The following is a 72,089-nucleotide window of genomic DNA, read 5'->3' as shown; positions in this document are numbered from 1 at the left end:
CTGGGGAGCAAGAGAAACTGAGCAATGAGTTTCATATGGTGCCTAATGGGGATACCACTGCTATCCCCAGCCCCAACCACTATGTTTTTGAGCAAAACCTAGACCCTCAATCTAGAACTAAGATACTCATGATCAGACCCCAGCTGCCGCCCCCCTCTTCTTCCTCCTGACAGAGACAGAGGTATATATATTATTACTAAGTAGATACCAAAATCCACCCTCCCCATAGAGCTGTTCCAGGAAACAGATGCCAACCAGGTAGGGCTGTGGGATCTGTTCTCACCAAATGATATGTGTCACCTCAAAGCCCGGGTAAAGGTTAAAAGGAATTGTGCTTTTCCCATCCTCACCTGCTGACAAAATGCCAAGGGCTCCTGGCATCTGAGGAGATGGTGAAGTTACTGAACAGAACTACCTCTGAGAACAGGAACATCCCCACAAAACTGTTACAGGAATGAAAATAGGGACTTTTACTGTGTTAAGCACTGACATTTGGAGGTTTATTCGGTACAATGCCTAGTGGCACCCTAACTGTACAAGAACATTTGCTGAGCCACTGCCAGGTTTCACAAACTTCTCCAAGCATGTATACTAGATATGTCTTTAACCCTGACACCAAGCCTACAAGTTAGCCATTATTGTCCCCATTTTAAAGATGAGAAAATGAGACACAGAAAATTTAAGCAAAATGTCATGGTCATTATTGCTGGTAAGCAGTGCTGAGTTCCATGGTGAATTCTTTCCAGCCCCAAGCCTGCCACCACTTACCTTCCCTCCTTTCTCCTCCAGCTACAGCTCCACCAGGTCATGCACCTCATGCCTGGTCTTATTATTGGGAATAATTTTCCTCCGTCTTTTCCTGTCGAATCTGAGAAGGCACTGCTGAACCTCCAGATGCTCATAGTGAAGTCGTTCCAGGTCAGGATTCACCCCTCCTCGCCTCAGCCACACTCTGTCCTCTACTTGTCCTCTGTCACTGGAGAAGAATGCACTCCCAAATGGGCCTCCTGGCAGAATGACTTGTCCATGAGCAGGCATCCCCAATGAGGCTTTCCCCGATGAGGTGGTCAGTGTGACCTCACCTAACTCAGAGCTTCACAAGTTATCTGGCAGAAGCAGGTGCTCAGGAAATATTTATTGAACTGAACGCACGTACAGGAAATACAGAGGAGACAAGTGGTTGTTTTCCTCAACGATATGCCGGGAGAACTGCAAGACTCTTGTATCAAACCCAGAAGAGTATGGCTCAGGAAAGGGGAGGCTTTCTCCAACTCACTGCAGCTGAGCAGGGTACTAAACCCGACCCCAGTTCCCAGCTCTGGTCATACACAGGGTGGGAGCTGGGCACTTGTGGTCACATTTCAGAGCTACTTAAAACTGTATCTACCCTCCATGTCCTAGCCACAGCTGTCTGATGCCTGAAATTCTACAGTAAAGGTTCTTTCCATGATAAAGATTGAACATTTTCATACATGTACATCCTGATACAAATGGGTGTGTTAGACTCTTTCCAAAGAGTGGGCTATGAGAAGGACACAGTAGGAGAACCTCAGCATAAGGGCTCCGCAACTTAAGGAAGCCCTTAAGGGATCCTTAAGGAGGGATCACAGTAAGCAACAAAGGGAGACATGGAAAAAGGACAATGGGGCAGGGAACACCTGGCTTGCCTGCTTGTTAGGTGTACCCAAGGTGGGTCCAGTCTAAGCCCAAGATTGGCCCCTCACAGGATTAGATGCCTAATCCTGTGGAAGGAGGAAGCCATTGACAGCCTCACTGTGTTATTCCAACCTGAGTCTCCTTGAAAGAAGTCTCAAAAAATCCTACCCTTGGCCAAGGCTAGCCACTAACTGCCCTTGAGAACAGCAAGCTTCATACAATTAGTTTCTAGAGCTTCATTCACTCTCTCTGTCAGTTTCAGGAATTTCCTGACACTGTCTCTCTCTAGTAACCGAAGATGAAGTAAGAACATGAAACAATGAAAGAACCATAATTTGTTAGGATAATCCTGGTCCCAGGGCTAAAGGTTATAGCTGACCCTTAACAAACTATGAGGGGCTAAACATTGATTTGTTAATTATAGATAAATAAACTAAAGTAAAAAAAAAAAAAATCAACCCTTCTCCCCAGTCTAGAGGGCTGTGAAGAATGTAAAATAAAAATCACCAAATATCATCTGCTATAGCCCCAGCCTCCCTTTCCAAATTTCTTTTCACAGAGTGAAGCAAGTTACTTGTAGTAGTTGTTATTTCTTCAACTAGTATTTTCCCCTAAAACATTCCACCATAGCTGCTATCTTATGAATCCTACCCTCTATTATATCAAAGTTTTACTCGTGACATGGGAGTTTACATAAGGCTGTCTCTATAATACAAATTTAAATGTGCCATGAAGTCCCCAGTGGCTAAATTCCTTCTCCTCCAATCTCATTACCATCACCTTCTCCAACTGAACATACAATTTCATGCTTAGAGCATCATCCCCTCTGGCTTAAATCAAATTCCAGTTCAAGATATAAATCCCCCTCAAGAGAAAATTCCTAAAACCATTAAATTAACTGAGACTTTAAAACATTTTATTAATTCAGTTATGCAACAAGTAATCTCTTTAGCTCCTACTATGAGCTGGACATACTGATTTGATAAAAGTAACACTTGGTTTTAAGTCACAAGGTGAAGGAGGAAGATACCAAAGGAAGTCTGAGAAATTGCCAGAGCCAAGAGGAGCCTCAGAAGACATGAGAACAGACTGCAATGTAGTACTCTGAATGGGATCCAGGGACAGAAGAGAGATATTAGGTATCTAAAATCTCAATAAAATATCAATCCTACTTAATAGTGATGTATCATATTAGTTCATTAATTATCATAAATGTACCATATACTGTAAGGTATTAATAATAGGAGAAACTGGGTGTGGAATATTTGGGTCTCCTCTGTGATATCTTACCATTTTTTTTTCTGTAAATCTGAAACTATTCTAAAAAATAAAAACCTATTATAAAAAAGAAAAGAAAGGAAGGTTGAGACCACCAGCCAGACTGGCAGAGGCATCCATAATCCCTCCTTTTCCTAACAGTGCCAGAATTTCCTTTAAATCACCTCTCCCTTAACATCAGTGGGCAGTGTGGGATTGATTCTATTCCAGCTCCAGTGAAGAGCTCTAATTGGTTTAAGCCATTCAGTACATGCCACTCAGCCCGACCACAGTGATTGGTTTAAAAATGGGCATGTAACCAATCAGGGGAGTGGGACTCTAGGCAGCGCTTGCTGAGGCCTTAGGAAAGAAAAGCTTTTACTCTTCCTCTGAAACAGGATGGGAGAATGTAAGGCTTCTGTGGCTACAGCCATCTTTTAGAATTAAGAAAATAAATCATGGAGATGCAATGAGACAGCTCATATTCCAAAGGAGGCAAAGCTGAGGAACAGGTCCTGGTGCCATTGTTTGAGTTTCTAGCACTATGACTGCTTCTGAGGACAGCACTGCATTTGTATTTTTGCTACTTGCAACAGGAAAAATTCTCATTCATCTTAGGGACATTCACAGTTCATAGTATTGCCCATGGTGTCCCCCTGACTAAGCAGGGAAGGGCCCACTCAAAGAGAGGCTCCTGCCATGCTAACATCACTGGGCCTCGTTGCAAAGCCAAGTTCATTTAAAGGGCCACACTTTCCACAATTTCATAGTGTTTGTTTACATGTTTAAAACAGAGCAACAAGAAGAGTGGGGTAGTGTTATGCACAAGCCCCTCTGTTTTCTTTCCAAAAGTTCTATTGCTATCAAGTTATTTTCCAGTTCCATGCAAGACTAAGTACAGGTCAAAAGATAAGGCTTTACTTTAGTTTAATATGGAGTCAGAAATTTTAATAAATGGCTGGATTTCAACAGCCACGGAGGCAGGGACCATTCCTCTTTTGTTCTTCCTGAATCCCCAGGGCTTAGCATACCAGCAAGTGTCTAATAAGGGCTCAACAAATGTAAGCTGAATAAAATAAATTGTTGCCAACTGCCTTTATTTAACGGTAGACCAAATTTCTAGATTCAAAAAAATGTTCTGTTACAAAAGCACATCTCATCCAGTGTCTTCAATACAGCAATTTGAGGCAAGCCACAGGACTGGACATCTAAAACCAATATTTTAAAGAGGAACTCAGTGGATTTCTCAGAACTCTTGGCCTGAGCAATGAGATGCTGTCACACTGAGGCTTGTTTTCACTCTTCAGAAAACTAGTCATGTGATTCAAGAAAGCTTTTCAAAGATGACCAATCTGACATTCTATTTTCTTTCACCAACAGCACGTTCAAAAGTGCTGTGCTGGTTTAGACCTGCTAGTTCAGATTGATGAGTGAGAAATGTGCTCCTCCGTCATTAGCTGCATCTTGCTAGACAGGAAGCAACTTTTCAAAAATAGCAAGCAATTCAGGCCGGTGAAAAAGGAAGTAAGATAGAACAGTAACAGTCACCTTTCCTTCCATCTGAATTTGCTGAGCCTAGAGAGTGAGCACATTTTCTGCTGCTCGAAAGCAATGGCTGTCACCATAATATCTGGAGCACGTGGGACTATTGACCTGCCCATGACTGTAACTTCTATTTACTGATTATAAATCCTGAACAACAGATACAGGAAGGTTTCTACCTGGCTTTCCACAATGTTTGAGTTTAGTGAACTCTTTTGAGATGAGTTTTCTTACTGTTAAACAAGCAACTCACAATCAAATGCAACTAGATTGGCCATTGAATCACCATATTTGAAGGATTTGTTTAATTATTATTTGGGATCCTAAAAGTTGGGAGTCACTCATCCAACCATTATCTACCTGTTCAACTGAGGCTCCTGAAGACTATCATATGAATGAGCCATCTCGGAAGTGTATTCGCGTACCTAGTTGGATGGCTACAGTGCCAGCTTACATCTTGACCTCTCAACTCTTTCAGATGCTGAACCAGAATTATTCAGCTAAGACACTTCTGATGTCCTGACCCTGAAACTATGTAATAATAAATATTTGTTGTTTTAAGTGTTTAAGTTTTGGAATAATGTGTTAGGCAGTAATAGATAAGTAATATTATGACTGTCCAACAATCACAGTTTGTATGATATAGTAGATTGGCATTCAAGATCCTTTCCAAACTTCTTCTAGAGTACCTTTTCATACACAGGCACTGGAAAGCTGAAAGTGGTATTTCTAAAACTTCCTTGCTGCTAGGGTTACAGACGTGATTTAGATTCTACCAATCAGAATTCACTTTTATTAGATATGGAAGGGTCAGGTGTTGAAAGGCTTGTTTCTCTTCCTTCCTAGGAAATAAAGTTGTGGAAGGTTTTTTTCATTTGTTTGATGGTTGTTTTTTTGTTTGGTTTTTTTGTTTGGTTTTTTTGCAGCTCTAGTAGAGGTCCCAGTATCCACTTACCAAGAGTCAGGACTCAGAGCATAACTTTTGTGGATTGTAATGGGCCTGAGGTAACTCTGGAGGTAACAGTAGGAGGGGCACAAAGAGGGTTTGTAATCATGAAGTTTACTGATCTTGGCTGCTTCCTACTTGTGGCTATGGGGCCATGATTTTGAAACCAGCAGCTTAAGTGGAAGCTTCAAAATAAGACATGTAACTTCCTGTCACAGAAAAAGTAGTGGTTCCTTTGGTGGCATAATTCCATAGTAGGACTTTTGGAGATATTCTTGCAAATTCAACCCAGACTCTGTTTGCCAGTCTACTGAATTCAGTAAATTTTCATTGCCTGGTATAAACTCCCTGCTTTTTATATAGCCCCTTAAACCAAGAGGCAACACAGTTAGTGATAAGGCATCATAATAAAGAGAAAAGTATGCTGGCTGGGGACCAGAAGACTCAAACTCAAGAACTGATTCCATCCCTTTCTTGTTGGGCAACTTGAAAAACTTATAACCCCTCTGGGCCCTGGTTTCCTTCTATAACTGAGATCATAATATGGCCCTTAATTACTGTACGGAGCTGTTCTGAGGATTAAAGTGCTCTATAGCTATTAAGTGCTATGCAAATGTAGGGGCCATCATCTACCTGGATGTGCCCTCCCATGAGAGCAGAATACAAGGAAAAGGTGAGACAGCATACAACACAGGGGTGAAACATGAGAGGCAGGTAAAGGAAAATGGTATCGCTAGGAAGCACATATGCATATAACCTGAAACCACAAAGGGAGTGTTGCCCTCTGAGGTAATGAAGCTTTTGCTTCTCTCTGAATAGTCACTTGTGCCAGGACCGCTGCTGCATTCCCACCAGGAGCAATTTTTCTGGGCTGTTACAGGACTGCAGTGACTTTGGTCATCAGAGGTTTCATTATTAGGTAACCAATAATTCACTCAAGATTAAGTGGTTGTCAGTCAAACTGAAGCTTGTACAAACCGTCATCTCCAGAGATGCGTGATATATCCTAGCACACGATTGCCCTATGAGGGGTCCTTTTCTGAGCATTACTGTTAGTAGCAAGATACTCTTTTACTTCATATCACCCACCTCCCAGTGAATTCACTATGAGGGTACTGACATCCCATCTATGAGAGGGGACATAAATGAAGAAAGGCTTCAAAGCTGTTCCTTCCTAGTGTTCCTTCTGAACAGATTCCTTGGATTTGCTTTCAAGCAACCAAGCATGCTTAGAAAATACTTCACTTCACTTTGGAGGACAGCAAATTACAGAAATGTAGGTTATAAGCCTGCAAATGTCTCACAAAAAATAAGAAATAAAGAACGCTGCTGTTGAAGTCAGCAGCTGTGTCCTATTCCCTGTCTACCCCATGGGCAAGCATAATGCCTGACACACAGTTGGCACTCAATATGTATTTACTGAGTTGAATTAAATTAGAGCAATGTTGGCTTCCAGGTCAAATCCCAGCACTATTATAAACTGGTATTTTATCATCTTTATATTTTTCTAACCTTTGTCCCACTTTTGGCTCACTATTTAATAGGTACAAGATACATTTTTTTTTTCTTAGTAGTACCTGTAGTAAAAATTACTCTTGTGTGTGTGTGTTTGGCTCTATGAGTTTCGTAAATGCCCACAACTGTGTAACTACTAATGTGATCAATATAATGAAGAGTTTTGTCACCTCACAAACTTCTTCTGTGCTTTTTCAGTCATTGCATCCCCCACTTCTACAAGCCCTGCTCAGTGCAAATGTGAATTTTCTTTCACTTTGGTAAATATCTAGGAATGGGATTGCTGGGTCACGTGATAAACGTATGTTTATAAGAAACTGCCACACAGTTTTTCAGAGTAGCTGAGCCATTTTCCATTTCCACCAACAGTGTCAGAGTCCCAGTTGCTCCACATCCTTGCCAGCACTTGGTATTGTTAGTTGTTTTCTGTCAGGCATTCTAACAGGCATGCAGTGATACAGCGATGCAGTGAATTGTTATATGTGGAATGTTGAACAAGGGGAGGAAAGAAGAGGACACTCTCAGATTCTTATATAGGTAGGAATTTTGTGATAATTAAACCAATCATGACCATTCAGAAGGAATCCCATTGATATGGATCTATTCATTCCCTTGGCTGGAGAGAGAAATTTGGGTGTGCATTTTCTAACCAGAAACTCCCTTCCCCCACTGTTTTTTGTTTAATGGTAAAAAAAAATTTCTTGTCACTAACAGAATTTTTGAGACCTACATTCCCTTTCCAGGATATAACAAACAAATAGAGCTTTAATGAACTACCCACTGGTGTTTCCAGGAAAGCTTCAAAGCTGAAATTGCTTTTTGATATTCTCCTGGCTACCAGTTGACTATCATATATTTTATCAACACTTTGTGTTGTGCATACTGTAAGAGATTGATATTCAACAGAAATAAATTTTGCCTTTCCTTTGGAATGTCTCAGGCTGATATGGTACATGCCTAGTCATGTGGCTATTGAGCATCTGAAAATGTGGCTAGGGCCACATTTTAAAATTTTAAATTGAAGCAATGTATGAAAGAAAGAATATAAAATATTGCATTAATCCTTATATTTGGGTTAAATAAAATATATTACTAAAATTAATTTTACCTGTTTAATTTTTAATGTATTTACAAGAAAATTTTAAATTACATATGTGGCTTGCATTATGTTTCTATTAGGCGACACTGATCTAAAATATAGGATTATTGCTAAGGAGAGTTAAATTTAGTTATATTTCCAAGATCTATTGAGCATTTCAGACTCTAGTGTTGCTTTTAAATAAATATACATCATTAAGTGTAGAAAAATAAGTTATATATTTACTGATTAAACATTGGGTTTTTAAAAATCTCACTCATTCTATATCAGTATTCTTCTAAAATGTATATAACAAATTTAATCATATTTGTACACCTGAAATGAATATAATATTGTATGTCAATTAATTGTATTTCATTAAAAAATTAAATGGATAGATCCATTTTAAAGGAAACCTTTTAAAAATAAAATAAACAATAAAAATCAAAACAGCAAAAATAAAACTAATCAAAAAATTAAACACAACTGCTGCTCCTTAAAAAGCAGGCATAGAAATAAAAATGCAATCCAAAAACTCTGAGAAAATATTTGCAAAACAGATATCTTATTGAAGACTTTTATTCAGAACATGTAAAGAATTCCTATAATTGAATATTATTAAGTCAAGTAATTTGGTTAAAAATGGGCAAAAAATTTGAACATGAACTTCACCAAAGAGTTTACATGAATGAAAATGAGCATATGAAAAGATGCTCATCATCAACATTTACTTAAATGACAGAAATTAAGAAGACTGGCAATTTCAGGTGTTGACAAAGATGTAGAGCAACTGGAATTCTTATGCATTGATGGAGGGAATGGCAAGTGGTACAGCCACCTTGGCAAAACAGTTTGGCAGTTTCTCATACAGTTAAATATATACATACCATACAACTCAGAAATTCTAATCCTGAGTATTTACCAAGTGCACAAAAAGACTTGTGGGAGAATAGTCGCTCTCATTCACAATAACCCCAAACTAGAACAAACCCGAATTTCCATCATGTGCCATCAATATGTAAAATATCTATATGGAATACTACTCAACAATAAAAAGAAACGAACTACTGATATATGAACAAATTGGATGAATCTCAAAAGCATTATGCTAAACCAAATTCTGCAACAAGAAACACTAATGATTGAAAGCAGACCACTGGTACCTAGGGGCCAAGGGTAGGAAAGAAGATTGATCAAAAAGGGGAAAGAACAAACTTTTTCAAATGATGAGAATGTTCTCTATCCTAATTTTGGTGGACTGTATACATTTGTTAAAACTCATTGAATTGTACATTAAATTTAACAAATTTTATTGTATATAAATCATACAATAAAGTAAAATCAGCCCTAGTTGGTGTGACTCAGTGGGTTGGGCATTGTCCCACAAACCCAAAGGTTGATGGTTTGATTCCAGGTCAGGACCTTCGTTGTGGGCCAGACCTACAGTTGGGGACATGTAAGAGGCGACCGATCAATGTTTCTCTCACTCATCAATCGTTCTCTCCATCTCCCTCTCTCTCCCTTCCACTCTCTCTAAAAATAAATACATAAATAAAAATCTCTTAAAAAATGAAAACTAAAATCAGTAATAAAGTTATCAATGACAATGTGAAGGAATAGGAATTCTCATACATTGGTACAGTGACTTAGATAGCAACTTGGCACTATGTAGAAAAGTAAATGATAAGCCCAGCTCAGGATCCAGCTATTCTACTTGGAGTATATTTTCTTGAGAGATTCCTAAATATGTACATGTCAAGATATGTACAAGAATGTGTGCCCTATATGCATCAACATAGGTCTCAAAAATATGGCTAAGATTTTTTTTTTAAATTGAAAATAGCACACCATGTTATTTTTTGTAAAGTTTGAGAAATATCAAAAATATTAAATATTACTATAGATATACTATTGTGTAATATATGTGCACAAATCTGCATAAGTATGGATAAACAATATAACCCGTAACTCTAGGATAAAAGTTAACCTTTACAGGCAGGAAGAGGAAAAGAGGGATAAATAGAACATATATTTTAAGCATATATGAAGCATAAATTCTAAGCCTCTATAATCATTATTACCCTAAAAGATAATCTGAAATGTTTATGATAAAGTTTTAGTATTTTTTCTGAAATGGAAATATGAGTGTATTAATTTCTATGCTTCTATGTACATTGAAAATATTTCCTTTCTTAAGTAAAGAATAATTTTTTAAGTTGTCTTTAACCACAACACATAGGTAAAAATTATAAGCAAAGGAGATTTTTATACTCAAGGAAAGAGAAATATTGGAACAATTACAAAATTATCTTTTTGTTTAAAATCTTTAAATATATAAGGAGAAGATAGCTACCATCAAACAAGAAAGAAAATTATGAAATAAAATCAAAGGGATATAAAACTAGAACTGGAAGATTTTTAAAAAGTAAAATTTTATAAATGAAAAATATGGTCATTGAAATAAAAAATAGTAGATGAGAGTATATTAAAAAGGAAATAAAATAAAATAAAATAAAGAAGGAAAATAAAATAAAATATTAGAAGTTAAAACCGAGCAAATTTCAAATAATACAGCAGAGAAATATAAAGGGATGAAAATTATGAAAAAATAAAGATATATAGTGGAAGTATTGAGAAATTTCAAGAATATGTAATAGAACTTTCAGAAAGATATAATTGCTATGAAGTTTCAGAACTGCAGAAAAACAGTCATCAGATTGAAAAGAACAAATGATGCACAAGCAGAATAAGCAAAATTAAATTAGCATCCACATATATTGTAACAAAATTGCAGAATATCAAAAAAGGGAGCTAAAGATAGCAAAGAAAAATTATCCAGAAGAAATTACAATTGGTTAGCAGCAAACATGTCACTAACAAGAGATACAAAACAATGAAGAATCTCTCCAAAGAATGGTGAGAAAATCTAGAATTCTTTTTCCTAATTAAATATAGGGGCAGAAGAATGGCAATATTTTCAGGTGCATGAGAGAGTTTTTATCCACAGATCTCTGAAAGAAGGGATGTACTTCAGCAAGAAGAGAAATTATCCTGGGAGATAAGAGTGGAACAATAAGAACAACAGTCAATAAAGACATTGGTAAAATTTGTTTAAAAATCTAAATATGTTCCCATTACTACTACTACTACTACTACTACTACTAATATTAACAGAAAACATGTCCTCCAAAAATACAGAAAACATTTTAGTTAAAGATATAAAAAGCATTCTGAGTTCCAAGGACATCCCATTTCTAAGCAATGTGTTAATGTCAATGGCTTGGAAAAGAAACTAAAAACAAACAAAAAAAGCTATCACCATTTAAAAAACTCCCAAGAACTTTCATATCAAGCAATGCTTAAAGATCAAACATAGAATATACACATTTTTGCCAGTTTAGGTTCTGTGTGCCATGCTGAGGGCTGCCCACAGTCTGGTCCTAAGGATGGCGTGGGTATGTACAGCAGATGACCTGGTCTTAATAAAGCCTGCGAACAAGATTGCCCTAAGCCATCCAAGTCTTAGACATACATATTTTTTTAATTTATAATCTTATGGCATTTTATTTTTTTTAATTTTTTTATTGTTCAATTACAGTCCCCATTTTTCCCACATTACTCTCCCCTGCCCTACCCACCCTCCACCTTCTGCTTTCAAATCTTCCCCACCCTGTTGTCTTTGTCCATGAGTCTTTTACACACGTTCCTTGCCTTGACCCTTCCCCTTCTTTCCCCGATATATTTTAATGATAGTGAGTAACTTATGAAATAATACTCCCAGTCATGGGATTTGATGATAGATATAGATATAGATATAGATATAGATATAGATATAGATATATAGATTAGATAGATATAGATATAATTACATATATATATGTATATATATAAAAACATGATGACTGAGAAAAACATCTCTCAACTCCTCTGGTGAACCAGCAAAGAACCAGAGTATAACTGGAGTTTCTTAACAAATCCTTAGATATTGCAGGCAGACTGGAGATGAGTTTCATCTGAATGCCTTATCATTCATCATAAAAAGGAAATGTCAGCATGCCCCCACCTCTTTCTTTGGCGGCTCTCTGCCTAATAGAAAGCTTTAAGCTCTTTCTGTGTCACCTCTGAGGTAATTAACATCACTCAGGAAACACGTGAACAGGAGCGGCAGGAGGGAGAACCTGTGCTGTCACTTGGGAAAGCTGCAATTAGGATCCGCAGGCAAATGCGGAGTTCTTAGAAATTTCACTTCAAACCAAGATAAAACCACATAATCATGAAGAGAAGTGGTAATGAGTAATTTGATACCATACACACACACACACACACGCACACACACACATGCAATTTATAATGTATAAGTGTGGTTGTAATTATAAAAATTGATAAACACCTTCATAGAAAATTTGGAAATGAAAGAAAGAAAAAAATCCCAAAATCTTGACATGACACTTATCATTTTGGTTTATTTCTTTCTGGTATTTTCTTCCTATGTGTACTTTTTCATGGTTGTAATCATAGCGTTTATAAATTTTTTTATGAGGATTTAAATCACACAATTTTCCATGTTGCCAACTTTCACAGCTATCATGTTTAATGACTCTTCCATTACGGGCATATACCATGATTTATTAATCCAATCACCTACTCTTAGAGGTTTTAGCTATATTATATTTGACCATTATAAAAATCAGTTCTGTGAACATCAAGCTTATAGCTGTTTTCCATATCTAGTCGATTTTCTTACGATATATTCCCCAAAGTGGAATTACCAGAGTCAACAAGCATGAAGGTGTTTATGATTTTTAATATATATTGCTACAATATATTCCAAAAATATTGCAATTTGCAGTGATACCAGCATAAGTATTTTAATCAGTCTGCCAGGACAGATCATGAGCATACAAACTTTAAAGCAATATGTCCCTCAATGCTTTCCTCGCATTGAGGAAATGCGCATGGATGGTTCCTCCACTGGCGGTATTAACGTTGAATGGGGACTAATTGACTGACCTGTGCTTCTCAAATCTACAGCATCAGCATTGCCTGGGAGCCTGTTAGATGTACAGATCCTCAGGACCCACCCCAGCTTCCTTGGAGGGCGGCACGCCGGGGTAGGGTTATGGCATCTGCCTTTAACAAGCCACCTGGATAATGCTGATAGATGCTAAAGTCTGAGAATCACTTGTCTAATGGCCTGTTTGGATAAGGGTAGGGTCCAGTATCTCTGATGCACAAATGCCTATACAATGTATTTTTATATATTATAAATTATGTATTATGTATATTATGTATACAGCCTATAACATATATTATACATATTTATGGTTGGAAAAGTAGTATTTATACATTTTTTATTTGGACTTAAGTCATACTTTTTCATGGTGCCAACGTTCGCAGCTATCATTTTTAATGATTATTCCATTATGGGGATGTACTATAATATATTAAACCTATCACCTACCTTTGGATGTGTATATGTCTGTGTATATGTTTATTTACACACACATATTCATGTATGTAAACAAACTAAAAAGTATATAGCTACATGGATGTGAACAGGTAGATAGAGACAGAGAGATGTTGGCTAAGTTTATGATGGGGGAGTGTTGGATGGTACCTCCTTGCTGATTTTATCGTATCTCTTTAATTACTAGTGAGAATGTTCTTGGTTCATAATTTTTACCTACTGATTTCCTAGAATAATGACTTTAAATGTAAAGTTCAGAGGTTTTGATCTATAGAAACCTTTTCAAAAAAAGAATTGCTTGATTAGTAAGTGACTAACTCAGAAAAAGGGACACAAGTTTTGTGGAAGCATAAGGAGAGACAAGAAGCATAAGGAGGGACCAGAAAAGTTATTCAAATACAATCATGCCCAGGAGAATGACTAAGGAAAACATTGCACCTTAAATAACTGAAAATGGAAAGCTAATATTAGATGATACTAAAATGGCAGATGACTTCACTTTCACTGCTTTTTTTTTTTTTTAAACCTGGGATTTGAGAGAAGGCTGATGAGGAATCCACAGCTGAGGCTTTTGGGCCACACTGCCACCGGGCACAGGACCTCTGGAGTTGAGGTTCACTGCCTCCCTTGCCCTCTGGTGACCAGGACAGCCGCGGCCTCTCGCCCCCGCTGCGGCAGTCTCTGACTCAGACCGTCACTGCCGTGCTAAAACAGGAAAGGCAAGAGCGAGGGTCAGGGGGAGTGAAAGGCCGTTGGGCTGAGAGTCAGGAGGGATGCCTGGCTTTTCATCTTCCAAAGATCTTCTTGTTACTCCCTACATTTTTGTTGAATACATTAAAGAATATAAAAGAAGTGCTCATTAAGGGTTCAATGGCTATAGTCTCATTTCAAAATAGCAACCTGGCCAAAATGGAATGTTTGTGTCACTCCCAGTCATTAGAATTGTCCTAGTCAGACAAGTCCTCAAAAGTTATTTACATACATGAGCATTTTAGCTGGGGGAAAAAGAATGAGCTACAGAATATGAATAGCATGATGCCATATGTATGAAATTTAAGAGCAAGCAAACAATAGTATATATCAGAACTTCTTGCAATGATAAAAATGTTATGTATCTGCACTGTCCAGTGTAGCAGACTAAACCACAAGTGTATGCTGAACATTAGTAATGTAGCTAGTGTTCCTGAGGAAATATATGTGTTTTATTTTATTAAAAAAAAGAGAGAAGGACCATATTGTCTGATTTCTTCCTTATTTCTCTCTCCCTCTCTTTCTTTTCTTTTTCTTTCTTTTCTTTCTTTCTTTCTTTCTTTCTTTCTTTCTTTCTTTCTTTCTTTCTTTCTTTCTTTCTCTCTCTTCCTTCATTTTTCCTTTCTTTCTAGCTTACTTTGTAATCTTAAAAATTACTGGGAAAAAAATTAATCTATGACACTAAACATACTTAAATATTTCTTCCTAACTTGGGTTCTTTGACCTCTTGGTGGAAGTGTGGATGGACTGTAATAAGTCTTTGAATGCCCTAACATTGTAAATACTGAGTTATGTGCATGTGTATTGTGCATCTGAGGAGGGAGAATTACAGTGAATATCAGACGGTCAAAGACATATGGCCATCAAGAAAGATTACTAACCACTCACTGAGAGAAAGTAATCTAGCATTGAGTCTTCAGAGTACATTCAGGAGTTCAGTTTTAGAAATGGGTGGACAATAATCTGTCTGTAAGTGTTGAACTGGTATGGTGAGTTGCTGAGGTGTGTGACTTGATGTTGGAAGGTCACAAACAGTTCGGTGTTTTCACACCTTGTTCTCCCTTAACCACTGAGGAAGGGCATTTGAAGATGACTACACTCCTTGGGGCTATTCCCTCCCTCTCTCAGTACTATCACTGTATACCTCCAGAATCTGACCCCCAGAACAACCCTCAAGTTCAAGGAGTACAATTGGGCCCAAGTGATCTAAGCTGGAGTCATGGACCCTGAGGGGGATGGAGCAATAAGCCAAACCTCCCAAAGCCCCTCTTTACTCCTTACGTTTATTCTGACAACTAGCTAGAGCTGTGGTATGATTTAAAACATGGGTTTTGGGAATCCTAAATGAAAGAGAAGTTACAAATAACACCACAGAAACACAATGAAATCATTAAACAATACTAAGAACATGCTGCCCTGACTGGTGTGGCTCAGTGGATGGAGCACTGGCCTGTGAATCTAAAGGGCACTTGTTTGATTCCCAGTCAGGGCACATGCCTGGGTTGCAGGCCACATCCCAGCTGGGGGCATGTGAGAGACAACTGATCAACATTTCTCTCACACATGATGCTTCTCTCCCTCTCCTTCTTCCTCCCTTACCCCTCTCTAAAAAATAAATAAATAAATAAATAAATAAAAATCTTTAAAAAAAAAAAGAATTCTATGAACATATCAATAAATTTGACAATCTAAAAAAACATAAATTTCTAGAAGTATACATCCTTCTATTTAGGCTCTCCAACATTTATTTCTAAATTATCTGTCTTTGGCAAGTTATTTAGCCTTGGTTTCCTCAACTGTAAGACAGAACTATATGAAAAGTATCTCCCTTACAGAGTCAAAATGAGGATTCAATGAGACAATGCATGAAAAGAGATTAGTACAGTGACACAGTGTCCTTGAGGTATGTGATAGGAGTATGTGCAAAAATAAATGGCAGATATTATAGCATAATCACCAACGTCGTCCTGGGGAACCCTGTAAGAGCGTGACACGGGAGAAGAATTCCCACACAACAGTAGCTTCAGCTGTCTGGATCCATTGGCTCTGTTAAACTAATTTTTGGGGGTATTCTGTGTGTGTGTGTGTGTGTTTGTAACATGTTTTGTTTAAAGAATAGTAACTAATGGAGACAACTGTTATAAGTTAATCCATGAAGACATTTTGAACTTTTAGTTAAACTAGTACCCATTTTCAGTGTTACAAATAAACTATTTCATGCAAAAAATGACAGGTAGACAGGCAAAGCCGAGATTCAAAATATTGGCCCATCACCTCAAAGCAGGACAGGCTGGTCTCGATAGCCAGTCAAGAGCGTCGACAACCCCTAGCTGGGCACCACATCCACCATTCTGAGGCCATGTGCGTTCCCAAAGTGAAAAAGATAAACAATAAAAGGCCAGTTCTCTCCCTCTGCCCAAAGGTTTTACTGCCAGTACCTACCGGTCTTCCCCACCCCTCCTGCCCTCTCCAGCCCATCCAGGTGATGCAAAACTCCTCCGAAAAGAATAGTCACCCCCACATAGTTTGAAACCCTGTGCAGTAAAGTTTCAGCCTTTGTCCTTTCTTTTCTTCTTCCTCTGTCATGGCCAGGACCCACTCATCTTGCCCAAAGCCTTCCCATGAGAGGTAGCTCTAGATATAGATAAAATAAATCTATTTTGTAAACACAAATGAGCTGCCTGGGATGTGTGACCCATGAGAGTAGGAATCGCGTCTGCTTTGCTTCCTATGGTAATGCCAGGGCCTGTCACATGGCAGAAGTTCAGTTAATATTGACTTACTAATTAATTCAAGAATTCTACCTGAAAATGCTATCTTTTGTCTCCTAAACAATTCATGACACCTACAATTCTCATCTTACTATTTTTTAAGTATGGCATTATATTCCAGGATTGGGAGTCAAATGTTATCTGTAAAGGATAACATTTTAAGCTACAATGACCCAGTGAGAACTTAACTCAATTTATTTTAATATATTAATTAAGCAAGCACTCAGCAGAGACCAGTGGAAAAGAGACACAAGACAGCAAAATTGTGAACCACAACTTTGTGGCAAGAGCCCTAATCTGAAAGTAGGAAGTTCTGGATTCCAATTTCAGCTCTGCCAGGCAGGTGACCTGTTTATTTTATTGGAAAATGTAAATAAAGTATTCTGCTTTGCCTTGTTGATGTTTGCTATAGGGAACAAAAAAGACAAAGGAATGTGAAAACTCATTTTCTAAAGAGCTATGGAAACATATGAATTCCTCACTAGCTGAATCTAGTGGATTCCCATGTTTAGATGGTTAGAGATACCTGTGCTAGGGTTCAAGGCACCGGGAACATCAGAAGAGGACTCAAGGAGACACAGCAGAAGAAATAATACCAGTCAAAGATAAACTGCCACTTCCAGTTTGACCGAAGGCAGCCTGTACGTGTAAGACCACCATTCAGAGTAGGGAATACTGAGGTTGCCTCCTGTGGAATGTAATTATATGGTACAATTAGCAATAAGTTTCCATCATCCCTAGCATTTCCACATGTATTAGACTTATGACTCTTCGCACTAGGATCCGCACCAAGTTGCCAGGGGTCATCGCCAACGAACTCTAGGAAGCCATGCCAGGGGGACACACCTTGGACACCAAAACATTCTTCCATCTTTCTTTCAGGAAAAATTCTAAGCCTCTGTGGGTCTTAAGACCAACTGTAGACTGGTTAACTGGAGTCATTCAATCCTTCTTTTGCACAAAGTACCCCTAAAGCCCTAGGAAAACCTTCTCCAGACTTCAAACAGCAGCCGTTCTGATAAGTATATATAAATGCCCCCAATTACGTGGTTAAGCTTGGTGTTGTGAAAAGTAGTATTTCCAAATTCCTGAGCTAATTCTCTCATAGCACATCCCTTGACTGACTTGGGGAAGTGAGGGAGCTAGTGTAAAGTTTAATTACCATCCAGTGCCTACAAAGACTCCACTTTTCTGAAGCCCCCAAACCTTGTGCTAACATAATTTTAACTCAAGGGACATCAAAAATGGATTACAAGGATCCTCATGCGGGTGGCTGTCAGACCGGCAAAGCCATAATGAGAGTAGAGCAGGAATTCTAACCGTATTTGCTATGTTCCACTGTTATCTTAACTCAAGTCTGAAAGTGCACCTTTGAAGACTGTGACAGAGCTGACGAAAATTACAGGAGTGGGAGGCAGAAAAAGAAGGATGACGTAGCTTTTGTAAGGTGTATGAGTTAGCTTAAAGTTTTATGGAGAGCTGATCTAATTTTTCACATGCTGCAGACATTTAAAAGGAAGGTTTGTTTGGGTTTTTTTTTAAACACTGAAATGGTTGCTTAGCAACTGCTGCTTGCTGTTATGATTTCCACCTACTGGAGAAAAACATTAATAAGATTAATTGAATCAGAAAAGTAGGAAAATGAGTCAGTGGCTCAAATGAATGTACGATACACTTGCAAGATCCCAAGGACTTCCAAAAACATGCATGCATTTACTTTTTAAAAAAATGTTGTATTTTATAAAGTGTACTTTAACAAAATTTAATGATAGCAAAGGCTTCCCAAAATGAGGCTTGTTTCAGTACAGTATTCAGTAGGTTTCAGTATAGTCCCTGTTGTAACTCAAGAAAACAGAAACAGCTTTATATTCAGACGGAACATGCCACTGCCTGTGTGTTATCTGAGGGATAACCCAAAAAGTCCTGCCATCCCCTAAACCTCCTGCCGACACACAGCACCTAAAGTTACTACCCTTGGAGGTAGCCTCTGAGTTCAGGGTTTTTATTCAAAAGGCCCTGTTAACCTGATGTGTCCTCTGGGAGGGCTAATACTTCAGCGCCTTGTGATCTGCGCTATCACCAAGTTACATACTGGGGCTTGCAGCTGTAACGTCTAAGAGACTTATTTGCCCCATAAGGCAATTGAGTGCAGGTCGGTTGCCCTACTGGTGCTTCTCCCTTCTGCTTCCTGGCCGACCCCGGCGTTTGCCCAGGTGGTCTTGCGTGGTGCAGCATGCTTTCTATTTCTAGAGGTCTGTGATGATAAACTTCTTCCTTTATGAAAGCCATGGTTGTGTCTGCATGTCTTACCACACCTAATTTTTTAAAATCTCAGGTACAAATTTTTAGAACACTAGCGGTGAATCTAATAATGTCACCATTTCAACACAATGATAAATTTAAATAATGTTTCAGAATATCTGCAATGGCTATAATGTGATATGGACATAACTGTGATTTCTTCAGTGACAAAATCACAGGTACTGCCAATTCTATTATATGTTTGCCCATATTCATAACTTACAAGAATGTTTAATTTCAGGCAGAGGCCAGTAAAAGTAAAATTGGATTTCTTCTCATCTAAGTTCACAGATCCCTGAATTCTACGGTATGCAGACCTTCCGGCTACAGCCCCAGTAAACCCACGTGACTTGTTTTGCACTGCTCGTGAAACCAGTTTCTCTCTGCAACTTGGGTTGGATTTGGGTTCTAAGAGTTCCTGAAACCTCCCTTCCAGACTGCTCCTGTGGAACGAAGACTAATGACATCACTAAGAATGTTCACTACCCCAGACACGCAAGGCTTCTTATGAGTAATTGTTTAGAATCAGAAGAACACCCAAGAACCTAAAGACAATGGTAATTTGTACATGAAGCTATAGCATCATGTAGATGACAGACAAAGGGGAGAGGGAAATTATTCCCTTTCATCTTTGTACGTGCCTGTGCCTATATCTATATCTGTATCTTATCTATATCTTTATCTATTTATCAACATCTATTTCTATGCTGATAGACATATATTTAAATTAAGATGATATAAGTGTAACACCTTTTCAAAAAATATTTCAGAGAACACCTCCATGGCTTTACCTCACACCTACTAATACGAGAATGAGTTCATTACTCAGACTATTTAAAGATAAATGTTTGCTTACAAAGCAATATTGCCTAAGGCTTCTTCTAACCAGAAACATTATTAGATGTTTGTTTTTACTGAGGAAGATAAAGACAATCACCAGAAATAAGTGCAGACAGGACAGAGGCAAGAGCTATAGACCTTATACTCATGAATTTCACAGGGAGCCACCTACAGACACATGTATTTTGAGCAGACTACCACAACTTGTAAAACAACTCTGCTCAGGTGACCATAAACAGTTGATTGTAATGACCTGTGAGGGGATTGTCCACAGTGCAAATGATATGTGACAAATGCCAAATCCTGAGCCAGCTTCCCTGGATTACAACACTTCTCCCTTCATTATTTTAGCCTCAATCTCCATCACTTCTTCCCAACTGTCCAGCCATGTGTGCTTAGGGATGCAAATTAAGTTCATCATTAAACTAAGCAAAACACATGTAGGAAGATACTCTGCCACTGAAAAGATCAGGCAGCACAGCATGAAACCAAATATAACTGACTTTTGGATTATCTGCTGCTTGGAAACACTGAGTCCTTGATAAAAACAGTCAAGCGTAGGTTGTAAAGACTTAAGAGAGTGGAAAACAACCACTAGTTGATCTTCTGGTAGCCATGTTGGGAGTTGAGTCTTTTTATATGTTACTAATCCTTAGATGGGCTCAAAAACCTTTCATTTTTTTCATTGATTGTGACACTGGTTTTCATACTTCTATTTAGTACTAGACCCTGTTACTGCCTTCTAAGTCCAACCTACAATCCCTATCAATGCCCATTTCCTTCAAGAAATCTTGTTTCTTCACACCCTTAAGGAACTCACTTGAACTGGCCATTTTATTCATCTCCTTATAAACACATGCAATATTCCCAATAAAATTAGAAACTCCTCCAGAAGAGAATCCAGTTTTGTCTTAGATTTCTCTCATTGCCAAGATCTAACACACAGCAAAGCTTAAAAAATATTTGATGAAAACATGTAGGGAATTAGATAAAATCAGGAGGCTGTTTGAATGCATAAAGAGTGCTAAGTATGTGTATATATTTGGAAATGAGATGGCATGTGTTCAGTGTCTCTGGCATTCCTCTCAGGTATATGTTATGGCTACAGTTCAATTTTTAAGTAGGTTGGGCAATTTTAGCACTAGCTAGAAAAGCCAAGTTCCACTACCTCACAGATGATCTACAATCAGTGATATTTGCTGAGCGCCATTCTGGAGTCTATCCTATTGTTAGTTTGGTGAAATGACTAATAGATATTACTTTAAAAGCTACAAGTTAATAATTATTTTATTTTGCTTCAAGTGTCAGCTGTTTTCTAAAATTTCAAATAATTTTATGTTTTTAAGGCCATATGACATTTGTTTCTACAATTATCCTTTAAAGAGGCAAATTAAAAATGACATATCAAAATTAACTTGAGTGACTGAAAATTCATCATCAGTATTTGTATTCTCATGTCGAAACTTGAGATAAAAACTGTTTTGTTTAAAAATGTTCTGTATTCAAATCTCCTATAATACTATAAAAGACTATATGAAGACATTGTTCATATTTTAAAAGCATTGCAGGTAGTCTTCTGTAAAGTTCTTGGGGTTATAAGGTGGGATGTTGATTAACTAAGTATTTGGCAAGAAAAGGTTGCTGTCCTTCATTGAAGACAGCCAGAAACATCATTTAACAAAACTCACCACAGAAAATGCACACTTGTGCTCAATGAGGGGAATTTCTGCTTTATTTCTTAGCAAGATCTTAGTCTCACTGGCCCAGAAGAGGGAAGTGTGGAAATTTGTTGGAGAGTCTGAAAGGGAGACAAATATAAAGGAGAAAGTAAAATGGAAGCGAAGGAGAAAGAGAAGAGAAGGGAGAAAGAGGAAAGAAAAATAGAAGGAAAAGATATGAGAAAATAAGAAATCTATGTATTTATGAGGGGACAGTAGGTATTGAACATGGCCATTGGCTACAGTTTTGACACCAGACAACTGTGACTACAATGCTAAATGACACCCTGACTGGATATGACCTGAATTCACAATAACTTCAGAGAGAGATTTTCAACCAACAAGGCTTTGCTTGGAGCTACCAGAGACATCAGACCTGAAAGGGCATCTCTGAGTTTAGAAAAGTCTTGTTCAAAGAGGCAGGCGAGCCAAACCCCCAGAAGTGCCTGGGCAGTGGCGGGGGGGGGGGGGGGGGCGGTGTCCAGAAAACCCAGTGGTGGGGCATGAGGAGGAAGATCCTCCCTGGACATGCCAGGTGCCTCAACTAGCATAGAAGTGTCCGCCCATGACAACAGGCAGGGCTGAGTGATTTGAGGTTGGTTAATCAAAGTGATTCAAGTTGAAAAGTAAAAAATGATTCAAGAATAATTTAAATGTTTTATTTTAAATAAAGACATATCAAGGTGAATTCATCTTCCATCTCTTGATGAGGAGTCAATGTCTTCCTTCAAGCACAGCCCACTGACTGGAGCCCCACCACCCCGTGTGCACCGCCCCCACAACAGCACAGCACAGACTTCCAGTTTCGCTTTCTTTAACATGGAGCCCAAACTAATAAGGAATAATTATGAAGCAAACTGAGTGTGAAATCTTTCTAATCATTTTTATTGTCCCACGACCAGCTTGATCATTTTTGTGGGTTTCTTTTTTTTCTTGTGCTGGTTGGGGTTCTTAGTTGGCCAACAACAAAATTTATTATGGCTGGTTTGTAAAGAAAAGGAATTTATCAATAAATATGGGAAGATTTACAGAATTTGGTGAGGGAGGACATGTAGAAGTAGGCTCAAAACGAACTTTCAGGAATTGCATCATGGAACTGACCTCCTGAGGTAACTGCCGCCACAGCCGACCCTAGAACCACAACACAGAAGAGATGCCCCATTCCCAGCCCTGCATCCACAAGTTACAAAGGCATCTGATGCAGAGAAGGAATTAAAAAGAACTTGGGTAGTCCTAAGGGACAGATGCCCACTATAAGTTTTATCTTTATTCCCATAAAGTCAGCATTCTCCTTTCACACTTATTTTTTACTGGTTAATTGATTAAACATTTAACTAAATTAGATAGTTATAAAAATAAATACAGCTAGAATACAATGAACATTGGTCACTGTTGTATTTCCAGTACCTCCAACAATATCTAGTACAGGGTAGATGATTAACAAATATTTGTTCAATAAAAGAATGGACTGGAATAAATATAGTAATTAGCACTCTTGACAAGCACCCAACTCAATTGGCTGTAGCAGACATTCCTAGGTACAGTAACCCTGAATCTTCACTGTGCTGTGGGTATCCATCAGAATATTTTATAGAGGGAATAGAGAGATGGAGAGTTTCAGTTATCTGGGGAGTTAATTAAGGAAAAGTTGGTTAAGAGATCCCTATAGAAAATTTTCTACATTTGCTATTAAAAAACGCATGGTAAGGTTTTTGATAAGGGATATGTGTAAGGGTTCATGGTAAATTTTTTATTTTATTTCTCCTTAAAGTTTATATCCATTTCTACGTAATTTTCATAACTTTATCGAGTCATTATCATATCTGACCTACATAATAATCTGAAAAAGCAAGAATCCCATTATACATCTGATTAAACCATGTAGAGTATGGTTGCAAATCAATGAGTTGCAATATTTACACAGCTAAAAACTGCCAGAGCCAAAACTAGATCACAGATCTGGGCACTCTCCGTTTGATATTCCTCTGTCTTGCCATCTAGATATCCCAAATACATCTTCTCAATGACCTACCCTGATGTTTTTATTCATTCACTCCTTGCTTCATTCACTCATACAACTAGTATTTCCTAAGCACCTGGCTGGTGCCTGGAACTGTACCAGGCACTGCGGATACAGAACTGGAAAAGGAAATTCACATTCTCAACCTGGGAGTGGAGGAGTAAAAAGAGAAAAAATATTCTCCTTTTAAAAAGTATAAATTAAAACAATTTTTTAATGTTTTGAGATAGAAAACTTTCTATCTCTATACTCTATACTTCCCCAACCCTTAAACATTAACCTTTTCATAGTGACTCAAGGTTATTAGTATAATTTGCTATTATAGGATTCCAAATAATTCCTGCAGGTGTGAAATACGAGATCCTTTTGCCTTTGCACAAAACGGCCCTGACAGCTCTCCAGAGGTGGGCGCCTGCAGCAGACGGCCTTATCCCGCCTCTCTGCCGTCCACTATTTTCTACTTAGGCAGGAGGAGAAAAATAAGTCTTATTGAATATTCCATATGCCGTTTGCAAGCAAATAATTAGTTCACTTAATCTATTGTTGCCTTTACCAGATTATGGTGTCATTATTTGTTTCTCTTTCTATCTTCCTTACTAGAATATGAATTGGGGGGGTGGGGGCAAAGATTACGTCTAATTTTTCTTTGTGTACCACCCCCCCAAGCTTACGACAACAACCTAGGTCCTAATAAGTGTTTAATCACTGTTTGTGGTTAGTCCTTACACAATACTGAAAAGAAAGCACTGTATCCCCATATTACAGGTGAGGAAATTGAGGTTCAGAGAGGTGACAATCACACATTTATTGAACGGCTGAGCTGGGTCTTAACCCCAGGTCTTTAGTCTGCCTGTAATGACGCACGGTCTCCCCTAGTCCACACACGTAGAACCCGGTATCACAGGATCCTGAAGAGCGGCCTCTGACCTCTCCCCACACCACAGCAGGACCCTGAGAGAACCTGGCTGTGGAGGTTGGGGTTTTCAGAGAAGGGTGCTCCTGGCCTCAAGCAGTCAGAATTAGCAGCCTCTTTCAGCTCAGCATTTGCTTCCCAGCGCAACAACCCCCCACCCCCGCCACAGTAAAGCCAATTGATCTAATTTCCCAGACGTGTCTAAACAGGCTCTGGGAATAGTTCTTCGTCCTCTCCTGCCAGCAGGAACAGTGGTGACCATCGCCCTAACCAGCTGGGGGGCCTGGAGCCGGCACTCGTTGTTGCGCCCGCCCTTCTATGCACCAGAGGCTTCGTACCCTTCAGAGTTCACCCAAATGAGCGTGGACCACGAACCTAGTAATTCTAGGCTCCCGTGGCTGGGAGGGGTGGCGGGAACAACCTCAGGTCACAGAATTTGAATGTGAGATTTGGAAGAAGTCTTAAATATTATCTAGTCTGTCTCCCTCTGTTTTTTATTTTTTTGTTAAATGACTTGACCAAGTTCACTGAGGACCATGGCCACAAGAGAGGCTACTCCAGAGAGGACAGACTGGAGAGACAAAAGGCGGGCGGGAGAGCAGCCAGAACGGCAGGTGGAATGTGGGAAGACAAAGACAGGCTGGAATCACCGCGGGGGAACGTGCTCCGCGAAAACCTTGGTGGGCGGCTGCAGCAGTTCTGAAGACCGAGCCGAGCCAGTCAGGCCAAACTGGAAGGCAGAGGCCAAGCAGCTGCACCTAAGACACGCTGGCAGGAGACCTTGCCCCAAAGTGCAGGGCGGGCTGGCATTCAGGGAGGGCACCTATAGAGGAGAGGTGTGGGCTTCCCACACGGCCAGGATAAGCTTATTGTCCCAAGAAATTCCCCATCCTCCCATTGTGCTGGATTTGAGCAAACTTCTTGGTAAAAGAGAGGCTGTACTCCTTATAAAGAGCAGGGTTCTGGAAGTGTCTACCGCTCCATTTTGGAGTGTTAGGGGAGGAAGTGGAAGGTGGAGGGACTAAAACCCTGGCACTAGTCCCTCTCCCCATCCCCTTCCCATCGAGCTCCCCCACCACTTTACCACCTCATTTGAAAAGGCCTAACAGAGTAGGCACGTCAGAGTATGGGGGCTGGAACCGGCTGCAGTGTTCCTATAAGAGCACCAGATTGTCATTGGACAATGGATGTGACTGTCTCTGAACCATGAGAACTGAGTAGGAAGGAAGGAGGAGAAGGTTCTTTAATGGCAGGTGGAGTGTGCTTATGAGAAGGCAACAGAAATCAAAGCTCGGTGGCTCTGCCGAATAGTCACTACACTGACCGCTACAACAAATGTTCACCGAATAGTTAGTTACTAGGTACGGGGCACTACACTAGGATACAGGGGGTACAGAGATGAATAAGAAGCAGTTTCTTACCCTCAACACAGTACTTTGTGTGAGGGGGCGCATACGTATGCTTATGGTGCCCAGCACGCGTCCCCTTGGCCCTCACTGCTCCAGCACATGCCTCTCTGTCCCACTCACCACACCTGCGATGCCCGGTCAGTCTTCTTTTCACAGCCCCGCACAAGCCAGAACTGATGGGGACTCAGTGCCCCCGGGAGCGGCCCTCAGCCAGTGACGGGCAGAAACGAGAGAACGTGCCTGCTCTGCCCCTGTGTGGCCGACCTCTGCTCTGGCTCCCAGCATTCCCCAGTAGGATCCAGCCTCAGCTGCCCATTGGTAACTGTTTATTAAAAAACCTTTCATTGGCTTCCTTAACCTCCCTCCATCTCTCACCTCCTTTCCTACCAGTGCTTCTTGGAATCACTTCTCCAAAAAGTTATTTTTACTCAAAATCCCTGGCTCAGGTTTTGCTTCAGAGGAAACTCTCCAGAACATGCAATCAACAACCAAAGCTGGGGAAGAGGAGATGGGCACTCACCGAAGTTTAAAGAATCAGCGAGTAGGTAATAGCCAGGACAAGGGGGTGTCAGTATGTAGGACACGCTGTCATTCTAGGCAAACGGGGCAAGTGTAAGGAAAAGATTCAGTGAGAATCTTCCTGGGGGATAGAGAACTTAAAGGACATCGCGATGGCGGGGACACATTCAGTAACAGGAATGAAGGAGCCAGGGAGATGACTTAGCAGAGGTACAGAGGCGCACATCTCCCTGTCCTGGGAGGCCTCCCGAAAAGGCCTTGTTTTTCTCCTGGAGGTTGCAAAGCCTCAAAGCTTGCTGTCGAATGGGGCATAAGAACAATAGGATCAGCAGAGGAAATCCCTTCAATCCAACTTGAGTAAGGATTGCAATGAATGAGAATAAATGTTAAGTCTAGTCTCCCGAACAATGCTTACACCAGAAGATGGTGCTGAGATTTTCAAAAGCTCCATTAAAAGGAAGAACACTTTCTCAGGAATATTACATTCCCATTACAGTTCTCCATTTTCTCCTTAACCTGGAGAAGTCTAAGAATTAGCTGCCAAACAGCCTCTTAATGTTTAATGTTTTGCTAATACGACCCAACCCAGTAGCACCCAAGAGAACTCTGGAATAGGAAAAAATAAAAAAGGTTTATTTTTAAAACCCCAGCAAAAAAGATGCTGCCTGTGAATCTGTACGATAGAAGCTGCTCACATCCAATATCTGAAAGAGCTACCGTTGGTATGAATAATTCAAAAACAGCTCCAGACAAATGATCCTGGGATTATATGGAAATAGAGAAAACCTCCAGAGTCTGCTGCTCCTTTTATTAAAGGCTGGTTCACGCTGAACACTGTTTTCTCTGCGGTTATTTCTACTACAAATGAGCAGTCAATAAGGTGGAATCTCTCCACAATCATGCCGACGCGGGAACCCGAAGTCATTTTGATCTTCTATTCGTTTTTACCTTGTAAATTATTAACTAATGTGGATTGGGTATAAATTAAAAGTAAGCAAATTAGTCTTCATTTGTTTATTTTAATTATTTAGTAGGCTCACAAGCTTCATTATAAACCATACAGGAGGCTGAATCTTACCCTAAATATTTGTGCTTGCTACATAGATCTGACACAATTAACTTTTAGAGGCGCCATCCACAAATTAAATGAAGCAGGGCTTTGGTGGCCCCAAACATGTGGCTGACATCAGGCTTCATCCCGACCTGGTTAATCATGACTTTGCTGCCGCAACACATCAGCGCCACCTGGAGGAGTGGGTGCTGTATATTTGACTTGCCCTGAAAGCTGAGATTTTACTTAATCCTTTAAATGATCCATCTTAAATAAAAGTATGTGTAAGAAAAAACCCTCTTTTATAATCACTTTTGGCTCTTAACGTGTTGATGAAGCCATTAGGGAGAGGTGATTTTGCAATGTCCGAAAGAATGATTTTGATGGCAAGGGAACCCTTGATGAAAAATTTCACTAAGATTAGGAAAAGGCAGTGTTTATGAGAGGTAAACAGGGCTTCTCAGTTTCAGTGTATTTAGGTTAATGGGTCACTGTACTAGAAAGATGTCAGTGTGGGAAAGCTACGTGATAGAAGGAGCCTGGCTATTCAGGCATATGTCTTACAGATTGTCTCGAGAATAACCCAAGTGAAGATTTCATTTTGTATATAAAAATAAGCAAATTGAAAACCAACATCAGGAAATTGTATCAGGGACATCAGTTTATTACTCATGCCAGTGGACAAGGTTGTTATTTAACACCTGATCTTCCAAAATATTCACCATGATAGCATAATTGTGTGGGGAAACTGGGGCAAAGGGAAAATACAAAGGAATCATAAGATCTTGTCCAAGCCTTCAAATTTGGCTGTGAAGTTCCTAACAGCCAACCATAAATAGGTGAACATTAGTTTTAGGGTTAGTCAGTCAAGATTCACAGAGCCCATGGAAAACAAGAAGAGTGAGTAAAGGATAAAGAAACTATAACAATACAGCAAGGTAACCTAATTTTCCTAACATCAGATGCCATTCAATTTTGGTTCAACAAATGAACATGGCAGAATGTATAGCATGCTGTGCCTTGTAGATGTCTGAATCACCTGGAAGGCTTGGACAGGCAGAGCTCACTGGGTCCCACCCTCAGAGATTCTGATTCACTGGACTTGGAGTGGAGCCCAAGAATTTGCATTTTGAGCAAGTTCCCAGATCCCGTTGATGCTGCTGGCTCAGGGCCATATTTTGAGGCCCATTGGTATAAACAGATTTCACAATTTTACAGTTCTCTCACTATGGTTAGCATCCCTAGAAACTTTCTCATACCCTTTTTAGTAAGTTTCAGATGTCAAAATTATATAGACAAGACATGCACAGAATTCATATATTGGTTATCCTGGAATAAACCAAGACAGTTTATAAAAAAAATTCACTGACAGTAGTTATTTTGTAATGTTATTATGCAACTTCTTGCCCCTTAACCTCCTCCCCCCCCAAAAAACCAACCCTCACTAAAAAGAAAGAAAAGTTGCTGAAGTTTGGACTGAGATTTGTCTAAGGTCACTACGTCTTTCTGCAGCATGTTTCAAAATCTAGATCAGGTCAGTCCTCTCAGAAGAGTATAAAGTTCTGAGAAAGAGGAGATGCTTCTATAGAACTAATACCTGCTCTTTGGAGGTCGTGTATTTTCTATCCTGATGTGAGAATATGACCTATTATTCTGTCTCAAGATACCATGAAGAAGGGGAAGGACAAAGGTGGTGACTGAAAAATAAAGTGCTGGGAACTAGCTGTTCACATGCTTCACAAACTGCTGCAAATCATAGTCTTTTGCCTTAATGAATATTATATTTTTTAAATTATATTTTATTGATTATGTTATCACAGTTGTCCTGATTTTTCCCCCTTTGCCCCCCTCCACCCAGCACCCCTCATGCCCTCAGGCAATCCCTATACCATTGTTCATGTCCATGGGTCATGCATGTAAGTTCTTCGGCTGCTCCAATTCCTAATCTGTACTTTACATCCCCAAGGCTATTCTGTAAATACCTATTTGTACTTTTTAATCCCCTCATCTCTTCAACTATTCCTCCATACCCTCTTCCCATTTGGCAACCATCAAAATGCTCTCTGTATCCATGATTCTGTGTTCTTGTTTGCTTAGTTTGTTTTTTTAGATTTAATTTTGATAGATATGTATTTTTGCCATTTTATTGTTCATAGTTTTGATATTCCTTTTCTTAAATAACTCCCTTTTCATTTCATATAATAATGGTTTGGTGATGATGAACTTCTTTAGTTTTTTCTTGTCTGGGAAGCTCTTTATTTGCCCTTCAATTCTAAACATCTGTGCTGGGTAGAGCAATCCTGGCTGCAGGTCCTTGCTTTTCATGACTTTGAATATTTTTTACCAATCCCTTCTAGCCTGCAAAGTTTTGTTTCAGAAATCAGTCCATTGTCTTATGGGAACTCCCCTGTAGGGAACTAATTTCTTTCCTCTCACTGCTCTTAAGATTCTCTCTTTATCTTCAATCTTTGGCATTTTAATTATGATGTGTCTTGGAGTGGGCCTCTTGGCATCCATCTTGTTTGGGACTCTCTGTACTTTCTGGACATGTCTATTTCCTTCACCAAATTAGGGAAGTTTTCTTTCACTATTATTTCAAATAGATTTTCAATTTCTTCCTCTTTCTCTTATTCTTCTGGCACCCCTATCATGTGAATGTTGGATCTCTTGAAATTGCCCCAGAGACTGCTTATACCATCCTCATTTTGGAGGGTTCTTTTTTTGTTGTTGTTCTGTTGGTTTTTGTTTTTTGCTTCCTTATGTTCTTTATCATTAAGTTGATTCTTGGATTCATCCACTCTACTGTTGCTTCCCTGTAAATTAGTCCTTATTTCAATTAATGTATCCTTCATTTCTGACTAGATCTTTTTTATGCTGTTGAGGTCCTTACTAAGTTCCTTGAGCATCCTTATAACCAGTGTTTTGAACTTTGCATCTGATAGATTGCTTATCTCCATTTTGTTTAGCTCTTTTTTTTTGGAGTTTTGCTCCATTCTTTCATTTGGGCCATGTTTCTTTGTCTCCTCGTTTTGGCAGTCTTCTTGTGTTTGTTTCTATGTATTAGGTAGAGCTGCTCTGACTCGGTGTCTTGGTAGTGTGGCCTAATGTAGTAGGTCTCCTGTAGTGTCCAGTGGCACAGCCTCCCCTATCACACAAACTGGATACTCGATGTGTGCTTTTCCTGTGGGCTGAGTATACCTCCTCTTGTAGTTGAGCCTTGGTTGCTGTTGGCAGATCAATGGAAAGGATTTACCCAGGCCAGTCAGTTGCAAGGACTGGCTGTGAACACTTGCCACCAACTTCTGCCCTCCATGGAGGATCAGCTATGCAAGAGAGGGTAGCAGTGCTCCAACATGGTCTGCAGCTATCCACTGAGTGTGCTGGCCCTAGGGTTTCCAGGATAGTGCAGGCCACTGTCAGTCCCCACCTGTGTTTTGGCCAGGGTCACCCCTCTTGAGCTATATAATCTGAGATGGCTGCTACTTGTGCTGGACTTGGAGATGCTCAGGTGAAGCCAAGCTGTGAATGCAGGCTGGCTACTGCTAGTGTGAGGCCTGGGGCTCACTGAAGCTGGCTGTTGCTAGTTTGATAGGATTTAGGAAGTTGTGAGTCAGAAGCAAAAATCAGCCATTCATATGGAAAAGCAGCTTGGGTGGGCCTGTAAATTGGGTGGGACAGATTCTCTAGGGATCTCCAAGGCAAGTCAAACTGTGTCAGCCAGTTTGATGAAATCTCAGATATGGCACCAGCTTTCTGGAGCTGTGGGTAGAGGGCTTAGGAAAGGGACAATGGCCTCTGCTTGTCTTGATGCCTGACACTTCGGTTGCCTCCTGTATACCACTGGTGTCTTTCAAGCTGCTACGCTGATGCTGGAGTTCAGAGGGAGTGAGTCTGAGTAAGTTGGTGTGTGGGTTCTTTAAGAGGAGCTACTTGGGGCTCTAGAATTTTCTTCTACTGACTCAATGCTTGCTGGTTTTGCAGCCAGTTGTGGGGATTTATCTTCCTGACACTGGAACCCTGGGCTGGGTGGCTTGGTATGGGACTGGGACTCCTCGCTCCCAAAATATCTCTCCTGAATTTTTATCCACCACACATGGGTGAGGCACCAGCCCATTCTGTGTCTGTGCCCCTCCTACCAGTCTGAATGGATGTGTTTTCTTTAATTCCATAGTTATTGGACTTCCATTTAATTCAATTTCTGAGGGTTCTGAGGGATGGTTTTGTATTTTAGTTGTAATTTTGACGTGGTTGTGTGAAGAGGCAAATGTCTGCCTGCACTGCCATCTTGACCAGAAGTTCCTTAATGAATATTTTAAACTTAGTCCAAATTCCAGGAGCAAATAAATAAATCACGCCCCTTTCCACTAAACAAGCACATCTGTACATTCCCCCATCTTTAAATTAAAGGAGCTCAAATGGAACTGCATCTTGCTATGACTCCAGTAAAAATCAGCATAAATTCTACATTGACATATTAAAAAGAAATTACACAAACTTGAAAGATGAATAGAATTTTCTCAATGCTAAATCCTGACACTGAATGAGGTGTATGTATTAGTTTATTCATAGATGCCGAAAACCTCTAAGTGAAAAAGAGGGACCACAGACTTGGTTCATTTATTTTATTTTAATAACTGATGTTGTTTTTAATCATTTATGATAATTTTTCAAAGTGTATTTTTAATTGTAATGAAGACTTAGGAAGCTGAGTCCACCTGACAGCCCTTGACTATTTAATTTTGGCTGAAAAATGTGATGTAATCAAAAAGTTCTTGGAGAGAATTATATCTTATGAATTCATAAAGTTAGAACTAACATATTTCCTTTATATCTGAGGCATTAATTAAACACCAGAAAATATATTTTAAAACATCACATCCTTTCCAATTCTAATATCATAATTCTAATATCATACTCTCATAAAATGTTTTGGCTTAGAGATTTGTTTGTCCTGATAAATGAGAAATCTAAAGTCCTGAGAAGTTAAGTGACTTGTCCAAGGTTAAACACAGAGTAAGTGTCAGAGCCACGCTCAAAACATGACAGTACTATTGATTCTTACCCCTCACTGTTGATGCTACCAATCCTATGTGGGGGCAGGGTTAAGGGAAGGTTGTATTATGAAGTGAAGGAGTGGAACTTGCCACCCTTAATTCTTTCATATGGGTGAAATCTAAAGCCTCCAGATCTAAAGCTCCACATGTTTATTTCCAAAGCCCTCACAACCTCACCTCTATTCAAACCAATGACATCAATTTGCTCTATCTTCTACCTAGAGCTAATACTATGCTAACCTGAGCTCCTGCCTCCCAAAGGCTAATAACATAAGTGAATAATTAAGTGTTTCTATTAATACAAACATCATCAATCTCCAAGGCCAATGTAATCAACCCTTTCCTATCATTATTGTATGAATTTCTATCACCGTCTTCCCTCCATCCTACCTCTTATCAAGATCCTACTTGCCCTTAATTTTCTCCCAAATGTCCCCTTCATGTAGCCTTGCTTGAGGTAGAAGTAGTTACACAATGACTCTGATAATTATATTCTGCATTATGATGGTTGTGGGTCTAAATTCTCCAACCTATCCCTGGTTATAATCACTTTGAGGACTGATTATTAACTGCACATCACACATGTTACCTTGCAGGTAGTTAATACCCAATAAATATCTTTTAAATTTATGAATATTTCCTAAATTTATTAATATATATGAAACATAGTATAAATGGTATGTATTTGTTGAATGAAAGAGTAGATGAAAAGTTAGAGAAATTAAGAAATAAATGGCAAACACATAAAAACAACTGAGTCATTCACTGTTACCCCAGAGAAGCCTTTCTGCTGTGATTTAAAAAAACATTTAATAAAACATAACCTTGAGAACTATTTTAAAAATCAAAATGTTTCCTGTCACAAAAATTTCTTTTGCAATTCATATTCACTTTTTCTATTCCTAAGGAAAAAAACTTTGGAAAATTTTACTTATGATACATTTTGCTACCCATGGAACAAAAACACATAATTGCTGCTGCTCAAATGTTAATGGATTGCTTGTGATCACTATGGCTGAATTAACAGTAAATTGAAAAGAAGACATGACTCTACCCTGTGAGCACAGAGGGGCCATAAGTGCCCCACTACGGCCCTGAATGCCTTTTTCTCAGTCTGTCCAGCTTCTCCACCATTCTCGTCAACACACTCGTTCCCTGTCTTCATTTTCTATCTATATTGGTATAAAATCACCATAGCAACAATCTGAAATACATCAATTCAGCTACCATTTTCTGGATGTTACAGCCTTGTTCAGAGGTCAAATTTCAAAGAAAGCCAAAGACTGAAGCTCCTGACAGATAAAGGAGGCAGAATTTTCTGCTAACCTGAATAACAGCAATGAAAGGAACCAGAAGGTGATCTCATCGCTTCAAGTTCAGAGTGAGACAGCTGAAAGGAAAAAAAAAAAGAGGCAAGAAGAATATGAACACTGAGAGACTTTTAACCATCTATGAGCAGTACTGGCAGAAAAGGTGGAAATGATTTAAGCAAATTAAAAGAGGATGAACATTTTCCTTCTTCGAAATGAGGCCATTCATTTCTTTATATCCAAATTCTTTAAGGATAAAAGAGATTTTCTTTAATGATAAAAGTTATTTTATGTCCTCATGTAGGTAGTGAGGTTGTCTTTTTCTATCCAAAGAAGATGCTAAGATCTTGCAAAGTTTTGCCCATTGTATACAGTATAATTCTAGATATAGCAGGGGGTGTGTGTGTGTTTAGACAGAATATAGCAGAAAGGCTGAAAAATATACTGGAAGTCAAAAGAAATCCAGCAATTATTTGTGGTTCAATCATTTACCCAGTAATGCGACTGGAAACAGGTGATACAACATCTCTGGCCCTCCATTTCTTCATCAGTGAATTAAGGCTAATAACCTTACAGAGTTATTATGAGGACTCATGACACAGTGTGCATGAAAGGATTTGTGCACTATGACACTGTTCCATCTGTGGTTAGTATCAGAGATCCTCATGATTCTTAAATCATGCCAAAGGTTTGCTGGCTATTCTGCATTGCATACACAAACCTTCAAGTCTAGTGTGACTGCATATAACTGAAAACTCTTCAGATAACTATTTTGCATAATCAAAGTAAGAGTGAGGGATCAAGGGCTTGGGTTCTAGTCTTGGATCTGCAAGCGAATAAATGTGCAATCCCTATGGGACACGTCCTAGGAGAGCACCACTTTCCTCCCCGATGCCTATTGTACCTCCTGGATCCAATATTCCTGTAGACTGCAGTAAGAACTGGTTAGAATTTTGAAGTAAACACTTGTTCTTATTTATTTTAAAGATAATTATTTAGATGTGGAGTTTCACAGCCTTCTTCTTTTCCCCTGACCTGAAAAAACCACTTAGGCAGGTCTTGTTTGGCTTCCCCTGGCCGCTCCTTGCCCTGCTGCTCTGAGAAGAACAATTAACACATGTCCATGGAATGCTTGTGAGGAGGAGTGAATATAATGAAATGTCAGGCAGGAAAGCCCAGTGAAAGAAAGAGGAATTGAGTGATAAAGACAGCATAGATGAGAAAGGAGGCTCTTCTGGATGAGAGTCAGATACTATCAGCAAGTTCAGGTTACTAAAGAATAGAAAGAAACCTAGGAATCTGTGCAGGGAGTAGGAAGAAGCATTTTGTTTCTTTAAATGAGAGAAATATAAGTATTTCATCTAGGCCCAGATTCCTTAAGTGTAGTCCTGCTCTGAACCCCATGAGTCACAGCTTTGTAGGCACTGCCAGCAAATACTGTGAGTGACTGTTCACACCTCACTACTGACTATGTCACACTGAGATGGTGACGTTAGTGTTTGTCCCAAACGTGTTAAGTTTCCTTTCTCAAGAGTCAATTTATGGGTATGACTGTGTAAGTCTGATGGTTAAAACATACAGCAGCATAGCCAAAACAATTTGTTCAAATGTGATCAAACCTTGTGTTTTCATACACATCATTTTGGGCACAAGGATGACAAACACAGGGCCACTTAAAATACTGAAACCTAATATATGTCAGTTACAGAAACATATATCAAAATGTATTGTGTATACACACACTTATAGACAGAAGCCTGAGAAGGTCTTGTAATTCATATAATTCATATGTACATATGAATTATCAGGCCTTCTCAGGCTATATGTCTATGATTTTTAAAAATCTGTTGTAATGATCAAATCATTAAAACTAAAAGAAGACAGCGAAATAGGTAAAAGTTAATATAGATTTCTAGCCATCATGTGGCAATACAGCCAAAAAATTAAATAAAAGTGCTGTCTCCTCAGTGCATGGCCCCTAGGTGACAACCTGCTCCCCGAGCATTTACTATCATCCAAATCCAAACAACACAACCAGCTCACCAGCTGCGCTGGGGGCCTGGGGGCCTGCTGTGAAGAACACAAGATCCCATATTCTCCTGCAAGCGCCAACAAGCAGTTTTCACCTCTGAATGGTTCTTGGGAACCTTCTGGAAATAGATTGACCTATGATCAGTTCAATTAACAGTCATAGATTTCTGACTAAGGCTGCAAATTAAAAAACAAAATTGAGTCAAATGTTTTTCCTACATTTCAAAGAACTATGACAACCAGCTGTTGGAATGCAGAAAAGGGAATAATAACATAGTTAGACTCTACAGAGGCATGACAAGTGAGGATTCTACAAAACGCAAGGAAGTGATTACTCCATGCCTCCAGTTACTCAAATCAATGGGAGAATAGACAGACTGAAGGAGGACACTAAAACTTTTTTATTTCGCCTAGCAACAACAAAGGTACAACTGGAGCTGATTAAATTATATGATATGCATTCTAAGTAATCGAAGGACAATGTCAGCATAAACAATTTGTTCCATAAAAGAAGATAAATCCATAACTTAATATATAACTAAAACCAGAGTGTATAGGATATCTAAGTAATTCTATTAGGGTCTAAGTACTTCTCATACAGTAAGATGCTCAGCTGATTTGGAAGAAAAATAGGGTTTGGTAATATGGTTAGTAATTAAAAATATAGTTACTTATTTATCATGATCATATATCTAACTTGTAAAGAGAATTTGTTCAAATACCAATTTTGAATTTTAATTATCTAAAAAATATTTACTGTGCTTTTATAATATTTAAGAGAATGTCTTTTACTTTCTTGGCTAATCAGAAATTTCTCAAAGCAAATGCGGGCTATATTGCAAATGATATAAGCAACTTCACTGCCTTATTCATAATCATAATTACATATGGAAAATTCTTCTTGATTGTCTAAATTCTAAAGAGTTAGCCCTCCAGTGGTTTCCCATCAATTTTAATATAGAGATCAAAATCCTCAACATGGCCTACCAGGACCTGTGCGACCCGTCCCTGCCCGCCTCCCCAATACCATTGTCCAACCCCAGCTCCTCATGTGATGCCCTCAGCCTTCCTGGACTCCCAGGTATTCCAACCTGACATTGCTCATGCTTCCCTCTCTGCCTGGAATCTTCCCTCCCACATTCCCTTTTGCCTGGTTTATCCCAAAGACCATATATATTCAATACTGTCTTAAATGCAATTTCCTTACAGAAGCCTCCCTAGACCCCCAGATGAGATCTGGTTCCTGTTGGGAGACAGTCCTTCCTGGGCTTCTTGTGTTCCCATGTGTCTTGCTACATGGGTCAAGACTGCACAGTACCAACCACTCTTTCACCCAGACTATTTCTCAGGATTTTTTATGCAGCTAGCAGGCCTGCAAGGTGAGGCTGTGTGTTCCTCTAGGCAGAAAGCAGGCTTGCTAACTGTTTGCCATAAAAAGTGATGGACCTTTTGACCTTGGGTTTTTCAGCTGCAGAACAAATCCACTGGGTGCACAGCATCCATCTGGGCCTTATCCCATTGCCTCCTGGGACTTGGGGTTAACATAACTCTGCTGATGCTTGTGCTGTATAATGTGCCATGAGTAAATAAGCTGTTTTGCTTTGATCCATTAAGTCTCAGGGTTTGCTTTGGAAAACTATGGGTGATAGCAGGTTTACTCTCTTTGCCATTCTCTATGAAGCTGGGTTACTCCTTGACAGTCCTCTATTACTCTTCCCCATGGCATCAGGGATCTCATCCCCACATGTACTAAAATGGTTATTTGATTAATATGTACTTTCTTACGTAGACTCTAAGATGAGGTGAGGGACTGTTTAATTTACCATTTTATCTTTAACCTTTGGTATAGTATCTGGCTCTTCCTGGCCCCTTGAATATAAGTTTGTTGACTGGATTTGATGATGATGATGATGGAAAACACTTATTGAGTGTCTGCATGAGCATGTGTTTCATGCATATTGTTTCATCACATCAAATCTATGAGTCATGGTTTGGGTTGAATTACGTACCCCCTCCCCTAACTATGTTCAAGTCCTAACCTCTAGAACCTATGAATGCAACCTTGTTTGGAATTAGGGTCTTTGAAGATGTAATCAACTTGAAATGAAGTTATACTTCATTAGGGTGGGCCCTAATCCAATATGACTTTTGTTTCTATAAAAAGAGGAGAAGAGACATAAGCATATGAAGGGAGAGCACCATGTGATGGCAAAGACAAAATTTGAGAAGCTGCAGTGGCAAGCCAGGAAATGCCAAAGTCCTCCAGCAAACCGCTGAAGCTACAAGGAGAAAAGGAAGGACTCTCCGCTACAGGTTTCAGAGAGAACACGGTCCCGCTGACATTATGATTTTAGACTTCTGGGCTTCAGAAGTGTGTGAGGATGAATTTCAGTTAAGCCACCAGTTTGTGGTGCTTTGTTATGGCAGTCCTAGGAAATGGATACCGGTGGGTACCATCATTCTTATTTTACCGATAAAAAACAGAGGCACAGGGCTATAAAATAACATGCCTAAGGTTTCCCAGTTCATGTGTGTGCAAGTCAAGAGAGAAGCACAAGCACTTTCACTCCACAGCCTGCACTTGAAACCCGTGCATAATCCCACCCCTGTGCTGAATTCTTTCTTTCACATCCCATTCTTTGCTCTTAGGTATCTCTATGGAAACTATCTAATGACATAGCAATATAGACATGTGACAAAATTTAAAACAGGTGATCATATCTTACATATAGTACTATTCAAAAACCGAAGGTTTGTCGCAAGCCCAGTGTGTGATTCACAGACCTTTGCACGCAGCTTCTCTGTTGCAGTCCACCCACAACTGTTCATCTCTGAGCCTCCCTTTCCTACTCCTGGGGTTGCTGGGCAATGCAGGAGTCACTTGACTTGGAGTCAGAAGATGTTGTTGTCCTTCTTTCAAAAATTTACAGTGAAATTATTATACGTAATACTATGAATAGTACATACTTCTCTTTACTCATTTGTCAAAACCCACAGAATGTACAGTACCAAGCATGAACTCTAATGTAAACTATAGCCTCTGGGTGATTGATAATGATGAGCTAATGTAGGCTCATCATTTGGACCAAATAGACTGCTCTGGTAGGCTGTTGATGGTGGAGGAGGCTATGTGGGTGCAGGAAGGGGCAGGGGAAATTGCACTTTCCATTCAATTGTGCTGTGAACAGAAAGCTGTTCCAAAAGATAAAGTCTTTGGTATGGTATGGTATGATATGTATATGATATTTTTCATTAGTGAAACAAATATAATGCTGTATTCTATAGCCAATGTTCACGCAATTTGTGGCACAGATATAGGAGAGTAGTGAGTGCAGGGCCTAGTAGAGACTCTAAGTTCTCATTGGCATTTGCTCCAAGTGAAGGTGAGTGAATGAGGAGGATCTTTCTGTTGGGCTGCCCCACCACGGGTGTATCTGCCCACTGCGGCTGGGTTCCTGAGATCCTTAGCAAACCCGTAGAATGTTTTCCTGCTGGCTTTTGCAGCAAGTGTCCCAACAGTTGGCAACCTATTATCCCTGGGCTGCTGGGTAGGATCAGCCAGCCAAGCAGGACTTTGGAAAGCGAACTTCAGCCTGAAGGGAAGAGCAGAGACTTCATGAAGGGAAATCATTTAGCAGCTTGACAGTAAAGACATGTGTAAATAATACCAGGAAAAAAAACAACTGTCCATGACATATGAGTGAGAAGTTGGGACACATCCAAGTCACACAGTCTCACAGTAAAAGAGCTAATAATGTGCCATCACACAAAATATGTTTTTTCCAAGTAAAGCTATATTTATATACAGTCCTATAAAAAGGAAATAAACACAAAAATAGCTAATTCATTTATTTTTTTAGTTGTTACTTCAGGGCCAAAGTGTTGACAGAACTGACTTAGGATTCACTTTTTATCTATATATTTGTTAAATAAAAACCCAACCTTCTTGCCCTGGCTGGGTAGCTCAGTTTGTTGAGCATCATCCTGTAGAGCAAAAGGTTGTGGGTTCCATCCCTGGCCAAGGCACATACCTAGGTTACAGATTCAAACCCTGGTCAGGGTGGGAACCAGGAGCAACCAACTGATGTTTCTGTCTCTCTCTCTCACTCTCCCCCCTCCCTCTCTCTCTAATATCAACGAATGTGTCCTCCAGTGAGGATTTAAAAAAAAAAAATCCAACATTCTTACTAAGCAGAGCACAAGGAAGAAAAAATGTTCCTTGACTTCATATCCTTTCCTCACTCAGAAAAACTCATTTTTTAAAGATATGATGTAAATGTATAGATTTACTTACATGTTTGGCTTTCTAAGGAAATAAAGCATTGTTTCAAAGCATCAGAGTAAAAAGATCATTGTTAATTCTAGGCTGAGTGATAAGTCCTAGGTCTTGTTTGTAGGCTCTCACTCTTAGAAGCAAGTAACTGCTTTTCATATAACAATCAATCACTATTTTATGAAGAAATCTCCAAACTACAGAGGTACCTTGGTACTTGTTGGCTTCCGAACTCATCAAACCTGGTACTCATCACATTTTGACGGAAAAAAATATTTCAGCACCTGATGCTTTCTCGCCACTCCCCGCACTTGCTAGAATGTGTATGAGTCACGACACCGTCCCACAAAAGAAAATGCTTCATCAACTGTTGCTTGCTCACCACTCATCAGAATTAATTAACAATGAGTACCGAGGTACTACTCTACTTCTTTTTAAAGACCACTGTAAATAAATGTGTCAAAATCAAAAATGAAATATCACATCAAGAGCATCAATCCAAAACATAAAGAGGAATAGTCTCATATGAAAACATTAGTACATACCCACCAGGTTAGCTCAGATGCTAGACATGAAGAAATATAACATGGGCATAAATACACCCACTCAATCAAGTAATGCACACATACAACCTCGACACAGGGTCCATGCAAATAACCAATATCACTCAAATATTGGTTAAGCACCAAGCCAGCACCAGTGTCTAGTTATCTAAGATTTAATGTTTAACTTAATACAGGTAGATCTAAGGACACAGAATATTTAGAACAAAAGTTTTATTTTGAAAGAAATATAGGAAAATCACAGAACTTTTATCTAGGTAAACAGAGGCTTGAATTCTGACTTTATTGTTATTAACCATGAACCTTTGGATAAGTCGGTAACTTTTTTAAATTTCAGAGGTTTTGCCTATAAAAAGAATAATAGGAACACTAACTCCAAATTGTTATTATGAGAATGAAATTTCTTGTGAGGATGGTCAAATTCCTGGCAGATTTCTGAGAATATGCAGAAAACCTTTCCCTCCTGCCTAAGGATTATAATTACATTTACTTCCCAAAATTGTGGCGAATATATTAAATGAAATGATGTTCATTAAATTAACCTCCAAAGTTCAAAGACCCCTGAAAATATTGTGAATTTTGATATGGACAAAGACAAAATAGAGATATACAGAAATACACAGGGTTATGTTGGAATGACAAGTACCCTATGCTCATTTGTTTTGCTTTTAAAATTTCTTTAAAAATCGTGTAAGGTTAACAAAAACTTCATTTTTTTAAGAGTGTCATTATACTTTTTAAATTGAGAGCATTAGAGATAAAATGCCTTTTTAAAGTACAGTCATTTGTTACTGATATTAGAATCATGTCATTTATAAAACAGGCTCTAATAAGCTCACAACTTAATCCAAAGAGATCAGGTATACGGTCTTGAAATGTAATTAAAAGAAAACTCCCCCACCCCATTCCTATGTTGACACCTAACCCCCAATGTGATAGTATTTGGAGGTGGGACCTATGGGAGGTAATTATGTTATAAGAATGTGGCCCTCATAGATGGGACTAGTGCCCTTCTAAAAGGAGTCTCCTTCCACCATGGGAGGATGCAGAGAGAGACGGTCCTCAGTAAAAAAGCAGATGCTCATCAGAAACCGAATCTGCCTGCTCCATGATCTTAGGCTTCCCAGCCTCCATAATTGCAAGTAGTAAATGTTTGTGTTTTGTAAGCCACCAGTCATTGGTATTTTGTTATAGAAGCCTAAATGGACTAAGACATTTAACAAGTCAAAAATAAAAACCGCTAAAATTACAGATGTATTTCATGAACATAATTAAAATGCTAAAGCAAAGATGCTATCCCCAAATTTGTGTTCCATGTTTTTTTAAAGACATCATTGTCCTACAATGAATCTGATAAAAATCTGAAAATTCAAGGTAACAGTTCGAAAGACAGATCTTTAGGTTTTGTTCACAGACTGCTACATCGAGTATAAAGGTCAGATCACTGGCTGTGGAATATTCTGTAATACTCTCGGTAACCTTCACTCATAAAGAAGTATGAAGGTCACATCAATATCTCTCTGTATTACTTTTCCACAATACATAAACGCGAGTCACGTGAAGGACATTCTAATGCTCACTGAATTCCTTAATACCAGCGGCTGCTGCCATCACCTGACACAGAAACACTCTGAGTATCGGGGCTGTTAATTCACACCATGCCGAAGACCTCATGACCGCGTAATGGTAACACATCTCAAGTTAAGTCATAGTCCTGCCCTGTCCTTCTTGGATTAAATGGTCCTTTGCCTCAGATGAAATACTCACATTTTTGCCTATAAAAGTAACTGAGTGGAGCCCACTCAAAGTTCAATTTACAAAAACTAAATGTGGCCATGAAAAATGTCAAATTCAGTTCATAGTGGGATTCTTCCCATAGAGACAACAGCAATTTTCTGCTCTGGCTGTGTGTTTGAAGAAGTTCCTCAACTTCTGTGGACTGTACTGTGTTACCTATAAAATGGGAATAACTATGTCTTTCCTCAGGAGGCTTTACTAAGATACCCAGTCTCCTTACCAATAAAAAGATTTTATTTGATGAAACACAGGCCTTGAAACCAGGATGGCCAGGTTCAGATTTTTCACTCCTGCCACTTACTGGTGCCATTATCTTGAGCGATCTACTTAACCACTCTGTGTTTTGGTTTCCCCATCTGTAAATGAGGATAATAACAGTACCCATCTCCATAGGACTGTGTAAGAATTAACTGAGTTATTTTTTGAAAAGCCCTTAGAACTGTATCTGAAACATATTACATTCTACATAAATGTTCAATAAATAAATCATTGGTCCACTGGTTTTTTCCTCAGAAGTGCTGCTTGTTAAGTTTACCTAACATGCATCTGGGCTGCCAAAAGCTTCCATGTGGTAGAAATTGCTAGCTAAATTTCCCCCTTTTCCTAGCCACATAGATCACATTTCCCGGACTCCTTTGTTGTCGCCTCTGAAAGTGAGAATTGCTGGACATACCTCTAAGCTTAACCTATACAACCTCCTTTCCCTGACCTCCCAGGATCTCCCCATGGCTTTATGCAAATAAACATAGTGATGGAAAAAGCTGTGCGTTAAAGATGGCAGAGCCACAAGATGGAAAGAGCCTGGGTCCCAGTATTACTTTATCTATGGGAGAGATGCCTGACCAGGAATGTCTGTGTTATACCATTGTGTCAAAAAGAAGTACATTCTTACTGTGTTAACTTCCTGAGATTTTGTTTCAGCAGCTAGCCATGCTGTCTTAACCACACAGTCCAGAATTTCCTGCATGGGGCTGCATGTTGAGGTAGGTCACAACATCCTTCCATGCCTACAGGGGATCCAGAAAGGAAAGCAGAGTTATAGGGAGACCAGAGACAGAAACCAAGTAAACCTTGCAAGAAATGTCAAAGCCAAAGGATAAGCACAAAAATCTAGGAGGAAGTATGAGTTGAAAGATGGCTGCCATTAGCAAAGTTGTCAAAGGCATAAGAAAAAGCATTGATCCAATTGGCTTCAGATGATTCCTAGAAGACAACCTTTTTTTTTTTTTTTTTTTTTTGGCCAGAGTTCCTGTCCCCATGAGAACAAGCCAGCTGCCTTAGAAGTGTAATTTTTTTCTAGGACTCCATTTGTCATAATGAGCTTGAACATCTTCCCAAGTGGGTTTTCCTCAGTGACTAAAATCCCTGTAATTTTTACAACCTTGGAAATGCAATCTGCGTTGGATAACAAATAAGGACTTTAAGGTCATTATCAACTCTGAATTCCTGAGTTCTGTTGCTTTATAAGAACAGTTTCCCAATTGTTTATAGGGACCTGAGGGATTGGGAGGAGGTGAGGGCAATGTTTGCTGATGAGAGAGGGGCTCATCCTCTGTGTGGACAGCTGCCAAGAAAGGCAAGTTCCAGGACTTTCTGGGGAAATGCTAATCTTTTGGGTGCCAGCAATCGTCTGCTGAAGTTCCCAGGAAAAACAGAAAAAGACACTAAAAGGAGAAAAGTATAAGCTTTCTGCAGAAGTGTGGTTCTGGTCACTCCCAGATTTGCTCTGTGACTTGGATAAGCAGAACTGTTGTAAATTCCTAATCCAAAAAGCTGATTCAGTTACTGCAAATGAATAGATTCTCAGCATTCTCTGTGCATTGGACAGACTTTAAGTTGACTCCCCCACAATCCCCAGCTCCCAGTGTTCACACTTTTGTGTAATCATCTCCCTTTGAGTGTAGAAGGGGCTTATGACTTGCCTCTAATTTATAGAATGTGGCAAAGGTAATCAAATTTCATCCTCAATTGCATTATCATATATAAGACTGTCTTGCTGCCAGGTTTACTCTAGAGACTCTCCCTGCTGACTTGATACAGTAAGCAGACGTGCTGGGAAAGCCAGCATGGCAAGAAACTGCAGGCAGCCTCTGGGAATATTGGGCAGCCTCTCAACGCCAAGGGCTGCCTCCAGCTGACAGCCAGCAAGAAGGCAAGGCCCTCTGTCTTGTTCTACGACCACAAGAAGATGAATTCTGCCAACAAACTGAATGTGCTCAGAAGTACATTTTTCCCCAGTTGAGGCTCCGGTAGAAAACACAGCCTGGTTGACAGTTCGCAGCCTGAGAGACCCTAAGCAGAGGACCTGTTTAAGTGCTGCCTTGAATCTTGACTCACAAATACCTCAAGATAATAAATGTGTTGTTCTAAGCTGCTAAGTGCATGCAATTTGTTACATGACAATAGATAGCTGATACACTCTATTAACAGAAATAGTGACCACAATTCCTGTTAGAAAACACCATTCTAGAAACCTATAAAATATTGCTTCTATGTCCATTGTCATCCTTTGGACATAGTTTAAGTCCCTCAAAGTTTCCATGTATCTTGATATTCTCGGAGGCCTCAGCCCATATTGCATAAATAATGTCAATTGCACCCATATCACACAGTTAAATATAATTTTATGTGCAGGAAAATAAAAGTGAACATAAAATTTTTTAATTTACAACTTTACCTTGAAAATTATTTGGCTTAAAAGCTCATTTAATTTAGAATGTCAATGATTTCATGGCAACTATCATGCATGCTTGGGAACTTGTAAAAGGAGAACATCTCACCTTCAAATGTTTTAAAATATAATGAAATTTTCATACATACTAGATTGAACACTTAATGAAGTTCACATGATCTTATTTTCAGATGTTTAATTAAATGTATATTAATTTTATTTTTGAAAAGTTTTCTCAGTATTTTGGAGATGATGATGATGATGATTGCAGATCTTAATCTACTTTGTTTTCCCCTAAAAAACTAAGAACAGAACATTGTGCCAGTAATACCTAATGAATAAAAGTTTCTATTTTTCTTGCATATATCTCTTCCTTTTTGACTAGTTATAATTTTTTACATAATAAGGCAAATGTATCATGAATTCGGTCAAATACAATGTTATTAAAGAAAGAGAAAAGATTAAAAGAATGCACACATACAGATGTACAGAAAGCTGAAGCCAGGTTATAGCTCTCAGACTGTTAGCAAAAACAAAAACAAAGCAAGTGTGCATGTGCTAGCGCGCGCGCGCACACACACACACACACACACACACACACACACACACACCCACCCCACCCCACCCCGGATTTTCATCTTAATTTTAAACCAAGAGTCATGTGCATCAGCGTTTTCTAGCTTCTGTTTTCCTTTGCAAAAGAGTCTGTGAAAATGCGGACTTTCTCTATACTCAAGGTGCTGAGGTTAATAGCAACATTAGATTATATTTTTGAATGTACTATCCCTAAACACTAGAAACAACACCTTCCCAATGAGCAAGTCAGTTCCCGACTGTGAGGCAGTTGTCTCTCTATGAGTAGGAACTGATTAGTGGTCAGTAAGGCTCCTTCCACCTCTGAAATCCCAGGAGTGTAAGCATTCAAAGGCAGTAGTAAACAGACCTGAATTAGACCCTGAAAATTAGCAAGCATATTATTTGTCTCTGGTTATGCAACTTCATTATTCTTTCTCCTCCTGAAAATTATATAACAAAAAAAATAATGTTTAATTACCAAAAGATATTTGTAAAATTAATTGTATTCACTCAATCATTTAAGGGAAGAAACATCTAACCAGAAACATTTTCAAATGGCAGCATCTTAGTCCATGCCTGGGGGAAGGGGATAGGTTTATTTTTAATTTTTCTCCAAATCATATACCTAATTACCTAGAGTTTGAAAGGACTAGGTGGCCATCTGCCATGAGCGATGTTGAGATACATAAAGAAGGGAAGCTGAAGTACATGACCCTCAGTGAGCTTCCAGTTCTGAGCCTGAATCTGAAAAGCAACAACAAAATTTTCTCAACCTTAAAGCAGGCTGTAAAAATTCCAGGAAAAGACAGGCTAACTAGCACATGGTCTTTAGCACTTAATACAAACAAACAAACAAACAAACAAAAACAGCAAAAACTTATAGTTTGCAAACCAAGGTGGGGATGAGGGGATGAGGGCCTGGGGGCTGGCTGGAAGGGCAGGCAGAGGGTAGCCCCTGACAGCATAATCTCTGCGTGGGCAACCAGGCTCGTTCTATTTCTTGTGTGTTCATCTGTAAGAGTGCATTTGACGTAAGCCATGAGGAATAGAGGTAGTTACTCTGCTCAAAAATGAAGCAAAACAGTGTAGACAAATGAGAACCTAAAAACCCTTGTTTATCATTATTTGCAAGATCCAAGATGAAATAATGCTCATTTATGTTTAAACGTAATTCCTTCCCACCTGTACCAATTGAAATTTCAGCAGGAATAATAATCAGTGCATCTAGTTCAAAGGAACAGACCATAATGAAGGTAAAGAGGAACAGATAGGATTAAGGGAACAAGTAAGAGCTATCAAGGCACCCACAGACTAGCAGCAGTGGGAAGCAGTCACCACCTTCAGGAAAGGATTCACTCCAAGTATCCCTGGAGCCCAGAGAGAACTGGAAGAGAGAGAGAGAGAGAGAGAGAGAGAGAGAGAGAGAGAGAGAGTGTGTGTGTATGTGTTGGGGTGGGGGGGGGGATTGCCCTTCAGGATGCTGAGTTCAAGAAGGGACATATTCCTTGCCAGAGACTAGGCACTGAAACTAGCGAGAGCAAAGAAGTGCCCAGCCTCTCTTTCCTATCAATGTCTGATCTGCCAAAGACCATGTGCTAGTTAGCCTGTCTTTTCCTGGAATTTTTACAGCCTGCTTTAAGGTTGAGAAAATTTTTGCTTTATCAGGCACTGGAGCTGTTGTATAGTTCCCTTCTTGTATTATGGGGGCCACCTGCTTTAAACTCTAGGTAATTAGGTATATGATTTGGAGAAAAATTAAAAATAAACCTATCCCCTTCCCCCAGGTGGACTAAGATGCTGATTGAAATTTTTGTTAGATGTTTCTTCCCTTAAATGATTGAGTGAATACAATTAATTTTACAAATATCTTTTGGTAATTAAACATTATTTTTTTTGTTATATAATGGTAGCCAACTGGCAAAGCAGCCTGGGTGAAGCATGGAGAGGGCTCAGACACCCAGGGTGCAGAGAAAAGCAGAGAAGGAATTGGGGCAGGGAAGAAGGGGGCACGGCCATAACCAGAACACAACCTTAAGAGAGACCTGTGTATGAAATAGCTTTCCTGTTTGACATGTCAGGAAACTGAGGCTTAGAGTAAAGTTCTTGTTCCTGGTCACACTATCAGCACAAAGTAGGTGAGTGGGGATTCGAACCCCTGGCCCAAGTATGTGCTTATTCCTCCCTGCTATTCTCATGATACCTTGCATTTGCAATCCTTTGCTATTTACCAACTGTTTCACACATTGTACTTTGGTCCCTAGAATACCCCTGACTGGTAAGAAAGCTAGATTTGAGTTCTATTCTGCAGATGAAGGAGCTAAAGATCAAAGAAGCAATTAACACTTTTCTTCTAAAAGGTGGGTGATAATTAATGGCTTTGATCAAACAGGGGAAAGAAATAGGCAATAGAGGGTAGAGGCTGCCTGGTCCCTAAATTAGCCAAATAGAAAAGATTAAGGATTGATGAATAATATTCAAAGTTTAAAATGAGAGGAACTAACAGTTATTTATTATGATAACTTCTGTTAAGTTTGCTTATGTCTCTCACCATTGTCTAAATTATATTTTTCCCTAAGAATTTATAAACAAAGGTAAGAATTAACATCTAGCTGAGTGCTGCTGTTTGAACGGCCTGACTTCTAAAAAAAGATCACCCAGTAAAGCTGTAGACTACATGATTTTTAAGGTGTGATGCAAAACTATTTCCTATTTTAAATCTTTGTTAATTAACAACATGGAAAGGATTACTAAATGGAAAGGAAGAAGGGATACTTTTAATTTATTTTTTAAAAAGATCTTATCCAGAAGTATGATTTTGCTTTAAAAAAGCTACTTCTGTTATTTCTATACAAAAGTAGATCAGACTAAATTATGCTCTAGTCCTGCTTTTGTATGTTACCTGAAAACAGACCCCACTTAACTAAAAGGAGGTATCTCACAGCGATTCATCTGGCCTTGTTTACCACTGTATCTGACACTGGCACTTCCTGGTATATAGTATATGCTCTATAAATTTGTGTTAAATAAATATGCACCTAAAGAGATACTGTGTTTCAAATTCTCTGTGCCAGAAAAGGTATACAAAGTATATATACAAGGTCTATCCAGAAGGTATCCAGCCATGTAATATGGGAGACATTTATTGAAGAAAATATGATACAAGAAACATTGTACTATGACAATGACACCTCAGTTCCCTTTAAAGTAGGCACCTTGAGACTTCACACAGTTCTCCCAATCTCCATCAGCTGCCCCCATCAAATATTTCTGAATTTCATCAACAGTCTGAAATCTCTTCCCTTTCAAAGGTGATTCGATGTTTTGCCAAAAAACTCTGCAAGAGACATAACGTGTGAGCAGGCACATTTTCATTATGACGCTGCCAATCACCAGTTGCCCATAGCTGCAGCCTTCTGAATCATCTGAATAGTTTCCACAGAGGAATGTTCAAGCTTAATGCAGAATTTGATGCAGATTCATTGCTCTTCTCACTCAGTCATTTTTAATGTGATGGCCACACAATACACATGCTTACTCAATAGCATCTACCACCCCGCTGACTAGTACAGTGAATTCGCTGCTCTTCACGCATGCTCATTCCAGGCTTCGGCTGCCGGGTTATACCGATGTCGCAGAAACTGTTCTCATTGTATTAACACTAGCTGGACCTTTTCTGAACAGACCTTGTATTTCATCCTCACCTCAACCCTATCAGGTTAACTTTACCATCAACCTCATTTTACAGATTAGGAAACGGAGCTTACTTAGCTAGCATTTGGTGTAGCCAGGACACACTCATATCCAGCAGTGTCTAATGCAATGTCACCTGTGCCCCTCTTTCCCCTTGGAGATCTAGGTATGATGGGTCTAAATCTGTGTCTTGAAGCCAGAACTCTTCCTCAAACTTCTGCCAATACCCAGGACCTTGCATCCCATCACATATGGCCTCAGTTTTAAAGGCAACGGTGAGCAGCAGCAGTATGTCTTGAAGATGACATGAGGAAGATGAAGGAGGTGCTTCCAACACAATACCTCCCAGAAAACAACTGAAAAGTTCCTATTGAAGATTTATGGTTATGGTATGATTACATAACATCCTTGAAAGGACAAAATTGCAGAGCTGGAAAACAGGTTAGTGGTTCCCAGAGATCAGGGAGCCGTGGGGGCGGGGAGGTGGCTGTTATTATAGAGGGGCAACACTAGTAATCCTTATTCTGGGACTGTTCTCTGTCTTGAGTGGTCACATCAGTCTATACATGTAATAATATTGCATAGACCTAAATAAACACATGCACACAGAGATAGACACATACAAATGAGTGTATATAAAACTGGTGAAATCCAAATAAGTTTGGTGCAGTGGATCATTGAAATCTCAGTTTCCTGGTTGCAATATTCAACTATAGTTATGCAAGTTTCCCATTGGGAGAAACTGGGTGAAGAGTAGGATTATTATCTGTAATATTTCTTAGGACTGCATAGGAATGCACAATTACCTCAAAATTTAAAATGGGAATATGAACAATTACCTAAGACTTTGTTGTAATTTTTCTCTCCTCTAGATTCCATACTATCAGTAGGGTTGGTATAGTGATTTTCTAATTAAATTAAAAAATATGTTATTATATTTGAACATGTCACGGGTTGGCACTTGCAGTACCAATGGCTAGAATGTTAGCAGATGGAGACGAGACCATAGGGAGGGTGTTCCAGCTCAAGGAGCAGGAGGAGCAAAGGCACAGAAGTGGGAAAGCAAAGGGCACATGTGTTCAGGAAACAAGGGGAAAACCATTTGGACAGACCATGAAGGAATAAGTGTGAGGTAGGTAGAAAAAAGTGACTCGGGCTGTATCATAAAAAGGAAGTCAGTTCTGCAGGCATTGTGGGAAGCAAAGCGTTCTGAGTATTTTGGGAGGTGTAGGAGAGTGACATGTTTGGATTAAAACTTTAGGGAGACTGACCTGGCCACACAGAAGGCAAGAAGGGCTGGGATGTTTGTGGACTGGAAGATAAGAGGCCTCCTCTGCCAGAGTAGAGGCAAGACATGATAGGGAGGGAGGTAAGTTTAGAAACGACACTGTAAAGTACGTGGAATGTGGGGATGAAACTTGCACTTGAAGAGGGAAATTCCAACAGGCATTACTAGAAAAATATTTTTTTGAATTCTGCTTGTGTATTCCCAGATAACGAGAGGAAAAAACTGTATTTCCTTCTTTTCATTACCAGACAGATAAGAACATTTTTGTCTGCACTAGATGAAATGACATGCAGTCTGAAATTAATTCTTGATGTCTGGATTTCTATCCATTCCTCTGGTTCTTACATAGACACATCCACAACCAATTCCAATCTCAGTTATTACTAATTTTCAGACCCAGAATGCACTTCAAATGTGCAGGCTCCAAAATTTCTCTTATAAATGTATTCTCTGATAATCTCAGCTTATTGTCCCATGAATTTTAACATATAACTTTGCCTGATAATAAAACAGAGCCTTCTTACGAGACTGTGGTTTATTCAACCAAAATGAAACTTTAACAATTTCTGCGTTGCTTTACAGGTTTACGAAGATGGTAACCAGGAAACAATGAGTTACAATATTTCCCTCTATAGCCTTTCAAACACACCATAATAAAAATGACCAAGGTCTCTTTTTTATAAATAGACAGCAGTAATAACTTATGAGAGATCAATGGTAACTATTTATCACATAAATAAGCACTGTGGAGTTACAGAACTCCCAGATTAAATGAAAAGCATTTATTAAACTTCTGCATTGGAGCAAAATCTTTGGTACACGTTGCACAGAAAACTCAAAGACAGCCCCCCACTGGTTTTTAATTAAGTGTCATTTCCACTGAGTTAATAAGCATGCTATCAAAAACGTCACTTGCCTTTAAACTTTTGATAATAATAGTTCAAGCTATATTTTGTAATTACTGACAATAGATTTGATAAAATTCTAATTGTCACCCTCTTCTTGACTAACACAGCTTACTGCACTATGCCTCCTGTGTCCAAGAACAATCAGTCTTTCCACTTCTAGAGTTTTAATAAACATAAATCATGTGAAATTGATGTTCGTCCTGAGAATAACACAACAACTAGGGAAGTCAGCCTTGAAACATAAACAGATTGCTTTATGGCTAAAGACATCAGTACCGCCAAGATTTAAAACTAGTTTCCTGAGTTTCCTTTTGTACCAGGCACTGTGCTAGAACCTTTATGAGCACCATCATGAGTGCCCACTACAAATAACAATCAATTCCATATGCAGAGGCACTGTGGGGCAAAGAGAGGCTAGCTCCCTGGTCCAATGTCCCACAGCTGGTTATGGGAGCCAGAATCCCAAGACTGTGTCCTTTCCACAGCTCACCAATTCCCTCTGCAGGGCAGAAACTGCTCACTCCCTGGATAAATGAGGAAGGCCGTACTTTGCTCCAAATGAACCATAGCTTGAATAATATCACATCCACTTGTCTATGCTGATGCTTTGCCAACAATAGGCACTCAAAACATGGTTGTTAAGTTCATGGAATTCCTTGTTACCAAATTAACAGAGGGATGTCATCATCGTGCCCATTTGCCTCACTTTTGTGCCCTCTAATCTGTGCCATTCAGGGACCAAAAGCACAGCATCAGTGCCCAGTGTGGCTAGTGGCCAAGCGAATCTGCCCAGGATGTCCAGCTAGGGGTCATCAACCGCTGGCTGACCCACCTGTGTTAATCACCAGTATTTGGCTTGCCCTGGTCATTTGCCCTCCAAGCAGGATTGGCTGGGGTTGAAACAGATGCATTAGGGTAGTGGTGAGCTGTTTTCTGTTAACTTGGAAACATTTTATTAACTGTTGATGATCAAAGTCCTTTATCAACCAATTAAAACAAATGCCAGCATGTCAGTCAAAAAATCTCTACGTAAGTTGAAAGTCTTAGGTACCTCCCAGGGGTCATTAGGTGGGTTTGTCCATTCTAATCTAACTCCCTAAGAGTCAGCACCACTTGAAAAATGCCCAAGCTTTTCAATTCTGTTTAATTCAATTCAATTCAGTTCAGTTAAATTGATCGTTTGTTCAGAACCTACCCTGCCCTACCAGACACTGGAAATATAAAGGTAAATTAAATATACTCTCCACTTTAAAGAGTTATGGTCTCATGGGGACACAGTCATGTTTACAACTGATATGAGAGGCTGAAACCAGTGCTTAATAATAATATGCTATAACCCCATAAAGAGGAAAATGGGAAGGAGACAAAGGAGCTCCCTTACTCAGCATTTATTATGTGCAAGGCACTGAGCTAGATGCTTTCATATTCACTGTTCTCTTTCATTTTTCCCAACAACCCTAAGGGCAAAAATTTCTACCCCTGTTTTTTAGAGAAGCAAATTGAGCCTCTAAGAGTTGAAAACTTGGCCTGGCATCACATGACCATGACCAGCAGTACAGGCTGCCCACCCATCCACTGTAAAGTTCATGCTCTTCCCTTGCTGACTTCATATTACCAGGGTTAATTTTTTTCCTGGGAGGATCAAAATAGTTGCATGGACAGCAGAGGTGTGAGAAGTCATAGTGGGACTTCAGCAGAAGGAAACTGAGGAAAGGACCATTCAGACATAGCAACGAGCCCATCCCTTCTCTCAGCATAAGTCGTTGGGGGAGTTGCCATACATGCAGCCTCATACTAGCCCAGGTCAAAGTGTAAGAAGTGTCCCCACTTCCCATTAGTCACTGCCTACAGTCCAGTTCCAACCTGGTTAGATAGAATATTGCTCCTACAGCACACCAGTGGCTCTGCCACAGGAGGTCCCCAGATTGGTGCACTGTCAAGACTACCATGAGTCAATTCCAGATAGAGGCTGACTGGGCCAAATTTATACCCTGGAATTTGGAATGTTGTCATATTTTCCAGGGACAACCTTAAGGAACACTTCATATAGTAGTACAGAGATGAAGAGCAGGGATAACAGGGAACCGAATCTTTACTATGTCCATTATCAGCTCTGTGACCTTGCCTTTTTAAAAAAAAATAATAAACTTTAGTTTTTAGAACAGTTTAAGGTCTACCAAAAAAATGCAAAGATAGAACAGAATAGTTCCCATATACCCCATACCCAGTTTCTTTTGTTTGCAACATCTTATATAATTAGTATGAGTCATTTATTGAAATTAATAGGTTGATATTGATTTATCCTTATTAATGAAAGACAATTTTTTGGCTTTTTCAGAATGCCTTAGTATTAATCTAATGTCTTGCTTCTGTTCCGGGACTCCACCCAGGATGCCACACTACTTTGGTCCTCCTGTCTCCTTAGGCTCCTCTTAGCTGTGACAGTTTCCCAGACTCTTCTTGTTTTTAATGACCTTGACAGTTTTGAGGAGGGAAAATTAGGTTATTCTGTAGAATGTCCCCAGTTGGGTATTGGCTGATGTTTCTTTCCCTCATGATTATTCTTGTATTTTGGGGAGGAAGATCACAGAAGAAAGGCACCATTTTCATCAGACCATATCAAGGGAACATACTATAAGTATGACTTACTGATATTGATAACTACTGATGCTGAACTTGATCACCTGGCAGAGGTAGTGTTTGTCAGGTTTCTCCAAAATACAGATACTCTTTTTTTTTCAATCATCTTTATACTGTACTGTTTGGAAGGGAGTCACTACGTGCAGCCCACACTAACAGAGTGGGTGCTTTGCCTTTTATGTGCTTCAGTTTCCTCACTTGTGTAACTGAGGATAATAATAAAACATACTTTGTAGATATGTTGTGCATATTAAATCAATACATGAAAAGCATTCAGAACAGAGGCTGGCACAGAATAAACAATAAGGATTAATAACTCTTATTGTCATTTCCCTTGTAGACCAGCTTTCTTATAGAAAGGCACATTCAGCTAGTTGTTCACACATTTATTCATTCATCCATTCAACAAACATGCTTTAAGATCTACTATGTGCCAGGCACAGTGATAGGGCTTGGGGTTACAATGGTGAGCAAAAAAAAAAAAAAAAAATCAGCCCATGACCTAGAGAACGTAGAATGTAGCAGAAGAGAGAGAGAAGTAATCAGACAAATGAACCTATACTTCCAAACAGAAAGACATGCAATGATGAATAGTCATGTGTTGCCATGAGGGTACATTCCAGGGTAACCTACTTATTTCATCTCTGAAGAGTGAGTGGAGCAGGCAGCTGGAGAATGGAGCCCTCGGGTTCTTCACTAAGAAAGAAGCATGATAAGGGCAGTAGGACCAGAGTGTAGAGAGTGAGGTGAAGAATGGTATATTGGGAGGCTGGACAGGTGGGCAGGACAAGACCAGGCGGAGCCTGTGGGCCACCGTTCGGTATTTATACATAGTAGCCATTGCGGGCTTTCAAGCAAGGAGCGACCTGATTCAATGACAATTTCAAAGGGATTACTCTAGCCACACAGTGGAGTTGGGATTGGATGGGGTCAGAGTGGGTAAAAGCAGGCCAACTGCTGCAGTGATCCACGTGGAAGTGATGGTAACTTGTACCAGACATGTAGCCATGAAGAAATGGGAAGAGGGAGGACTCGAGGGCGTTCCAGAGGACTCCTGACCCCTAACCCCGAGCCAGCCTGCCCCTCCTGTCCCCACTCCCTCACCCACCCTGTATCATGATGGACCTCGAGCAAGTCTATGGACAACCCAACCCATTCATTCAAGCTCCAAAACACCTACCTTCACCACACCCAGGAAAGGCAGCTGTCTCTTGGCTACCCCTACACAGATCCTAGAAGCCAACTGAGCAACAATGGCCAGGGTCCTAGGCAAAACTGTGAGGCTCTGTAAGAGGATTGTGTGTTCAGGTGGGCGGTGTGAACTCATCCCCCACTGGTGCTTGTTTTATTTTAATTATATTCCCAACTAACACTACTATTGTATTACCTTGATCATAACTTACTTATTATTTTGAAAGAGGAGAAAATGTAATGCCCCTACCTTTCCAAATTTGATGATTGACTGAGATAAACACTGCTTTTCTCTGAGTTCAAATAAAAGAAAAACCACCATCATAATAAACATCATCACTATTCATTTTGGTGGTAATTACCCATTCAAGATTTAAACTCTAGTTAAAATGCATAAAGATGAACAGATTGAAAAATGTATCTTATTCATTTCCAAAGTAAAAGTGCTATTCTTTAATCCAAAGACTTTAAGACAAATCTGACAGCCTAAATTACTCCCTACCAAATGATACAGTTTTGATAGAACAAGACATTAATAAACAGTATGGATTTTCCTAATTTATTTTTACTTTATTTGTGATTTCTACTCCATCTGTATTTCAAAAGGCAGCTTATGATAAAAATCCATATGCAACAGCAGATAGTTAATGTGGAGTTAAGAACAAGATATCAGAAGCTGTTTAGAGAAAAAAGGAAAAAAATTTATCTGAAACCTGAAATAAGGTATTATTCATATGAGTACAAAACTGGCTCTGAGTTTCCTAGTAGCCAAGGTAAAGAAAAAAAAACTGAGAGGGGAGGAATAGCTCTCAACACCTGCTAATAAGCATAGTCTCAGTTTTTTTTAAAAAAGAGGCATAATTTCCCTTGCCATCAAAGTCATACCGAACACTGCCTCTAAGTAGCAATGTTGAGGGTTGCAAAAATTTCTTCATGATTAGTCCCATATATAACCTAAATAGGTTTGTGGAGAATAAGCTAATGCCAAGCACATGTTTCCTGAAGAACTCGATTGTTGCAGAGATCAATATTAGGGAAACCAGAATATGGGTAGGTGGTATGTCCCTGATGTTCTGTGTCCTGTGTCAGTTGTCCCAGGAGCATTTGGTAACTAATACAAGACAAAGCTTTAAATGCTTGTGCTCTTGTTTACCTAGTAGAATGTTTCAGAAGATTTATATTATAGTTAACTAAGAGGAAATACACGTGTAAAGAATTTCAACCTCAGTGAAACTATGGCTTAATTTATAGAGCCATCTTCAAGAGATGTTAGCAGCCAACTTGATCTCAGACAAAACACCGAGAAAGCATAATTTATGCCTTGGTATACACTCAGTTTCGTTGCATACCAGACTCCTTAAACCAGGCTGGCCTTATGCAGAAACTGAGATTTTTAAATTATCAAATGGCCACAGACAGTAATTTTTCTCTTCTTTCTAAGAAATAGAACCCTTAATTTGTTCAGTTTTACAGTATGCCTAGCCTAAGTTAATCATTTCCCAGACTCTCTGGCAGCAACGGCTGGGCATGTGGGTCTTGAGACACAATAACGGCCAAGGAGGTATGACTGAAGTCCACCAGGAGAGACCTCTGGCAGACTTGCTGTATGGGACAGACGCAACTGTCGTTTGCATTTTTTTGTTCCCCACCCTTCATCTTCTTAAAAACAAGTAATATGTCTAGGGAAAAGACTGACCATCTGGGGAAATGAATATAAACAGCAGAAATAAGAACACTGAGAAGGGAGTTAGAGGGAGCCTGGGTGCTTGCCAATTCCCTCAAGCAGCTCCACCAGCTCTGGACTGCCTACTCCAGCAGCGCCTACTCCCGAACCCCTTGTGACATGAGAAAAACAAAGCCCTTTTTAGTTAGCCACTCTAGGCGGGTTTTTGTTACAATCAGCAGAACATACTCCCTAACTGAAAAACAGGCACATACGGTCTCTCTAAATGCCTCATTCAACAAACTAAAAGTAAAAGTGAGATTTCAGAAGGGAGACTGGACAGAAGAGAATCTCTCCCTTCAGTGTAGCATTCTTTCTGGTGGTAGAAACACTGTAGTTTACCAAACCCTGTTTCCACAGCCGAGTATATTTTGCAGCTTTCCCCAGATGTGGTTATGTGGCTGAGTTCTGGCCAGTGAAAAAGGGAAGAAAGTGATATACACCATTTGCAGATTCAGGGCATACCTCTCCTCCCCCAATTCACCATGCTCACTTTTTCCCCCATCCTCGAACTGAATGTGAAGACGGACAAGCTCCTGGAATATAACAGAGCCACACAAGGAAAGAAATCCAGGTCCCTGACCCAGGGGGCAGAGCCCTGCACCTACTGAAGCAGAACAGAGACACACACACACAAGAAGAAACTGATGATGGTAAGTCACCCAGATTTTCAGATTGCTGATACAGCAGTCAGCCTACACTGCATATATCTCTAGGAATGGTCTCCAAAGTGGAGGGCAGACACTGTGGGGGTACACAAAAGGATCCATTGGGGAACAGGGAGAAAATAATATAGCTTCTGCTTAAACTGCATTTTTAATTAATTTAGCCAAGCTTTGGACATTTTTAAATGCATCTATGTTGGCAAAGTGCTATATGTATAAAACAAATATACCTACATTGAAAGCATGCTGAAAAGCATTGTTATTAATGGGATGCGCAATTTAGAAAAACAATCATTATTCTAGAGTGTTAAAGGTTCAGATGAGAACTTCCATGTGAGTCCAATAAAGAAAACAGGCAGTGACACTGCTGGTCTGGGAAATGAGGGTGGGACCCCAAAACCCCATCTCTCTCTCTGCCCCCCCCAAGACATGAGGCCACGTAGGGAAGGGAGGAAAAGGCTCAGTGTTGATGTTGTGCATTAAGATTTTAATTAGAAAGAGGACCATATCGCTTAATTTGTTTTTTAAAAAAGTGATGCTCTATAGAGTCTACAGAGCAAAGCGACGTTGACAACATTCTAAAGATTTTTAGAGTTGACATATCTCTAGTCTCCTTTTTCTTGGTTCACACTGGTCACCTGGTTTGAATTGGTCACTCATACCCTGGCTCTTTTTCCAGGGAAAAGGGGGCTGGGAGACCTGATCTCTTAGTTTTGCTTGATTCTGCTGCCAAATTTCATCTTTGGAAACAGGGCAAGAGAAAAAAAAAAGAATTGGAAAAGCTAAGGAAAAAAAGATATTGTTTTGGGGACAGTTTGGGAAACCAGAAGTGGCTTTACCTTGCGCTCGCACACATACCATAGAGGCCAAGCGGGGACTGAGGTTCCCTCACTGATACCCCAGCCCTGCTCTCATTCAGCCAAGGGTGCAAAGGAGCTCAGAATTTATCCCAAAGAAACTACTTAAAACCATTTAGAAACAAGAGGTCTTGCGTGAAATTAAACCCATGTTACTGATATGTGTAAAATGCAAAAGAATTATTTACACACCAAAGAACTCCAGAATATACAGGGTATTTTTTCTATGGGAAGGCCGCCTGGAAGCCCAATGCACTTAAGGAACATGGGGACTGCCTCAGTCCCTCCACGGATAAAAACAAGGCCAGCAAATTAACAGGTGCTGATTTTAAGTACACAAACTCTGACTAATTTCTTTTTCTTTCCTTTTTTTCCAGGATGGAGAGAAGAAAGAAATAATAGCAAAATTACCCCTGGCAGCCAAGTACCAAGCCGAAAGAAATAATCAACTAGAACTGCTATTTGACTTTCTATTGTTTCTAGCAAGCTTACGCTGTCAAATATTTACATCTACTTTTAAGCTATCACTGCCTGTTCATTTTTTCAGCATATAAAAATAAATGTTTTTCGACTTTTCCCCCTATTATGGCACCATCTATCTTATACACTACTTTAGGCTCCATTGAGTCTGTACAATTTATCTGGTCAGAGATCATTGAGTAAGCAGTAGTTAATTAGAGTTGTGAGTCTTCCGTCTCTCAGTGCTTTCCCACCCAGCCCCCCCACCGGCTGCCCTGGCTTCTGACAGGTACCGATGATGTAATTACCATCTCAGCCTACTATAGCGAGGTGCTAAGATTATCACTCTGTATTGCGAGTGTTGTAAGGACAGAGCTATCTTTGAACTCAGTGTTGCTTATTAAATGAACATAAAACAACCCAAAGGACAATAAAATGCAATTCTTTAAATGGAATGTCCCTATAAGAATATTCATTTGCTTCTCTGTGACAGATGCTGTCACGAGGCTCATATGTAACTTCTCTTTCTTTTCCTCCCCTGAATATGTTTGCTGTCCTGATGATAAATCTACAGTCTACACTGAGCAGAAGAAAAATTGCTGGGGCTTTTCTGTACGCCAAGGCTATGGGCCACATCGATCATCTTTTTGCTTCTGTTTTCCTTTAATTATCTCACTTCAGTCAGAAACTTGACTCCAAATCATAAGCCTAAGGAGAAACTAGATTTTAATTTACAGAAGTGCAGCTAAATATTTTTGTTCTAAGACTATATTTCATAATAAAGATGGGAGCCTCAGGGCTCTTTAAACCAAGCGGCAACTATAAACATTTTTCTTCATGGCATGGTTTTCTGCTTCAAATCAAACCTGAGTACACCTACAGCCCATCAACCAAAAAGTTATTTTAAGATTACATTCCCCTTTTCCAATCTGCCACCCAGCACACAACAGCCTGAATTAATCACACATTAGAGAGGGATTTTCTTAAATGGGCCATTTATTTGGAAACTTCTTGGACAGTTGATTTAGACCTCCAGTTGTGGCGGGCTGACCACGTCAGAGGTGAGCCCGATCTACTCCATTAGGAAAGGGCTCCCTCTCTCTTATTTCCCCTCCAGTTCTGCGGGTCCCGCCCCAGAGAGACGAAAGGAGCTAATATTCTGGGACTGTGCTATGACTGCTCAAACAAGCTTCCCTGTTCATTAAGCACCAGATTTGTCCTGAGGCACCAAAATTGTGTTGCCCATAGCTGAGCTGTTGTCTTTCCCCCAACGCAAGCATGTGCAAGGCTGTGGATCGAGCCCCAGGTCTGTCATAGTGCTGGAGAGATTTCTCACCAATTAAGAGAACCAATGGTCCCTGGACCAGAGGGAGGGAGGGGACTGTTAACATTCCTCCGCCTTCTGTCCAGCAGCCTTTGTTGGAGATATTAAAGTCCTTTCAAAGGGGATATATTAGTTTTATATGCCCAAAGGTCCAGGTTAAGTGCTTTCCTTTTATATTTCTTTTCTTTCAAGGAAAAAAATAAAAGACTTTACAAGTTCAAATAAGAAAGGTGAGGTCATGTTTCAGGAACATTGATTGAATGAACTCAGACGTGGTAGTGTTGTCAGCGATGTCTGAGAGGCTGGAAAAAAGTCCAATTTTATGGGTCACGGTGAGTGACACAGTGGAAAAGTAAACAAATGGTAGAAATCTGCAGGATTTGTAGGCTCAAATTTTAGAGATAGAGGAGCTAAAGAGATCCATAAATCTAAACACCCAGTAGGTTAGATAAGGAAACTTACCTGCAACTTGCTCACAGTTGCCCAATGAGCAGGTGGCAGAATAAGGGCAAGAACCCAGGGCTCTCCTCAAGCTATTCAGGGTCTGTGGCAGCATGCCATACAGCAAGGGGCTCCTAGATCGCTGACAAACTCTTCCCCCTCAAGATCAGCGTCACAGGTAGATCCCACTATAGCATTTCTCAAAATGGACTGATTATATAGTTGTTGTCAAAGAGTTAGAAAGAAAAAAAAAAACCCCTCAAGACACAATACTGCATTACATTAAAAAATATGTTATTTAAATATGCGTAAATGCACAGCTAAATCCCTTATGCTTACTGTTCCTTTAAGCAACTATCAAACCAGAACAAATTTTCAAATTAGATGCAAATAAAACTACAAAACCAATAAAATCCAATTAATAGCATTCCTTTAATGTGACCAATTCACATGCTTTTGCTGAAACGAAATCACTTCGGGGAGCATGCATGTGGCGCTGCCTGCGAAGGCCCAGGTTCTCTAGGCTGAGCAGACCCACTCCACCATGTGCAGGGGACAGCACCTGGCCAGCTTCTGGCCTTCCTCCTGAGCCCAAATCACACCAACACGGGCAGAAATGCAAACCCAGTGTTCTGCTATAGAATGGATGGTCCAGAAGGTGCTTAGGTTGATTTTTGGACTATCATCAAAACAAAAGACCTAATTTTAAGGATTCTCATGGAATGTGCATTGTGCCTCAAGAATATAGTCCCAGACCAGTTTGAGAGATACTGGTTCATTTATTATTTTCAGTTATTTTTTCATTGTTTTCCATTTAAACTCATATAATCAGAGCATAGAGCTAGCTCAAACAGAAATATTTTCCATATAATATGACTAAGATGAAAGAGTTTTATTGGCTAGTTTTATATCATTTCAAGTTACAGCATCATTTTAATTCAGTACTTGAACTCCATCCCCCACCATGAATGTACTCCATCCATTTTCAGGTAAGAGATTAGAGGAGACACTCTCTGTATTCATAAAGGCTTGTCCTGGAGCTTACTGGGAACATGAAAATCATAAATGTAAATCAAAACTGTGGCAGTTACATATAAGTCTCCAGTGAAGGCTAAACCACAAGGTGGGGATATCAGCAGAACAGAGACCTGAGGCAAGAACAGCAAGGCCCAGAATAAACATTTGAAACTCTGTTTTCCAAAGCCATACCAATAAGGTTTGCTGTAAGCCCCATTTATTACCATAAAGGATCTAGTCATTTTCTTATGCAGGTCATTTGTTTTTATGTTCCACTGTATCCAAAGTCACACTAAAATCTCTTTGACCACAATTTCAGACTGTGTGCTTTTTTTTTTTGGTATGAAATCAGATCTCAACTTCATGCAGCAGGTGAAAAAAAGAATATTTATTGTTAAGCACCCTCAATTTTCAGATTCACAGTCCTTTTATACCAAAGCAGCACAGCCTGTGTCTGTTAGAAATTCAACTGAGTAATCACCCCCGGAGTGCTCATTGTCTGCCAGGTACTGCACTGGATGTTGGGGATACTACAGTGAACACCAAAGAACAGTTTCTCATAATGGTCACAGTGTAGACGTGGAGAGGAGATTGAGTCAGTAAGCCATCATCATAGCACGGTATCTAACTTAACAGCAGAATCAAGTACAAGGTAAGGAAGGAGCCCCGGAGAGGAACAAATCATTGTACTTGGTAGAGAGGTGAGAAAAGGTTTCCTAGCCAGGCTTTGAAAAAAATGAAAAGGAGTTCATTAGAAAGAAGAGCACGCGGAAGAAGATGCAGAGGAAACACAGATGCAAAGGCACATAGCGATAAAACAGTATATATAATTCAATGACAATAAGGATCATCATAAAATTAACGGTCAGTGAGTGGGTCCATGTGCCAGGCACTGTGCTAAACACTTTTGGTGCATTGTTTCATTTAATCTTCACAACAGATTTATCCCACTTTATCAGTGAGAAATTTGAACCTCAGAGAGATTCATCTGCCCAAGATCCTACAGCTAATAAGAGGCAAAGTTCAACTCAATCCAAGAACAAGGTATTTACAGCCTACATTTTCCACCTTTCTGCTCTACTGTTCAGGAAACTATAAGAAGTCTGATATTGCCAAAGCATGAAGTAGAAGGCAGAAAGAAAAAAATGCATCTGATTGCTAGAATACTACATATCTATCAACATTTATATGTATGACTATAAAATATAATAAAATCCTCTTAAATATTGTTGCAAAAGACAGGAGTGATGCTTCTCACACAAGCCACGTCATTAATGTGTAGATGTTATAGAGACCTTTGTTATACCAATTTTTGATTTCAGTCACCTCAGGTGTGATTTTTGTTTGTTTACTTATTTTAAATACTGAAGTGGATATGATGAACATCTCATGTGCAAATTAATCACCAATTAGACAAAATCCTTTATCAGTCTACATGTCCCAATTCCATGTTCAGAAATCAACACACACACACACACACACACAAACTTTCTTGTTAGAAAAGTAGAGCTTTTACCTGGCATATAAAACAAAATGACACCAACTGGCATGTTTTTTGGTTAATACAATTAAAAACAATCCATGGCACTATGTGCTATCTTAGCCTTTGAGAAATTTTATTTGCTGTTTTAAACTTGGCTATTAAAGTGCAGTTGTCTCCCTGGTTAAGAGACTATAAATATTATTAACATAAGGTTCCTTAGTAAACCAAGAGTTAACTGTTGCAGGTTTATGATCATTTCCTTATAAAGGACCTGTTCTCCTCAAGAGAGTCTGACAGAAAGGGAGGGTTTACATATTCGAATTGCCACAGTGGGAGAAAGGCCTTGTAGGGGAGCTAATCCCTTCTACCCTACAAAAGGGAAAAATCATAACAAAAACAGCAGGCGTGGAAACAGCTTTCAGCCTGCTCAGTGAGGGCCAGGTGCAAAATTCATTCCACCCTGGTCCCACTCTGCTCAAGGCTGCTCTGTGACTGAAGATGGGCAGGAATGTCCATGTCTAAAGTTTTCCGGTTGAGCTCAGTGCTTGTCATTGGTGAATTATGAGTGATTACATCCACCTCACAGGGTTGTTGGGAGGGTTAAATTAGATAATGTGTTAAAAGTGTCCAGCAATGTCCAGGGGCCCTGGAAGCATCCAATATGAGTTGATTCCATCCCGTCTCCCATGCAAACCCCACTCGCTTCCTCCTACCTGGTGGAAACTGCCAAGAATAGCATTTTTCATTGTAGTACTTCCTTAGAAATCGGAGGACAAAGAACATGTTTTTAAAAAACAGTAGAACACAAGGAAGTTATAGCATAATCTTTTGGTGTTCTCGTGACTTCAAATAGTTGCTTCTGTGACCTGATAGGTGTGTGAGGGCCTCAGGATGATGAGGATCACCCCGGCCAGTTAGCTGGGCTTTGTCCTACAAAGCAAAGGGTTGCCAGTTCGCTTCCCAGTCAGGGCACATGCCTGGGCTGCAGATTCAGCCCCAGTTGGGGTAAGGGGCAACCAATCAATGTTTCTCTCTCACATGGTGTTTCTCTCTTATATCGATGTTTCTCTCCCTCTCTCTAAAAATAAATAACACTCTTTTTTATAAAAAGATGATGGAGATTCACTGAGGCGCTTCATCTCAGGGATTGAAATTCACCCATAAATTCCTGCTGCAGAGGTTCACAGCTAATACACCTATGTAAATCACTGAGAAGCTTCTTGTTCTTTTTTTAAGAAAGACTAAATGTGTGTAAACAAATAAAATATAAGGTATTTTTACAAATAGACCAAAGCTTCTTTTTTGCTTTCTTTCCTTATCACCTATTTATGTAGGGAAGAAGAAACTCTTCAAACACCCCAAAATTAAACACCTGAGAGACCAAAGAACGGCACCGACTCTGAAATAAGCAAACACTATTATAAGTTTAAGCCTTTGTCTCTTCAATCCTGTTGCCATCTTTAAAAATTATTTTATTCTACAAGATGAGAAAATATTCAAGTTTGTAGGGAATGAGTGATTAACAAAATGCATGCAAATCAAGTAATTAATTTTAACCAGATCTTCAGTGTCCTTCTTACTGACAGAAAAGGGGAGCTGGGAAATTTAATCATGATTTGTCAATATTTACAACCTCTAAATAAAACAGCAATCACAATGGCAGCTTCATAGGGCTCCTGGCAGGCACTTATATTATGCAAGTTCTCTTTTTATTAACTTGAAGTAGTATCATCTTTGTCAACCCAATATTAAAATTTTTTTCATGCCGATCAAGTTTTTTTCTAGAAAATATTTTGGAAAACCACAGATACAGCAAGCAAATTCCCAATTCACAGAGTTATTTGGGAAAACCTTGGTAAGCGTGAGCTGGGAATGAAAGCTAGTTCTTCAGGTGTGGAAGGCTGTTATTCTTACCTGTTAGCACTGACCAGCACATGGAGAGCACCCAATGAAAGAATGAGTAAATGAAGACAATCTACCTTGGCATTAGAAAGCTCAGGCTTTGGGTGCTCAGGCCTTCCACTTACTAGATAACTGACCTGGACACTCTGCTTACCCTTTCTGTGCCTCAGTTTCCTCATCCATAAAATGGAGCAATTAACAGGACTTAGCTCATAGGTTGTTGTGAGGGTTAAATGAGTAAATAACTGTAAAGCACTTAGAACAATGCCTGGTACAAGGTGAATGCTTAATAAGATATCTTTATTACTATCAGACTTACTGATATTACTTATCAGCTTATTAATATATCAATCATGCTAATTAGCACTGTCCTTAAACAAACTGGACAAAAGCTTCATTAGCTGGTAGATGGTCATTTTTCAGAAAATAAATTTAAAGATGCTAAGCACATCAAGTAGTTAGGTAGGTCAGGTAAAGGAATGAGAGTTTCACTTAAGAAAGAAAAAGGAAAAAATAATACCCACTACATGAATCACAACTCTTAGAAAAATTATGGGGCATTAATTTGCAGTAGAACAGAATATTCAACTTTACAAAATGACTTCCTTCTGGACAATGATTTTAAGTAGTAGAATCCTCCAGTGCCTATAGAGCAGAACTTGATTTATAAAGTTACAAACAACAAACCAAAAAGCACATCCATTAGCTTTTCGGCCACGGTATGGGAAGTGGATCTTGGGAAAGTCATTGATGAGCACAGTTTTTGCCAAATCCAGTGAACAGCGTCCTCACTTTGTAGAACCTGCAACAGCCTATGGCACAGCTGACCACTTTCCTAGAACACTTACTTTCTCTCCCTCCCCGCTTCCTACCTCACTGGCCACTCTTTTTGCTCCCTTCTCTTTTTTCTCTAGCTCACCTCACTCCCAGGAACCTAGTTTTAGAACTACCTATACACAGACAGCTCTCACATTTGTATCTCAAGACTTAACCTTCTTCCCTCCATGCCCTGGGTTGTATCTCCATTCGACAAGACCCCTGCATGGGTAGAGATACCTCGAACCAAGCAGGCCTAGGACAATTCTCATTTTCTAGGTTTCTACTTGAAATCTGTTCCATCGTCAGTCTTTCTCATCTCAGAGAATGGCTCCATCATTCCCTAGAGTCAGCCCAAAGTGGTTCCTTCCTTCCTCGTACCTCCCCCACTCAATCTCCACTCTTCCTCCAAAGATACATTCAACCAATTTGCAAGTCTTGTTTGTTCTATTTTGAAATATATTTCATATCTGGCCTTTCTTCATCATTCCCAGTTACTACCTTGAGGTACAGCAACAATCTCCTGGCTAGACTCTCTCCTTCCACACTTTTTCCCCCTATAATCAGCCGAAGTGATCTGTTTAAGACATAAGTCAGACCACTTTAAGTCTCTGGCATAGGGGGGATAAATAGTGATGGACAGAGACTTCACTTGGCGAGGTGAACATAATGCAGTGTACAGATGATGTGTTGTGAAATTGTGTACCTGAAACCTCTGCAATTTTGTTAACCAACATCACTCCAATGAATTCAATGAAAAAGAAAAAGAAACCTGCCCCCCTAGTGGCTTCCTGACACACTCACGATGCCCTCATCATTGCCTGTAAGGTCTTATGTGATATGTCACCAAACCATTAATCTGCTGTAGTTTGAATGATCGTGAACCCCCCAAAGTGCATATATTGAAACCCTAACCCCTGATGTGTTGATATAAGGAAGTGAGGCCTTCGGGGTATGATTAGGTCATGAGGGCTCTGTCCTCATGAATGGGGTAAGTGCCTTATAAAAGAAGCCTGAGAGCACTCTCTCACCCCTTCTGTTATGTGAGAACACAATGGGAAGTTGACAGTCTGCAACCTGGAAAAGCGTCCTCACCAGAACCTGGCCACACTGGCACTCTGATCTCGGATTTCTCAGCCTCCAGGGTTGTGAGCAATAAATTTCTGCTGTGTTTAAGCCACCCAGTATGGTACTTTTTTTTAGCAGCCCACATGGACTAAGACACCATCTACCTCATCTCCACTCTCCTACTTGTCCACCAAGTTGCAATCTCAGGGGCCTCCTGCTTGTTCCCCAAACCACCAGGCTTGTTCTCCCCTCCTAGCCTTCACACTTCCTCTCCCTTCTGCCTGGAACATTCTTGCCCTGGATTTTCCTGTTACTGCCTCCTTCTCATTCTCGTCTATTCAAATGTCCTAACCAACCAATTTAAATTATTCACTACCACCACACAATCTCTCTCAAGCCCTGTACAACCACCTGAAACTATACATTTACTTGTTCATTGTGTCTCCCATGAGAATGTAATCACCACTGCAACAGAGGCTTTGCTTGTTATCTCCAGTACAGAGCCGAAGACATAAATGTCTGAATCCCATCTTCATGACCCATCTGCATAACTTTAACAATTTAATTCATCTTTCTGAGCTTTGGTTTCCAATAAAATGGGCATATTATTACCCGCTGCCTGTTTCATTAGGAGTCCTAAGAGCTTCCTGATTTGGTAATTGTGTCTTGATTTCATTTATGCATTTGTTTATTCAATCAACAACAGAATTTTTACAAAGTATCTACTATGTTCTAGACGTTGGGCTAATTACTAAGAAGTTAACCATTCAACAGTGAGCAAAGCAGACGTGATCTAGGCCCTTGGGAGCTTTCTGGCTAATAGAGCAGTATAACAAAGCACCGTCTTAGTTTCAAAAGGGGAAGCTCTGCATACAGAGCGGGAACCTAAGCATGCTCTGGAGGGGAGATTAGGATGGCTTCTTGAATTTGCACCTAAGGAGAAATGTAAAAGACATGTAATAATAGGTATTATATAGGTGATGAGCATTGGGTCCAAAAAGGAGATGCAATGACTTCTGCTGCTTTAGAGGACTGCAAAGAAGTCCATGTGACTGGAATCCAGGGTGTGGAGAAATGGTGGGAGGCCACTGAAGTGAACAGGAGAGCAGGACTCTAGGAGAATGGGGAAATATGGTGGTTTTATTAAAGATTGTGCAGAATCAGAAGAAATGAACTAGCTTCTAGTACACACACAGATAGATATATAAAATGTATTGAGGGGAAAATGTAAAAAAGAATGAGAGCTATAACCTAACATTTATACAAATTGAAATACACACAAAAACTGCGTATGTTATAGGAATCACACACTTCACACATCAAATGAATTTGAGTAGATGTCTTGGGGGGAGGGAGAATAAGTTGTGATTAGGGGTTAAGAGGAAAATAAATCCATGAAACAAAAAAAAGGCCCTTGCATGGACCATTGACGAGTGTGCCAATGAACTGAGGAGTAGATTTAATCCAAAAGGAAGAAATAAAAGGAGGGGTGGGCAGCGAGAAGGCCAGTAACTAGATCACCAGGAGGCCAGGGAGAGAACACTTAAGGTGTGCTTGGGGAAGAGCACACGGTCCTGTGCGGCTGGATGTCCACCTGAGGTCACAGGCTACATTTGCTTTGCTCATTTCTGAACTGCCAACTACTCACCAACCAGCCGCACTGTGGCTTCTCAGCCAAGGAGCAGAGACTAATGAAGGCTCTCTCTGCCTCACTGGTTTGGTCTTGAAATGAAACAAAGGAACCCATATAGGTGGGTGCAATTGTAATATACATTAACTAAACCACTGCAGGGTTTCCATTCAAAAATGGGAAACTAAAATCACCCAGCATTATGACTTCTCAAAAAAAAAAAAGAAATCTATTCCACGTTTAAATCTCAGCAGTTACAAGGAGTTTAAGGCATTCCTGTCTGATACAAAGAGAAATGAGGACTGCATCTGCCCCAGCAAACCAACAACATGGAGGTAAAACACTGCAGACAAGTGAGTGATTAAACGTCAGCTCTGGGAAGGTCCCTCACAAACTTCTATAATACCAGCATTATGGAATTTGTTCCATAAGCATTTTTTTTTCAAAATGGTGAGCTTTACTTCAGACTTGTACCCTAAATTGCCCTATAAAACATATTGGCTCTTTAGTCAGGGAGAATGTAGATCCTAAACCACCCTCAAATCAAGCCATAAGCTATTACGACTCCATTTTGTGTTTAATTTAGTTACCAAATAACTCGAGAGTGGAATATGACACATTTCAGGAAGCTTTATAAATGTCTACCAAATCATATGCATTGCCTAAGAGTGCGAAGGATAAGTCCTAACTTACCCACAAAAGAAGTAGTTCTCCAGGTTTTTAAAATTTGAATGGACATTATAAAGATTTTTTGCAAATATATAATAATGCACTCATTTTTGCAACTGTGAGGACATTTAATAATATTAAACATTAAGTTTAATTTTAAAAAACAAAATTAAATTTAAAAGTGAGTATTTTTATAGAAAAAAATAAACATTAAGCTTGTATTACCTTTTAAGTAACTTTCAGGTGGAATCTTTGTGAACAAAAGTGGATATTTTCTCTATGATCTGAACCACAGACACACCTGAAATAAACCATTAATAAAGGATATCCTCAACCATGGCATGAAAATCTTAGTACTAGAGGTAAAATAAATAGATGTTTGGAAGGCACTATGATTTTATTTGAAATAAAACAATTTAGAAGAAAGCTTGTAGAAATGGCAAATCATTTCAGGCAGCTTTTACATAAGTGAAGTTGGGTCAGTATAGCAATGCAGGATGACCACATCAGGAATAGGGAACTAAACTTTACTACTATTTGTTTAGAGAGAAAGAGACAGATAGAAAGAGAGAGAGATTGATTCTGTCACTCTAAGCAAAAATGTGAAAAGTCACCAGGTATTTTCACTGCCCTTATACAAAGTAAAGAGAAGAAAGCACAGTATCTGTACTAACTAAAAGGCTGAGTACCAGCTAACATTCTCATCAGAATCAATTTGTTAATTACAGTTCTCTTTACCTATCTTCCGTCAAAGTTAATTACTTGCCTATTTTTTTAAATGATGTTAGTAACTTCAAAGCCATTAGTTCCAATAAAAGATGATCTGTTAGAAATGGCACAGATTTAGGATCGGTTACTATTTCAGTGCTCAGGAAGTTCAGTCCAGCCAACATTTGCCTGCGTGGACACATGTTCTCAGTCTCAGGGCATTTCAATGGGAAAATTACTATCCTTCCCAAACAGAGGCTCAATAGATGCCTGATTCATGAATTAATGATTGTTCTTTTCTTCTATAGTATTAGTGGCAATTCGTTTCTAATCTTTTAATAGTTTCCCTCTCTGCAACTATTTTTTCCCAAATTTTTGAATAGATCTGTCTTTTATCACATTTCTCCCTCTGTGCTTAAAAGAATAAATATTATTATCAAAATGTAGTGCAAAAGTGAATACATTTTAATAGGATTATGATAACAGAATTTTTATCCAGTGATTGTTGCAAAAAAAAAAAAAAAAGAACACGAGACTTCTGTTTTAAGATTATGGACTTTGAAATGAAAAGAGGATTATCTTATTAGCTTGGCAACTGATGTACAGCACTCAAATTCATGTTTCTTATTTGTAAAAAGAACCATTGCAGGTGGATATGCTCTTGAGTGGTTACTAAGTATGACTGACTCTCATCATAGCAAAAGAGCAAGAGAAAATACATCCAAGACAGCCATCCTTCTGCACATCTCATGCCAGTGTGATTACTTTTCTCTGAATCTGAGAGGCAGCCTACCACCCGAGTACCTACAAATGTGCCACTGCTAAGTATAAATGGTAGATAAACATATTCTCATGGAGGTTTTGTGTAGAAATATTTTCACTTGGACTATAAAATAATTTATGAATTTAGCTTTCATATATTTAAAAAACATGTTTAATTGAGCATGAGCTAAGGAACAAGGGGTATTGGCATTAGAAAAGTGTTGATCCCAGAAAGACTTGGGGCTGCACTTGGTGAAACCAGAAGGCAAAGTTAGTCTAGATCTAGAAGACATTAAATAAGTTTGAGTCCATGGTTCATGAGAGAGCAAACAGCTAGAGACAAGCCCTGAGAGGTTACTATAAGGAGCTCTGTTGACAAAGATGGAATCAAGAAGTCAATAGCTGGAGAAGGCTGCTATCACTAAAAAATAAAAATAAAAAATAAAAAAACGCATTAATATAACAGCTGCTGCCCACTGATTAACTCTTTCCTCCACATGGAAAAACCTCTTTCTCTACAGGATGATCAAGCAACATTCATGGAGCACCTGCAGTATTCAAAGCTACATTCTGCTTGATTCCATCCTAATTTTCCTCTTGACTGATGGCCTCTATACTCCAAAAAGAGGCAACTTCTCTATCAAGCATTCAAGAATATGAACACTATACACATTTTATTATTTCAAGTAGAAAATTTCTGAGTTTTCATTTGATGTCATGATTTTGAGTAGTTTTAATAGTCAGTTTGCCAAGGTCAAGGGTATGAAAACCTTTTAGAGGGAGAATTGTGTAATTGATGGCATGAAATTAGGAACTATAA

Source organism: Pteronotus mesoamericanus, unplaced genomic scaffold, assembly GCF_021234165.1.
Source record: "Pteronotus mesoamericanus isolate MK-2021 breed Mesoamerican mustached bat unplaced genomic scaffold, CSHL_Meso_final contig_116, whole genome shotgun sequence".
Classification (NCBI taxonomy): domain Eukaryota; kingdom Metazoa; phylum Chordata; class Mammalia; order Chiroptera; family Mormoopidae; genus Pteronotus; species Pteronotus mesoamericanus.
Note: the sequence above shows the minus strand (reverse complement) of the source record.